At 53.3% G+C, this 70,504-nt stretch overlaps 2 protein-coding genes across 2 annotated transcripts in view; one reads left to right on the top strand and one right to left on the bottom strand.

Annotated features, from left to right (window-relative positions):
- Positions 1–6,966, top strand: part of NUDT1 (nudix hydrolase 1) — a 13,655-nt gene extending 6,689 nt beyond the window's left edge. Inside the window, exons 3-4 of the mRNA XM_037995253.2 lie at positions 5,635–5,780; positions 6,650–6,966. Coding sequence (XP_037851181.1) covers positions 5,635–5,780; positions 6,650–6,822 — 319 coding nt within the window. The 3' untranslated portion in view covers positions 6,823–6,966. The remainder of the gene's footprint in view (positions 1–5,634; positions 5,781–6,649) is intronic.
- Positions 6,967–10,925: 3,959 nt separating this feature from the next.
- On the bottom strand, positions 10,926–67,687 carry SNX8 (sorting nexin 8). Its single transcript, XM_008018865.3, has 11 exons — positions 67,555–67,687; positions 33,034–33,239; positions 29,730–29,847; positions 26,508–26,629; positions 23,356–23,436; positions 20,436–20,596; positions 19,029–19,161; positions 13,651–13,719; positions 13,282–13,431; positions 12,799–12,948; positions 10,926–11,092 (listed from the first exon to the last, which is right to left on the bottom strand). The coding sequence occupies exons 1-11, from the start codon at positions 67,646–67,648 to the stop codon at positions 10,979–10,981; spliced, it is 1,398 nt and encodes a 465-aa protein (XP_008017056.1). The 5' UTR covers positions 67,649–67,687; the 3' UTR covers positions 10,926–10,978.
- Between the last annotated feature and the right edge of the window lie 2,817 nt (positions 67,688–70,504).

Raw genomic sequence — 70,504 nt, 5'->3', positions numbered from 1 at the left:
TTTAGTAGAGACAGGGTTTCACCATGTTGGCCAGGATGGTGTCTTATCTTCTGACCTTGTGATCCACCCGCCGCGGCCTCCCAAAGTGCTGGGATTACAGGCGTCAGCCACCGCGCCCAGCCACCTGTTTCTTTTTTTGAGATGGAGTCTTGCTCTGTTGCCCAGGCTGGAGTACAGTGGCATGATCTCTGCTCACTGCAGCCTCCACCTCCCGGTTCAAGCGATTCTCCTGCCTGAGCCTCCTGAGTAGCTGGGACTACAGGTGTGCACCACCACACCTGGCTATTTTTTTTATTTTTTGGTAGAGACAGAGTTTCACCAGGTTGTCCAGGCTGGTCTCAAACTGACCTCAAGTGATCCAGCTGCCTCTGCCTTCCAAAGTGCTGGAATTACAGGTGTGAGCCACCGCACCTGGCAGGTCCACCTGTTTAACCAACATGTAGATCAAGAAAAAGAAGTGGGCCGGGCGCAGTGGCTCAAGCCTGTAATCCCAGCACTTTGGGAGGCCGAGACGGGCAGATCACGAGGTCAGGAGATCGAGACCATCCTGGCTAACATGGTGAAACCCCGTCTCTACTAAAAAAATACAAAAAAGTAGCCGGGCAAGGTCGCGGGCGCCTGTAGTCCCAGCTACTCCGGAGGCTGAGGCAGGAGAATGGCGTAAACCCGGGAGGCGGAGCTTGCAGTGAGCTGAGATCCGGCCACTGCACTCCAGCCCGGGCGACAGAGCGAGACTCCATCTCCAAAAAAAAAAAGAAAAAGAAGTGGACCGTGGGACCCCGCCCTCCACCCTGACTTCCGGCACAGCTGATGACTTTGGCCTGTTCCCAAATACGGTGTGGGATTCTAGAGGCTGCGACCTTGTCTGGCTTCTTTTCAGCATCACATGTGCCACAGCAGTGGCTCTTCCAGCTGCTGGGTAATGCCCTGCAGAGGCCCGTGCTGCAGCTCACCCACTTTGCTGCAGGCTCACCCTCTCTGCAGCAGGCCCCCAGCTCTACTGCAGCTCACCCCCTCTGCTGCAGGCCCCCAGCTCTACTGCAGCTCACCCCCTCTGCTGCAGGCCCCCAGCTCTACTGCAGCTCACCCCCTCTGCTGCAGGCCCCCAGCTCTACTGCAGCTCACCCCCTCTGCTGCAGGTGTGCGTGCAGGCCTTACCCTTGGGAGCTGCTGCAAGCGAGTGCCAGGAACAGTCCTGACATGTCTTTCGGTGCCCGTGTGCACCCTTTCCTGTGGACAGTTACTGTGGAGGAAAACTGTTCAGCTTCAGCAGAGATTGCCAAGCGTCTTTTCACAGATGTTTCGCTAATTCACACGAACGCTCAACCACACTTGGTACTCTCTCTTTTTCATCTTAGCCATGTTGGTAGGGACGGTGAGCTCGCGGAGGTTCTGCGTGCCCTCAGGACTGCAGAAGGGGAGCACCTTCACAGTATCTGCGGGCCGCATTGCTATCGTTTTTGAGTCTGGGGGCCGCGTGGATATCCAGATTTCTTTGTGAGTCTGCAGGCCGCTTCGATATCTTTTTTTTTTTTTTTTTTTTTTTTGAGATAGAGTCTCACTCTGTCGCCCCAGCTGGAGTGCAGTGGCCGCATCTCGGCTCACTGCAAGCTCCGCCTCCCGGGTTTACACCATTCTCCTGCCTCAGCCTCCGGAGTAGCTGGGACTACAGGCGCCCGCCACCTCGCCTGGCTAGTGTTTTTTGTATTTTTTAGTAGAGACGGAGTTTCACTGCTTAGCCAGGATGGTCTCCATCTCCTGACCTCGTGATCCGCCCATCTCGGCCTCCCAAAGTGCTGAGATTACACGCTTGAGCCACCGCGCCCGGCCGGATATCCTTCTTTGTGAGTCTGGGGGCCGCGTGGATGTCCTTTGTGAGTCTGTGGGCCGCGTGGATATCCTTCTTTGTGAAGTATCTGCTCAAGCCTTTTGCCTGTGTTTGAATTTGGTTACCTTTTTCTGAATTTTTTTTTTTTTTTTTTTTTTTTTTTTAAAGAGATGGGATCCCACTGTATTACCCAGGCTGGTCACGATTTCTGATTTGTTTGTAATTCTTTATACCTTTTAGATGTGAATTGTCAGATACTATATATATTACAAATATTTTGTACTCAGTGGCTCCTACTTTGTGATATTTTGATAAACAAGTTTATTATTTTAATATAATCTGATATGTAATTTTTTTTTTTTTTTTTTTCATTTTTGAGATGGAGTCTCGCTGTGTCACCCAGGCTGGAGTGCAGTGGTGCAATCTCGGCTCACTGCAAGCTCCGCCTCCCGGGTTCACGCCATTCTCCTGCCTCAGCCTCCCAGGTAGCTGGGACTACAGGCACCTGCCACCACGCCCGGCTAATTTTTTGTATTTTTTAGTAGAGACAGAGTTTCACCATATTAGCCAGGATAGTTTCGATCTCCTGACCTCATGATCCGCCCACCTTGACCTCCCAAAGTGCTGGGATTACAGGCGTGAGCCACCACACCTGGCCATAATTTTTATTTTAGCGCCATCTCAGCTCACTGCAACCTCCGCCTCCCGGGTTCAAGTGATTCTCCTGCCTCAGCCTCCCAAGTAGCTGGGATTACAGGCACCCACCACCATGCCCGCCTAATTTTTTTGTGTATTTTTACTGGAGATGGGGGATTCACCACGTTGGCCAGGCTGGTCTTGAACGCCTGACCTCACGGGATCCACCCACCTTGGCTTCCCAAAGTGCTGTGATTACAGGCGTGAGCCACTGTGCCCGGCCGAGACCGTCTTAAAGAAAAGAAACAATTCCTCATTGGGGAGCACCTGCAGGCATGAGGAACGGGGGCACTGGAGCCAGACAGGCTGGTGCTTAGGGGAACCCAGCAGCAAACAGCCTCGCGTCCAGGAGATGAGGTACCATCAGCCACAGGCCACCAGCATGGCCCTGGGCTGCAGTACCTGCCAGTCTGAACGGGATTGCTCCTGGGGCAACCCCAGGCCCTTGCTGCTTAGGAGGAGCCTCGGCTGCCCAGTCTCCAGGGAGGCTGGTCCCTGCCTTATCCACGCAATACTCAGCCCTCTTCTATCAGGAGGACCCCAGGACGGGCCCTAACTCCCAGGCCAAGAGCCGATTTAGGTGCCCTCCCCGCTCACCTGCAGGGGGCAGGCCTGAGTGCCTAACCCCAGTCCAGAGGGCTAGACTCAGACCCTCCTCTGTGGGGCAGGGGACAGGCACGTGGGGCGTGCAGATTTGGGCTTTAGGTGCACAGTGTGAGCCAACCTTTCTAGACAGCATCCCTGATCCCCAAAGACCAGCGAGGCCAGGGACGCAGGAGCAGCGATGGGAAGCAGGCCCGCCGGAACCTGCCACTCCCACCTCCCCACGCCGCAGAGGCCTCACCACCCTGTGTGTGTTTCATGTAATTTCTCATCGTCTTCCCCGTCTGCCCTGTGGGGAACCGAGTGCCATGGATAGAGCAGACACTTGGGCAGAACTGAAACAGCATCGTCTTTGCCTGCCTGGCGCTCCCCACCTGGGAACTGGAGCTTCAGCTCTGTCTCCCGGAGGATTCTTGATGCTTCCTACGCTGCCGTGTGCTGGGGAAGATTAACTAAAATCAGTCACAACATTCCACTGGGAGGTGACGCTTCTGAAGACGAGCAACAGCCGGCCGCCAAGAGGCGGGCGAGGCCCCACTGAACATCTCTGTTGCATCTAATTGGGGAGCCATTTGTACCCCACAAGTAGAAGCACACGTTAATTTTTTAGCTCAAGTCCAACTTTCATTAGCCATCTCTGTGAATAAATGCCGATTCCAGGTCTGCTTCCTCTCTAGTCCCTGCAGTTTCAGCTGAGGAGGCATCACTTCAATCCGACCATTTAGGCCAGGCATGGTGGCTCACACCTGAAATCCCAGCACGCTGGGAAGCCAAAGCAGAAGGATCGCTTGAGCCCAGGAGTTCAGGACCAGCCTGGGCAACATAGCAAGACCCTGTCTCTACAAAAAAAAAATTAGCCGGGCATGGTAACAGAAGCAGACTGAGGTACCCAGTGGCTCAGCCCATGTATCCCCAGGGTCTCCCAGCATGGAGTGGGTCTTCGGGAAGCGTCTGCTGAGGGACTGAGCAAGAACCCTACTGAGCACAGCAAGCAAACGCTCAGAACAGGAGGTCAGCAGCACCGCTGTGCCCAACACAGGTTTCCACCATAACCCGAAGTTGAAACATTTTATTCTTCCATACCAAATAGGAGTTGAGAAGCCGGCTGGATTCCTTAAGGTGTAGAATGTCACGCACTCCTCCTTTCTTGTGTGGAAAGCCCAAGGTATAAAGTGTGTATAACGTTTGCTTGTTTTTGTTTTGTTTTGTTTTTTTTAGACAGGGTCTAGCTCGGTTGCCCAGGCTGGAATGCAGTGCAGTGATCACACCTCACTGCAGCCTCCAACTCCTGGGCTGAAGCATTCCTCCCACCTCAGTCTCCTGAGTAGCTGGGACTACAGGCAAGCGCCACCATGCCTGGCTAATTGTTGTTCTTTTTGTACTTTTTGTAGAAACAGGGTTTTGCCATGTTGCCCAGGCTGGTCTCAAACTCCTGGGCTCAAGCGATCCTCCCACCCTGGCCTCCCAAAGTGCTGGGATTACAGGCATGAGCCACCCTGTACCCAACCTGTTTGCATTTTTATTTTTTAACTTTAAACTAAAGAGTTAATGTTTGCATTTTCTAAGAGATGAACAGAGGAGAAAGCCAAAGGAAAAACACTGAAATGGTAGCATTCCTGGGTGATGAGTTTATGGCGTTTTGTGTCCTGGTTGTCTACAACAAATATGTAATTTTTAAATTAGCAACAGCATTAGACTACTTCAAGGAAGCCTGCTGGCTCTGAGTGCGGGAAGCAGGGAAGGGCTTGTTCCCAGGCACGGCAGCACTTGAGCACTCCGTGGTGAAGTCAGCCCCTCACACCTCCTCCAGGCACAGCTGTCGGGAGCGTGTCCCGAGAACATGCAGGAAGAGGCCCAGGCCACGTGTCCCGTGTGGTCAGCCCAGGGGCCAGAGTTAAAACCAGAGCTCCTCCCTCAGGAAAGAGATCACAGAAGCCTGTGGTTTCACCCAGTGTTCCCAGAGAAGGGGCACCAGGCTGGACAGACATTTCTTGGGGCAGACAGGCCCAGAGTATAGAGCCCAGGTTCCCGGAACCAGCGTCCCCGGGTGCCGGCGGTCATAACTACCGCTGTGTGGGCTCTGATGCTCAGCCGTGGAAAAGCAAGTAACCAGGAATGAAGGAAGTGGGGTTGGTCCCCACCCTGCCACCCTCAGGTCTCGAGACCGTGGACAAGTGGCTGACTCCACTGGGCCTGGGCTGTCACTGGTACACGTACGGCACAGACAAGAACTGTGTTCCTCCCACGAGCGGCTCCACACCACCTCCGGGCCCCTCCCCAGAGCCGCTCAACCAAACTCAGTGTCTTCACAGTTCAAGCTAATTCTGAAGCTCAGCCAGGTCAGGACCAGCTAACGCCTTCTGGGCGACATCCTCCTGGGTCCCCCATCCACCCTGGTGGTTCCCTGGGCTGTGTGTAGATGCCCAGCTCCTCCTCCCTGCCATCGTGTGGGCGTGGCACCATGCCCTGACGGCCTCCCTCCCTCCCCCGTCCACCTCTGCCCGCAGGGAGCTGCAGGAGGAGAGCGGTCTGACGGTGGACGCCCTGCACAAGGTGGGCCAGATCGTGTTTGAGTTCGTGGGCGAGCCTGAGCTCATGGACGTGCACGTCTTCTGCACAGACAGCGTCCAGGGGACCCCCATGGAGAGCGACGGTGAGTCTCACGGGGCCTGCTCCCCCTCCCCACTCTGTGGGTCCCATCTCCTGTCTGGGAGAAAGGCCATCAGCCCAAACCATCTCTGAGTGCCAGGCAGCGGGCAGCCTGCGTCCCCTCCACCCCACAGTGCCAGCGCGGGGCCCATAAGCCTTCGTCCCCCTCCACCCCACAGTGCAGCGTGGGGCCCATGAGCCGTGGTCTCTGCACTGAGGCTCCAGCAGTGTACTCCCCCCTGCTCTGCGCCCATTTTCCTACCCTAAAATGAGAAACATGGTCATGAGGATTAAATAGAAACGATCGTCAGGTTCCTCACGATCACTCGGTGAACTCCTCAGAGTCAGTGTACGTTTGGGCTGGCCAGACGCCGGGGCTCACACCTGGAATCCCAGCACTGGGAGGCCGAGGCAGAAGGATCGCTTGAGCCCAGGAGTTCAAGACCAGTCTGGGCAATATAATGAGACCCCATCTCTACAAAAAAACACGTGTTGTTGTTGTTGTTGTTGTTGTTGTTGTTGTTGAGACAGAGTCTCGCTCTGCCGCCCAGGCTGGAGTGCAGTGGCGCCGTCTCGGCTCACTGCAAACTCTGCCTCCCGGGTTCACGCCATTCTCCTGCCTCAGCCTCTCAAGTAGCTGGGATTACAGGTGCCCACCACCACGCCTGGCTAATTTTTGTATTTTTAGTAGAGACAGGGTTTCACCATGTTGGCCAGGCTGGTCTCGATCTCCTGACCTCATGATCTGCCCACCTCGGCCTCCCACAGTGCTGGGATTCCAGGCGTGAGCCGCCGCGCCCAGCCAGAAAAACCATGTTTTTAAGCATGAAGTCTGGGTTGCATATCAGTGTCCCTCTTCCCCCCTCGGTACAGAAATGCGCCCATGCTGGTTCCAGCTGGACCAGATCCCCTTCAAGGACATGTGGCCCGATGACAGCTACTGGTTTCCACTCCTGCTTCAGAAGAAGAAATTCCACGGGTACTTCAAGTTCCAGGGTCAGGACACCATCCTGGACTACACGCTCCGCGAGGTGGACACGGTCTAGCGGGAGCCCAGGGCAGCCCCTGGGCAGGAGACGTGGCTGCTGAACAGCCGCAAACCGTCCTCACCTGGGGGCACCGAGTGGCTCGGAGCTGGGTTTCATCTGGAATTGACTGGATGGAAAGGAAAATAAAAGTCTCTAGCAGTTTTTTTTTTTTTTTGGAGATGGAAGTCTCGCTCTGTTGCCCAGGCTAGAGTGCAGTAGCACGATCTCAGCTCACTTCAACCTCCGCCTCCCAGGTTCAAGCGATCCTCCCATCTCAGCCTCCTGAAGAGGTGGGATTGCAGGTGCACACTGTCACACCCAACTAATATTTGTATGTTAGTAGAGATGGGGGTTTCCCCATGTGGGCCAGGCTGGTCTTGAACTCCTGACCTCAGGTGATCCACCCGCCTCAGCCTCCCAAAGTGCTGGGATTACAGGCGTGAGCCACCACGCCTGGCTGGTCTCTAACCTTTTAAACGTCCTCCTCTGGGCACCAGCACAGCCTGCCAGGTCCACAGGAAGCTGCCGGATGTGCTGGGCTTCGGCCCACATTGCTGCACAGAGGTAGGAAAGGATGGAGACTGCTCCCGAGGCGGGCAGCTGGTCCAGGGCAGGGGCACACGTGCTCGGACACACAGCCGCAAGCTGGGGATGTGTCCTCTCCAAACCCCCTGCACAGTGTGGGAAGCTGAGGCTCAGCCAAGGGCTCTGGGCTAAAACCCAGATGGAACGCCTCATAGGCTAGTCCCCTCCCCTGCCCAACTTCCATACACATTTAATAACAGTTGTTCACACGTTTATTGATAAACCGTCCAAAATGTAGGTCACGTGTAAACAATTCCAGTTTATTGGGTATATTGGGTATTGATCCCTGCAGCCTCCTAAAGTGCTTTGGACATGAACAGACCCGCAAAGCAAGAGCAAAGGCCTCAGACGCACAGAGCCGCCCTGACATCCCTCTGCTCAGAGTCCCCGTGCCCCATGTCAGAGCCCTAAACCTGACTCCCCTGCCTGCACTGTCTCCGGCAGACAAAGGGCAGCTGTCTGCACAGTGCCCCCGAGTACGCAGGACACAAACCAGGAGGACCCAGTGAAAATGTCCCCTTTCACCATGATTGGCAGTCCCCCTCCCGCGGCCCCGCAAGCCGTCCTCGCAGGGCACGTGGCATCTGGCGTCTCCAGCAGCATCACACACAGCTGTCCCTGCCAGCTGGGTGAGGCCGCAAGGACCGGCACAAGCTTGGGCTTGGGCTTGGGCCATGGGCAGCAGGAGGGCTGGAGAGGCGTGCGGGGAACCCCCCTCCCTCCAGCACCGGGCCTCCACCTGCGGCAGTAAACAGCCTCTCAGCGCCTGGGCCTGGGGACCTGCCCAGGCAGCACAGGGCGGGGGCCAAGGAGGAAGAAGAAAGGTGGCCTCTGCTGCCCCTGCCTGGCAGGCCTCTTTCTGCTGCCCTTTAGAAGGCACTGGGAGGAAGGTGTTCCAAAGCCAGTGCCCACCCCTCCACAGAGCCGACACCAGGGCACACAGGAAGCGGCCACAGTCACACATGGGAGACAGGCTGCCCTCCTCATCGCTGCCCTCCAGCACCCCCTTCACCCCGCCCTCCTGACCCTCGCACCCCTGCTCTCCAGGGCCCGCTCTCCAGCCCCCCAACCCCTGCCCTCTTGCTGTCCTCACCCCTGCCCTCCTGTCTCCGCTCACCTCTGCCCTCCTGTCCCCCCTCACCCCTGCCTTCCAGCCCCCCTTCACCCCTGCCCTCCTAACCCTCCTGCCCCCCAACCCCTGCCCTCTTGCTCTCCTCACCCCTGCCTTCCTGTCCCCCCTCATCCCTGCCCTCTTGCTCTCTCCTCACCCCTGCCCTTCTGTCCCCCCGACCCCTGCTCTCCTGCTCCCTCTCACCCCTCTTCTGCTTCCCCTCACCCCTGCCCTCCTGTTCCCTCTCACCCCTGCCCTCCTGTTCCCTCCTCACCCCTGCCCTCCTGTTCCCTCCTCACCCCTGCCCTCCTGTTCCCCCTCACCCCTGCCCTCCTGTTCCCTCCTCACCCCTGCCCTCCTGCTCCCTCCTCACCCCTGCCCTCCTGCTCCCTCCTCACCCCTGCCCTCCTGTTCCCCCTCACCCCTGCCCTCCTGTTCCCTCCTCACGCCTGCCCTCCTGTTCCCTCCTCACCCCTGCCCTCCTGATCCCTCCTCACCCCTGCCCTCCTGCTTTCCAGCTCCATCCTCAGCCTCTGGATACGAGGACCCTGAGACCCTGCTCCTGAAGTTTCCACCACAGGGAGATGCCACCAGGCATGTGGCCTCTCATACACTCACTGACCCCAGAGTCCCTGCCAGGAAAGCTCCTTCAGAAAAGCTCATGCTGAAGTCTTGCTCTCTCCTTGGAGGGCTGCGTCAGGACCGTGTGCCTGGCCTACTCTGGAGACAGAGGCCGCAGCGCCTGACGCCCGCCACGGCTCCCCACAGCCTCCATGGTCCTGCAGCTGGACAGGCCCCAGGCAGGTGCAGGAAGGACGAAGAGTCCTTGCAGCCTTCTGCCCACACAGGGTCACGCTTCATGGCTCAGGTGTCACGGTGCCACTCATGCCAACTGAGAACCTGTCTCTGCAGACGGGGGTCAGAAGGCAGCACAGCCCAAGACTCGGGTGGGCTAGGGACTCACGGGATAGCCCACCCACTGGGCTCCAAAGGGAACATGCCCTCTGCTCATCTGGCCAGGAGGACGCAGCCCAGCCCACAGCAGGAAGGCACCAGCAGAACCACAGGCCGGGCTGGGCCCGAGCCCCACAGCCAAGTCAGCACAGCCGCTCCCTCTGGCTGGCTCACGGTGGATGACGGATCCCCTGCCTGTGAGGCGCACACAGAGTCCCCTTTCCATCCCGGGGCCATGAGCTGCCCGTGGGTACAGGCAGAAGGGAAGCGTCCTCCGTGAGAGGAGAGAACACCCCGGAGGCCAGCGAGCAGCTGCAGAATGGAGGGACCTCGGAAAGCCTGGAGCCCCCGAGGGCCTCTTCTAGCACCTCCCCCCCCCGGCCAGGGAGGGGCCTCAGGCTCCGGAGAAGTGCAGGGGTCCAGGAGCCCAGCCTGGCTCCGTGTGCCTTCCACAAAAGGGGTTTGGGGCAGAAGCAGACCCACACCTGAGGTGGGCATTTCAGCCCCACAGAGCTCAGGAGAATAGCCTTCCTCATCCAGAGAAGGGAAGGGGCCTGGAAGACCAGTCCCCTCTGTGGGCAGGTGGCCAGGACGACAAGTGTGCGGCAAGAGGCTGGGAGGAGGGCTCTAGGCGCCTCAGAGAAGAAAATCCACTTAAAAAGGGGCTGTCCCTCCTCTAAAGCCCCAGCTGGAATGGAACACACGTCCCCCCACGCCCCCCGCTGTCCTCTGCCAGCCCATCCGGCCGCAGTGCCGCACGGTGCAGACTCCAACACTGGCCACCAGAAATCAAGGGAGTCCGGGGATGAGAACAGAGCCGCTGTAGCGCCCGCGCTCAGAGCCCCAGCTCTCCGTCACGCCTTTGTCTCCCAGGCCTGAGACCACAAGCACACACAGGCTCATGGTGTGGACACGGGCACACATGGGGTCACGGGCACAGGGCATGAGGCCACTGGACCCCACAGGCCACTCCCAGACCAGGGCTCCTGGTGTTGACTGCAGCGAGTTCCCTAGAAAATTCACCGTGCGTGCCCCATGCCTGACGGCCCTCCCTCCCGGCCTTGGCACCATTGGCTGTCCCCTTGCTGTCCGTGGTCAGTCCCATGCCTGGGCTGCAGGGCGGCCCTGCCCTCTCTCTCTCCTCGGCTGACAGCACCATGACGCTGCCCCTCCCGACTGTTCCAGCACCTGGAGGCCCCGCCCCCACGCTCTCCCAGGCACAAACTCTATGAGATGAGAGATCCCTGCCTCCCGGCAGGGCTCTGCATATCAGAAGAAAACCATTCCAGAGAACCCCACCACCCCTCTCCACCAGGCTAGCAGGCCACAGGGCGAAGGGCAGTGTGGCCCAGCTGCCCCTGTGGTCCATGGATGCCCCTCCCGACCCGCAGGCGTGAGCTCCTCTGCTCCGGCTGCAGCACGTGGCGGGGAGGGGAGCTGCCGTCCAAAGGGAATTACACCGGACACACCGTTTGGAAAGAGGTTTTAGTGCGGCCGCAGGGAGCACCACCTCAGCCTCAGGCGCTAGTGAGGACACAGGCCGTCCTCCGGCGGGGAACATGGTGGGGTCAGGGCACTGTGTGGTCCTGCAAAGAGGCAGCTGAGCTTGGGCCTCAGGTCGTTCCACACCTTGCTCATCTGGAAGGGAACACGAAGAGAACAACATCAGCAGGCGAGGCCGGGGCTGCTCCTCACGCTGTCATCCCAATTCCTTCCCCTGCCAGTGACAGGGAGGGAGAGGCCCTCGGGTGCATCAGCTCCTCGAACCTCTGGCAGAACCAGTACTGCCCATCCTGCACAGAGGAAGCCCAAACGAGGAGCGGACCAGCGACCTCATGTGACCTGTGGTCACAGACGCCCACACCTCGGTCCCTGCACCCAGGACCAAAGGGCCGCCAATCTGCCTGCCGTGGAATCGGGAGAAACATCACTATCGCGTCACCGCCAGCACATGCTCTAGCTGCCGTGCGGGCACTGGCCTCATGTAGCCTTGACAGGTCAAACACCAAGGCCAGCCTGGACAACATAGGGACACCCTGTCTCCACAGAACATCAGAAATATTAGTCGGATGTGGTGGCGCCTGCCTGTGGTCCCAGCTACTCGGGAGGCTGGGGCTGCAGTGAGCTGTGACGACACCACTGCCCTCCAGCTTGGGCGACAGAGCAAGACTCCACCTCAAAACCAAACAGCAAACCAGAAACACAGAGACCACATCCACCAAATCAGTAGCAGCCAAACCAAATGCAAACAGCAGCCCCACTCGCCAAGCACTTTGGGAACCAGGGCAAGGAACGGATGCTGTGGATGTGAGGAGGGGAGCGTGGCAGTGAGGCAGGGGTCACGCCAAGACCTGCCGGGCAGGGGCTCAGGTGGCCAGAGAAGGGCAGGGCGCACCCTGGGGGCCTGCAGGGGAGGCTGAGTCACTGGACCACAGTACACTCATCTCAGCATCCCAGGACTGGAAATTCCTCATCACCACAATAAAAAAGCCTGGTAGGACCAGGGTTATGGCATCATGCCCCGGGCAGGACAGGGCCCCGCCTGTTGGTCACGTTCCTTCACTGAGGACACACCCGGACACTCACATGTCCAAGCCCAATCTGGCCCCTGAGACCCTGGCCGTGTCACAGTGATGCTCCTAATACAGCAGCTGTCCCCCCCTCTCAGCCCCACCACGGCCACCTCCGGCCTGCCATTCCCAAACTGCCCGACGGCCCCCAAGGCACCAAGCACCTGCCGGGGACAGTGTGGAATCTCGTGACCATCCCAGACACTCGGTGCAGTTCAACACAAACCACAGACCACGGCTTCAAAGCTGCTTGCAGCTACTTAATAAACAGAGTTTCAGCCGGGCACAGGGGCTCACGCCTGTGATCACAGCGGCGCTGCAGTGAGCTAGCCACCAGAAATCAACGGAGGCTTCCCCCAGGACCTTGGCAGCGCTTCTTCTCACAGGCTGAAGGAACCGCCATCTGGAGGAGGCTGGCCAGGAATCTTCGGAAAACACCCACCTACGGCGCTCCCAGGCGCCCAGAACCCTTCTCTCCGCCTCAGGGTGCGGGAGCCTCGGACTCCTCAAATCCCTCCAGAAGGCAAACTGTCCCTGTCTGCGCCTCCCTCCACCCCGCAGGAATCTCCGGGGACACCCTCACGATTCTGATCTTGGCTACACAGGAGACTAGAAGATCTGGGTGAGCACCGTGTGCCAAGGCCCACAAGGACCCCAACTGCACTGAAACACCTCTCGAGGGCGGCCGGCCACCGCGCTGCCAGGCTGGAAGGAAGGGCGGCGGGACAAAGAAAGGCCATGGCTGAGACAGCGGCCGGGGCAGGGCGGACTCACCTCCTTGTGCCCTTGGATCTGAGAGTTGACGAAGGCGCGGAGGATGTGGGAGGTGAGGGGCAGGTAGACGTGGATGAGCTGCGTCTCCTGGTGCAGGCAGTATAGGGAGAAGTAGTTCCGCAGCTCCATCGTCTGAATCGCGTTCTCCTGCTGCAGAGCAAACAGCCGCCCTTTGCACCCAGCCGGCAACGGGAGCACCAAGGCGGAACACCAGCGCACTCCCTGAGCCAGGGCGGCCCCTTCTCCTTCAGCCTTCACCAGGCATTTGGAAGGTGGGAGGTAACAGAGGGCCGGGGAGGGAGCGCCGGGCAGGGAGCCGCGTCACTCTGGGCACCCGGGCCGGCTCCCTGCCTCCACTGCACCCCCAGCTCTGTTCCAGACACATGGAGCCAACCCAGGGGAGCCCACCAGGACGGCTGTGGTCCCACCATGGCCAGGAGGGGAAAGGCTCCCACGGGCCTGCTCGGCCGCCACGCCACCCACCTCCACGATGCGGGACTCCAGCTGCTCCACGGACTCCGGCTCGCGGTTCTGCACGGCGGCGCTCATCATTTGCCTCTTCATCAGGCTGTACTTGTGCAGCGCCCGCTGGTGCTTGTGCAGCACGCCCTTCTCATGCCGCTCGCACAGGTCCTGCCGGGCCAGGGGAGCCATTCGCCGCTGCCCTCGATGCCCGCACCAGGCCCTGCGGAGCCGGCCGAGGGAAGCAGCCCCGCGATACGGAAGGCCCCGTCTCCCCCTGCAGCCCTGGCTTCTCAGCTCCTCCTCCGTCTCCCAGGAGTTAGACCCTTGAAGGATCCTAAGCTCATTCCTGAAAGTTCTGACCCCAACCAAGGAGCAGCCAAGACTCACCTTATAGGACTGCAGCAGATCCAAGAAGAGGTTCAGCTTCTCCACCACGTCATTCTCTTCCTGCTTACCCTGGAAGGCGAGGGGGAGCTCACCCACGCGGAGGCATACAGGACCCGGTCCCTGCCCGGGAACTCAGACCCAAGCCTGGCCTGGGCCGATTCCTTCCTCCCAGAGTCAGAGGGGCCCCCCAGAACCACCAGCCAGGTCTGCAGGGGGCCCGCTTCCCCACCGGCCCACCCATGACCAGGCGGAGACGCCTTGGAGCCCAGGAGTCTGGATGGGAACAAGGCCTGCGTTCCCGCGGGATGGCCGCCCGCCCTCCTGCTCATCAGCCCGGCCTGCCGCGCCTGCCTCAGGCCTTCACAAAGCCGGCGAATCTCCGGACACACACACACGCTGGGAGAGCCAGGCGCCCCCGACCCCCCACTCCTACGGCTCCATCAAGCACTGCGGAAAACCCGAGCTCCCATCGGACGCTGTGAGCTGTGTGGAAAACGTGGACGCTCGGGAGGGACACGGGGGAGAACAAGGGTGTGGTCTCCGCATCAGTAACAGGAGAGAGAAACGCAGGCCTGGGAAGGGGGCGCAGGGTAGGAGAGACGGCAGCTGCGGGCAGGACGTGCTGCTGATGCAGGAAGACGGGCGGCCGCCTCGGGCTGCACGCAGAAGCACCACACTCGGCGGCGGGGGGTGGCGGTGGACACAGGCTCCTCTCTGGCCCTCACACGAGGCTCTGTGCGGGCAGCACAGCCACAGAGAGAGCCCAACAGGGCAGTGAGTGCACAGCAAACGGCGGGCACTCCTGGAGTGGAAGGGGGCCCCGTCATGGCAGAGGGATGCCCTGCTCCTAGGATCACCACAGCACCCGGGGACACGAGGTAGCCCCCACGGGCCGAACCCCACGCAGACACTGCCTCCACCGGCCCGGCTTTCATGAGTAGCAGCGCTTGGTGGGGGCGCAGGCCAGGCACAGTGCACACGGCCGGACGCACAGTGCTCAGAGGCATCTGCGGTATGAAGAGTCCGTCCAAAGCCCTGGGCTCCGGCTGCCACTGCGGGGAGCATCCAAGCTCTGGAGACAGCAGGGGTCCGGGGAAGGCAGTGGAGGGGGCAGCCCATCCACCCCCAACCTGCACAGCTCACCACCGACACCCCCAGCCACAACCACAACCAAGCCAGGCCGACAGCAGGTATCCTGGGGAAACCCCCAACACCAACGCCTTCAGTCACACCCAGGCCCTGAAGGGCTCCGGTCCCCACAGCTCCCGCCCTCAGTCCCCACAGCTCACTGAGCAGCTCAGGGAGACCACACTCCCCCCACAATTCCCCGGGCTCCACGCGTGGCAGGGGTGGAAAGCTCACCCCACGCCCTGCACGTCAAGCTCAGCAGGAGACGGTGCAGGCAGAAGAAATGACAAGGAGTTTTATGGGACACAGTCCTGGACTGGGAGCCAGGGGTGCCCAGGCTCTGCTGTACCCCAGGGGACCCTAAGATGCCCCTGTACCGCAGGAACGCAGGCCTTGTTCCCATCAAGCCTCCTGGGCTGGAAGGCGTCTCCGCCTGGTCATGGGTGGGCCGGTGGGGAAGGGGGCCCCCTGCAGACCTGGCTGGTGGTTCTGGGGAGCCCCTCTGACTCTGGGAGGAAGGAACCAGCCCAGGCCAGACCTCAGGCCGACTGAACAAGGAAGCTCCCCAGCCACCAACCCCACACCCAAAGCAGCTGGGATTCCAGCCAGTAAAATGTGCCAGGAGAAGAGGTGCTAAGAGTTTCTAAAACTCCAGACGGAAAACGCCAGTTGACCGCAGACGCCCAGCTCCCACCTGACCAGGCAGGGGCTCGGGAGAATGGAGGCTTATTCTCTGGCCCAGCAGAAGGGGGGGAACTCGGGGGTCCCTCTGCTTGTGTCATTTGTCACCAAGTCCCGTCTGTGGTTCAGTGCTAGACAAGGCCCGAAACCAGGGGTGTCCAATGTTTTAGCTTCCCTGGGCCACATTGGAAGAATTGTCTTGAGCCACACATAAAATACACTAACACTGTGACAGCTGATGAGCAAAGAGAGGGAGGGAGGGAGAGAGGGAGGGAGAGAGGGAGGGAGGGAGAGAGGGAGGGAGAGAGGGAGGGAGAGAGGGAGGGAGGGAGGGAGGGAAGGAAGGAAGGAAGTCAGTCTGTGCATAAATCTCATGTTTTCAGAAAGTTTACAGATTTGGGGTTTTTTGAGACAGGGTCTTCCTCTGTTACACAGGCTGGAATACAGTGGGCGTGATCTCAGCTCTCTGCAACCTCCGCCTCCTGGGTTCAAGCGATTCTCCTGCCTCAGCCTCCCGAGTAGCTGGGATTACAGGTGTGTGCCACCACACCCGGCTAATTTTTGTATTTTTAGTAGAGATGGGGTTTCACCATGTTGGCCGGGCTGGTCTCAAACTCCTGACCTCAGGTGATCTGCCCATCTCAGCCTCCCAAAGTGCTGAGATTATAGGCGTGAGCCACTGTGCCCAGCCAAGTTTACGGACTTGTGTTAGGCCACATTCAAAGCCGTCCTGGGCCACATGCAGCCCGTAACCATCAATGCACACGCCTTTAACCAAGGCGAAGGCCCCATCACCATGGAACACACAGACCCTACTCTGAGTCTCACGTGTCTTGCTGGGATATGGCTACCTTCAGCTCCTAATAGGTCTGGGGAGAGTAACACTGGTGTGAGTACAAGCAGAATTAGGAAAAACGGTCCTCCCTGCCTCTGACTGAACAGCAAGGGTGAGATGGAACTTTTGCTGCATCAAATGAAAGGCCTCGAGGTTCGTTCCACGTAAAAGCTCCATTTCACCACAACCAAGGACAGTGAGAGAGATTCAGGAAACAGCACTTCTCCAGACATCACAGTCCCAAAACACAACTCATGAGATGTCCAAGAGTCACAGAGCTGGGCAGAACCTCAAGCCACAAACTCCTACTGCACCAGAAGCCTCAACCTTCTCTTCCTCTTCAAGGTGGAAATGCAGCGTCCAGGGCTGAATCAGAAAAAACCTTGGAAATCACCTCATGAGTGATGCTGATCCTGCGCTCTGCAGAGCCCCGGGGCACTCTGGGCACCCCGCCGGCAGCCACCTGCTGCAGAGGGAGTGGAGTGTGGCGAGGGTGGAGGGTGGAGGGTGGGAGTGGAGTGTGGCGAGGGTGGAGGGTGGAGGGTGGGAGTGGAGTGTGGCGAGGGCCTGGGTCCCTATGACAGGAACACCTTTTATGCTTTGCACACCGAGTTTGGAGGAAAGGGTCAGCAGGTTACAGAAACAGCTCTTTTGGCCGGGCACAGAGGCTCGTGCCTGTCATCCCAGCACTTTGGGAGGTCGAGGCGGGCGGATCACCTGAGGTCAGCAGTTTGAGACCAGCCCGGCCAACATGGTGAAACCCCGTCTCTACTAAAAATACAAAAATTAGCCAGGCGTGGTAGTGGGCACCTGTAATCCCAGCTACTTGGGAGGCTGAGGCAGGAGAATCGCTTGAACCCGGGAGGCAGAGGTTGCAGTGAGCTGAGATCACACCACTGCGCTCCAGCCTGGGCGACAGAGCGAGACTTTGTCTCAAAAAAAAAAAAAAAAAGGAAATAGCTCTTTTAATAATATAGTCCAATCCCCTTGTATTTAATTGATGGGGAAACTGAAGCCTGGAGACCAAAGTAGCTTGAGCACAGTCACAGCACAGACGCACGATGCACAGGGCAGGCGGCGCTGAGGTCCTCGTCTCTATGCTGACAAGCCCCCAGCCCCACGTTCTCGGTCCCCTCCACCTGGGGGCAGTGACACACGGACCTGAAGACAGAATAGACCCAGCCCCAATCCACAGACACCAACAGTGCCCTCCCTCCGTTTCTAAAGGGAACACACAAGCACGGGGGCGGAAGAGGAAGAAAACCCAGGACTTTCCACACCAGCAAAGACATCAATTTTCCTCTTCATCATGAAAAACGTCACGGGCACCTGAGCGCCCCGGTTCCAGCTTGAAAAGCCCCAACTCCACAGCATGTGGGTTCACCAAGCCATCAGGAGCTCCAGGGCTCAGCGGGGAGCGCGGCCCTCATGGGCATGATCTGATCACTTACTTCAAACCAATACAAGCAGCCTGGAGGCCACTTTCCCAAGAAATAGGAACTGGGTAGCAAGCTCCCACCTTCACAACGACGTCAGCTTTTTTTTGTTTTTGAGACCGGGTCTCACTCTGTCGCCCAGGCTGGAAGTGCAGTGGCACCATCACGGCTCACTGAAGCCTCTACCTCTTGGGTTCAGGTGATCCTCCTACCTCAGCCTCTTGAGTAGCTGGGACTACAGGCATGCACCACCACCCCTGGCTAATTTTTTTTTTTTTTATAGAGATGAGATCTTGCTCTGTTGCCCAGGCTGGGTCTCGAACTCCTGGGCTCAAGCAGTCCTCCTGCCTCGGCCTCCCAAAGCACTGGGATGATAGGTGTGAGCCGCCATGCCCAGCCACTAACAGTTTTTTAACATAAAAGCACCCAGATGAGCCTTGCAGTGTGATAGTAAACACCGTATCTTCAAACTGATCCCAAATGACTCCAAGATCTTGGCGGATTTCTAAAAACAGCTTCTGCCCATGCAGCAGAAGCACTTCCTGAGGTTGTGTGTGGAGTGGAAGGTGGGGGCCTCTTGGGTGCTGGGGCTTCATCATCATTCTGATGAGTTAAGTCTCCAGTGCCAAATCCTAGTTGACTCAGACAGCAAAGTGGGAACTATCTGGTCCACCCAGGAGTATGCCTGGAAGCCTGACGTGATCTTTTCAAAGACAGAGTCTATCTTCTCTTCCAACCTCAGCAAAATCAACACTCAAGACTAGAGCCCTATCTGTTTTGTCACTGGCAATCCCTCTCGAAAGCATAAACGCTCCTACTAGGGAGCCACTAGGAACAGATGGGGACAGGCAGCTCCCACCCAGGGCACAGCTGCTTACTCACTCAGCTCACAACTGGGAAGCCGGCCGGGCGCAGCAGCTCACGCCTGTAATCCCAGCACTGTGGGAGGCCGAGGCGGGCGGATCACCTGAGGTCAGGAGTTCGAGACCAGCCTGACCAACATGGTGAAACCTCGTCTCTATTAAAAATACAAAAAAGTAGCCAGGCATGGTGGTGGACACCTGTAGTCCCAGCTACTCAGGAGGCTAAGGGAGGAGAATCACTTGAACCCGGGAGGCGGAGGTTGCAGTGAGCCGACATCGCAGCACAGCGCTCCAGCCTGGCGACAGAGCGAGACTCCGTCTCAAAAAAAACAAAACAAAAACAAACTGTGAAGCCCGTGTAAGCGGGAGGCGCTCCCCATGCCAAGGCATACTGTGTTCTCTGGAACAGGCACCTGGGAGAACCGATCTACTCACCTGTTGTGCGGCCTTATCGGCGAGCAGCGCGAATTCCACAGACAGGCCTTTCAGAGCCTGCTTCAGGGACCCCCAGGTGCTGCTGTTCAGAGCGGCCCAGGAGGGCAGCGGCGTTGTGTCGGACCCGATTGCACTGAGGGAGCAAGCACACGCGAGGAGACACTCAAGGCCTGGAGCTCACCCCGCAGTCGAGCCTGGCATCCCCGCCACAGACATGCAGCTCTCAACACTGTGTCCTCCACGGCAACCTGCATGCTCCCCCGTCCTATGCACCTGCTGCTCAAAGAGTGGCCTGTGGGGACCCTGGAAGCCCAGGAGGAAGGGTGGCCCTGGGGCTGCACCCCAGGCCCTGCTGCATCTGTTCTTCCCTACCAGCCCCCAGGTGACATGTGCACAGGTGAGGGGCACTGCTGGGGGGAGCGGAGTCCTGGGTGGGGTCTCCCCTCCCCTCAGGCAAAGGAAGCATTGCCAGCCCATGGTCTGTTCTTCCCCAAGTCAAAGGGATCTTTTTTTCTTTTTTTGAGATGGAGTCTTGCTTTGTCGCCCAGGCTGGAGTACAGTGGTGCAATCTCAGCTCACTGCAACCTCCACCTCCCGAGTTTAAGCAATTCTCCGCCTCAGCCTCCCAAGTAGCTGGGATTACAGGCGCGCACCACCATGCCCAGCTAATTTTTTTTTTTTTTGTATTTTTAGTAGATAGGGAGTTTCACCATCTTGGCCAGGCTGGTCTTGAACTCCTGACCTCATGATCCACCCACCTTGGCCTCCCAAAGTGCTGAGATTACAGGCGTGAGCCACCGTGCCCAGCCAGGGCTCTTTTTTTAATTTTTTTATTTTTTGAGATGAAGTTTCGCTCTTGTTGCCCATGCTGGAGTGCAATGGCACAATCTCAGCTCACTGCGATGTCCACCTCCTGGGTTCAAGCAATTCTCCTGCCTCAGCCTCCCGAGTAGCTGGGATTATAGGCATGTGCCACCACGCCTAGCTAATTTTGTACTTTTTTAGCAGAGACAAGGTTTCACCATGTTGGTCAGGCTGGTCTCGAACTCCTGACCTCAAGTGATCCACCCACCTTGGCCTCCCAAAGTGCTGGGATCACAGGCGTGAGCCACCGCACCTGGCCTGGGATCTTTTTTTAAAGTCTCATCCTGACAGTGGGAAAACTACCAGACTAGAAACTGGTGAGCATTTACTCGTGCTCAGAAATCTGTGTTTCAGGGCTGAAATTCTCCTGTGTTTCTTCTAAATATGACCCCCCATGTGCCCGACCCACTTTCTGCCCCTTCTGGGGTGAAACGGGTCAGGATGCTGGTTATTACGGTAAATGCACTTTCTGCCCAAGCCCTTCACCAGCGTGGATTCCTGTCCCACCGCGCGTGCCCCTGCAGAAGCTGAAAGGTCACCTGCCTTAGCTCCTTCCCGAATATGAGAAGATCTGCCGCGTTGTCGATGGCCCGCGACGCGATCCGCTCGGCCCTGTCGCGAAGCTTGTGAAAGCTGTTGTAGATGTTCCGGATTAGCTCCCGGCTGATGGCAAACTGAGCCTGGATGTCAGCTGGGAGGAAGTCCTGACATGATGCGGAGGGGGAGAGAGACTGTGTGTTACTCGCTGGGGAGCACCTGTCAGACGGGAGCAGCCAGTACCCCAAAAGCTGAGCCACGGGAGACCCAGCAGGTCCATGAGCCACCCCGAGAGCCCCACTCCTCCAGGCCTGCAGGGATCACTCTGTACGTCCAAAAAAGAAACGAAAACCGTCATCACCTGCATGCCACAAACACGAAGACAAATGAGCCCTGGGATGAGGACCACAGAGTCCACTGAAATCCCATCCCACCAGAGAACCTATCCAAAAACACTCAAATAAGGCCGGGGGTGGTCACTCATGCCTGTAATCCCAGCACTTTGGGAGGCCGAGGCAGGTGGATCACCTGAGGTCAGGAGTTCGAGACCAGCCTGACCAATATGGTGACACCCCCCCATCTCTACAAAAAATACGAAAATTAGCTGGGCATGGTGGCAGGCGCCTGTGATCCCAGTTACTCTGGAGGCTGAGACAAGAAAATTGCTTAAACCTGAGAGGCAGAGGTTGCAGTGAGCTGAGATCGCACCACTGCACTCCAGTCTGGGCGACAGAGCGAGACTCTGTCTCAAAACAAACAAACCAACAAAACCCTCAAATAATCTTGCCGGGCACAGTGCCTCACGCCTGTAATCCCAGCACTTTGGGAGGCCGAGGTGGGTGGATCACGAGGTCAAGAGATCAAGACCACAGTGAAACCCCATCTCTACTAAAAATACAAAAATTAGCCAGGCGTGGTGTTGGGCACCTGTAGTCCCAGCTACTCGGGAGGCTGAGGCAGGAGAATGGCGTGAACCCGGAAGGCGGAGCTTGCAGTGAGCCGAGATCGCGCCACTGCTCTCCAGCCTGGGTGACAGAGCAAGACTCCATCTCAAAAAATAATAATAATAATAATCTTTAGCTGGATACAGTGACTTACGCCTGTACCCCAGCACTCTGGGAGAGAGGCAAGAGGATCGCTAGAGCCTGGGAGTTTAAGAACAGCCTAGGCAACACAGTGAGACCCCATCTCTCCCAAAAAATCAAAAAATTAGCCAGCGTGGTGGAGTGCCTATGGTCCCAGGCGCTTACAGAGGGCTGAGCAGGAGGATCACTTGAGCCCAGGAGTTCCAGGCTGCAAAGAGCCATGATCACAACACTGCACTCCATCCTGGGGACCCTGTCTCCAGAAAAGAACAAAAATAAAAACAAACAATCTTCCACAATGAACATAAATTCCCGAAAGACTCTCCACATGGGGGAAAGGCCTCTTGTATGCCTCACTTATTCCCAAAGACTTTTTAGAAGCTTTGATACTAACTACCAGTGTTCAGAAAACAGAAAGCTCAGTGAGTAAAATGAAGGTAAAAGATCTGGCCAGGCGTGGTGGCTCGTGCCTATAATCCCAGTACTTTGGGGGGGCCATGCCAGGAGGACTGCTTGAGGCCAAGAGTTCAAGGCCAGCCTAGGCAACAGAGTGAGACTTCATCTATACCGAAAACAAACAAATCAGCCAAGTGTTGTGGCACACGCCTGGAGTCCCAGCTGTTGTGGGAGGCTGAGGTGGGAGAATCGCTGGAACCCGGCAGGTCAAGGCTGCAATGACCTATGATTGTGCCACTGCACTACAGCGTTGGGGACAGAGCAAGACCTTGTCTCAAAAAATAAAATAAAATAAAATTAGATTTTTTTATTTTTGTATGAAGAAGCAGGTTTTTTCCTGGGTTTTTTGTTGTTGCTATTGTTGGTTTTGAGACAAAGTCTGAGTCTGTTACTCAGGCTGGAGTGCAGTAACATGACCTCGGCTCACTGCAGCCTCCGCCTCCTGGGTTCAAGTAGTCCTCCTGCCTCAGTCTCCCAAGTAGCTGGGATTACAAGTGCCTGCCACCAGGCCTAGCTAATTTTTTTTTCTTTTTTTTGATGGAGTCTCTGTCACCCAGGCTAGAGTGCAGTGGCACATGATCTCGGCTCACTCCAACCTCTGCCTCCTGGGTTAAAGCAATTCTCCTGCCTCAGCCTCCCAAGTAGCTGGGATTACAGGGGTGCACCATCGCACCTGGCTAATTTTTGCATTTTTAGTAGAGACGGGGTTTCACCATGTTAGGCTAGTCTTGAACTCCTGACCTCGTGATCCGCCCGCCTCGGCCTCCCAAAGTGCTAGGATTACAGGTGTGAGCTACCATGCCTGACCAGTTTTTTGGGGTTTTTTTGTATTTTTATTAGAGATGGGGTTTTGCTATGTTGGCCAGGCTGGTCTCAGACTCCTGACCTCAAGTGATCCGACAGCATCGGCCTCCCAAAGTGCTGGGATTACAGGCATGAGCCACCGTGCCAGCCTGAAGAGGTTTAAAAAGAAAAAACAAAAAAACTACTGAGTAGCTACCTTAGTCCTTTTTGGAAAAAGACCAGATTTCAAACATTCAATCATAAAGAGATACAACAATGAATCCCCAGAAATCTGAAGAGGCGGTGATACAAGCATCCGGCTGTCTGAGTCACAGAAAGGGGCAGAGGGCACGGGGTGCCTGGAGGGCCTGAGGTCAGAGCTCAGCCCCTTCCCGGCCCTGCTGCTCAGAGGCTCCCGGCCTTGGCTCGCCAAGCCTGTTTCTCCATCGGTAAAACAGGCCTCCCAGCCCTGTGTCAGAGCAGCTGAAACGAGGGTTAAATGAGGAAACCATGCGACAGATGTCAGCATAATAACTACAAAGGGTTAAAGCTGTTGCTTCTCTGGTTAAAAAGGGAAGGACTCTTCAAAGTTAGAAAAATACCTTGGCCCTGGTAGCCAGCTTACAGTTCATGAATTCGTCCCCGACGCACTGTGCTGACTCCTTTAACTTGTTCTGCACATCCTGCAAAAGGAAAAGAGACAGCTTCGCCCTCTTCTACAGGCAGCAAGAAAGCGGCTGTGGGGCGTGGGCCACTGTGGAGCAGGACGTCGTCCTTCCTCAGGAGAAACGCATTTCCATATGTTGGCTTTGACATTAGGATTCCGCAATCTCTTGACTCTCCCTTGGGTGTTTTTCTCACCAAACAGGATGTCCTGGCTTCAGAGCAGAAGCCCTACAAACCTGCAGCCTCTCTCCAGAGAGACAGCCACTCCATCCACAGACCTCCATCCACAGACCCTCATCCACAGACCTCCATCCACAGACCTCCATCCACAGACCCTCATCCGCAGACCTCCATCCACAGACCTCCATCCACAGACCCTGATCCACAGACCTCCATCCACAGACCTCCATCCACAGACCTCCATCCACAGCCACTCCATCCACAGCCACTCCATCCACAGCCACTCCATCCACAGACCTCCATCCACAGCCACTCCATCCACAGACCTCCATCCACAGACCTCCATCCACAGCCACTCCATCCACAGACCTCCATCCACAGACCTCCATCCACAGCCACTCCATCCACAGACCTCCATCCACAGACCCCCATCCACAGCCACTCCATCCACAGACCTCCATCCACAGACCCCCATCCACAGACCCCCATCCACACACCCCCATCCACAGACCCCCATCCACAGACCCCCATCCGCAGACCTCCATCCGCAGACCTCCATCCACAGAGCCCCATCCGCAGACCTCCATCCGCAGACCTCCATCCGCAGACCCCCATCCGCAGACCCCCATCCGCAGACCTCCATCCGCAGACCTCCATCCACAGCCACTCCATCCGCAGACCTCCATCCGCAGACCTCCATCCGCAGACCTCCATCCGCAGCCACTCCATCCGCAGACCTCCATCTGCAGACCTCCATCCGCAGACCTCCATCCGCAGCCACTCCATCCGCAGACCTCCATCCACAGCCACTCCATCCACAGACCTCCATCCACAGACCCCCATCCACAGACCCCCATCCACAGACCTCCATTCACAGACCACTATCCACAGACCCCTATCCACAGACCTCCATCCACAGACCACCATCCACAGACGGGGGACAGCTCTCCAGAGAGACAGCCACTCCATCCACAGACCTCCATCCGCAGACGGGGGGTGGCTCTGCAGAGAAACGGCCCCTCCATCTGCAGACGGGGGGTGGCATCAGCCCCGGAGACAGACGGCAGATACCTGAGACCCTGGTAGATTCCAAAAGCGCAATAGAACAGGGCAAAAGCGTCTTCCTTCCTGGGAATACATGCCTGGCGCCAGGGACACCAGAGCCCAGGGAGCTGCTGGGCAGAGGAAGGACAGGCCCAACCACTAGCCCTGGAGCCCTCTCATCTGCACGAGGCCTCCTGGGCAAAGCCATGCCTGAAAATCAGGAGCCACCCAGGAGATACAAGGGGAAACCCTAATAGGCAGCTGTTGACGTGTCCAGGAATTCTCAAATTTCAGAGATGCCTTGAAGATCATCTGACTCAACTCTCATTTTACAAAAAACAAAAGCCTGAGGCCCAGCATGATGCATGCCTGTAGTCCCAGCTACTCAGAGCCTGAGGCGGGAGGACCGCTTAGAGCCCAGGGGTTCAGGGCCAGCCCGGGTAACAGAGTGAGACCCCATCTTTAAAAACAGAAAGCAAGCAAGAAAACTGAGGCCGGGAAGTGACAGAGAATGATACCTGTGGAAAGGCCACAGGGCGCGTCCTACCCCCAGAACAGGGGTATCGCCCGCCTGTGACCCACAGCACCCCTCCCCACCGCCCCTCCCAGGTCCTGCCACATTCCTCTTCTGACAATCCAGATCGCCTTCCAAAGGAAGGTTTCCACTCCCCAGGGCTCAAAAGGTCCCACTGCGTGCTCCAGACATCCCCAGGCACATCCCAGAGACACCCCAGGCACAGGGCGAAGGCCCCTCTGCCTCCGAGAGAAGTGAAGACAAAAGGAAGCAAGGCTTGTGTGAAGTCGGTCTGGGAGAGGGGGTGTCTTCCTGCAGCAGGGACACGGGCAGGGGCCCTCAGGTCCCCATTCAAGAAGGGCTTTCCAGAAAATAGAGGAGAGCCTGGAAACCTCTATTCCAGTGGAGCCCCCGCCCCTCCGCTCACAGGGAGAGGGTCCTGCAGGCACAGGCGGAGGAGGAGCTCCCGACCCGCCTTCCCTGGAGGGGCTGGCGGCTGCTTCCTCCTGCAGGAAACAGGAGCTGTGCTGCAGGGTTTGGTATTTTTGTTTTGTTTTGTTTCTTGTTTTCTCGAGACAGGGTCTCGCTCTGTCGCCCAGGCTGGAGTGCAGTGGCACCATCGCAGCTCACGGCGAGCTCCGCCTCCCGGGTTCAAGGGATTCTCACGCCTCACCTCCCGAGTGACTGGGATTACAGGTGTGCACCACCATGCCTGGCCTCAGTTTCGTTTTGTTTTGGCAGAGACGAAGTCTCGCTATGTTGCCCAGGCTGGTCTCAAACGCCTGGGCTTAAGCGACCATCTGGCCTCGGCCTCTCAAAGCGCTGGGATGAGAGGCGTGGGTCACCGTGCCCGCAAGCCATAGCTTCTTGACACACGCTAAAGCTGTGCCGCAGCAGCCGGGAGGAAGAAACCCCTGCTCGGACCCGGACGGAGCACGTGTACAAGAAGTTAATTCCCAGCTGCCGGTGTGTGCTGTGGCTCTGACAAGGAGACTCAGCCTGTGTTCCAGTGGTCCCTAGTCAGACAGGGCCTTGTTTTAAGTAAACACTTCTTCCCATCTGGAGTCTCTGGCACCTCCCTAAACCCTCCAAACCATCCAGCCTAAATCCTCAAAGTGACCACAGAGACCCATGATCTCCACACGGATTTACAAAATCCTGCAAAGTCAACACCAGGGACACCTCCGAAAATCACATTCAGACTGTTATCTGGAGACGAAAGAAGTCTTGTCCGTGTCGTTCCTGCTGGGCGTCCAACGAGGGACCAGCAGGACAAGAAACCAAACCTGAGAGAGGAAAGGGCGGGTCCGGAGGCTCGGGACCTCCCAGGGCCAGGGCAGACACACTCACCGAGCCGCTGAAGGACAGGAAGAGCTTGAGGACCACATCCTCGGAGAATAGGGGGTGCCGTGCCACCAGGTTGACGAAGCGCTTCAGGGCTCTCCTCCTGGCTTCGATGAACTCCCTGTCGGCTGGAGGAGGGCACGGGGTCACTGGACAGAGTCCAGGGTGCCGGCCTCCATCTGCTCTGGGCGAGTTCTCAAAACTCTCCCTACAGGCCGCAGAGCGCCCAGCGGCTAGCGGAGGGCACTGGCCAGGCCCCCAGTATTGCTCGGACAATGGGTCTGAAAAAGCTGCCCAGAGCAAGAGCCGCACTCCCAGATGCCCCCTCCGGCCACACACACTTGGGTCCAGGAGCTGCCAGGGAAAACCACAGATCTGCTGGTCTCCATCGGGAGTCCTGGGAACCACGAGAGCGGTCACTTTGATCACCTCCATTAAAGACATCTTCCAGAATCCCCTCCTGGCACTTCTCTCCGAGAACGAATGGGTTTTGCTACGCTCCAACACTAACGCAACCCAGGTTTGTTTTTTTTTTCTTTTGAGACAGAGTTTCACTCTTGTTGCCCAGGCTGGAGTGCAGTGGCACAATCTTGGCTCACTGCAACCTCCACCTCCCAGGTTCAAGAGATTCTCCTGCCTCAGTCTCTGGAATTAGCTGGGGTGACAGGCACCTGCCACCACACCCGGCTAATCTTTGTATTTTCAGTCGAGATGGGGTTTCACCATGTTGGTCAGGCTGGTCTCCAACTCCCGACCTCAGGTGATCCGCCCACTTCGGCCTCCCACAGTGCTGAGATTACAGGCGTGAGCCACTGTGCCCAGCCGAGTTTTTCTATTCACTGTGCTTATAACTCACTCTGCAAAGGATCCAATTACTCATTGCTTTCATTCAGGTTAAATATTTTCACTCTAAGGGGAAAAAAAGTAAAAGCATATACTGATGCATTCAGGACATTTCAGTATGAACACAAATAAAAATGGTATTTAAGGACTTTTTTTTTTTTTTGAGACGGAGTTTCGCTCTTGTCACCCAGGCTGGAGTGCGGTGGTGTCATCTCGGCTCACTGCAACCACCGCCTCCCAGGTTCAAGAGATTCTCCTGCCTCAGCCTCCCAACTAGCTGGGATTACAGGCATGTGCCACCGCACCCAGCTAATTTTTGTACTTTTAGTAGAGACGGGGGTTTCACCATGTTGGTCAAGGTGGTCTCGGACTCCTGACCTCAGGTGATCCACCCACTTCAGCCTCCCAAAGTGCTGGGATTACAGGTATGAGCCACCAGCACCCAGCCTTTAAATACTACTTTAATGTATTAAGAAATACAGTCAGGCTCGATGGCCCACGCCTGTAATCCCACCATCTTGGGAGGCTGAGGAGGGCAGATCACATGAGGCCAAGGAGTTCTACATCAGCCTGGCCAGCGTAGCGAAACCCTGTCTCTAAAAAAAAACATAAAAGAGGCCGGGCACTGTGGCTCACGCCTGTAATCCCAGCACTTTGGGAGGCCGAGGGAGGCGGATCACGAGGTCAGGAGATTGAGACCATCCTGGCTAACACGGTGAAACCCCCGTCTCTGCTAAAAGTACAAAAAACTAGCCGGACGCGGTGGCGAGCGCCTGTAGTCCCAGCTACTCTGGAGGCTGAGGCAGGAGAATGGCGTGAACCCAGGAGGTAGAGCTTGCAGCGAGCCGAGATTGCACCATTGCACTCCAGCCTGGGCGACAGAGCAAGACTCTGTCTCAAAAAAAAAAAAAGAAAAGAAAGAAAACAAATACAGGCCAGGCGTAGTGGCTCACGCCTGTAATCCTAGCACTTTGGGAGGCCGAGGCAGGTGAATCACCTGAGGTCAGGAGTTCAAGACCAGCCTGGGCCACGTGGTGAAACCCTGTCACTACAAAAATACAAATATGAGCTGGGCACAGCGGCACGTGTCTATAATCCCAGCTACTTGGGAGGCTGAGGCACGAGAATCACTTGAACCCAGGAGACAGAGGCTGCAGTGAGCCGAGACTGCACCACTGCACTCCAACCTGGGCAACAGAGTGAGACTGTCTCAAAAAAAAAAACAAAACAAAACAAATACAGTTGGCTGGGGCCTCCCTCCTGGCTCAAGACTGGCAGGCCTCTTCCGATGAGGCTGCGCTTCCGTAATGCGCAAGTGGTGCAGCACGTGTGCGTGGTTTCCAGGTGCTGAACACCAGCCAGCGCTCAGCAACTCGGATGCCCAGGTCTGAGCCAGCGTCCCACATCCCTGTTGCGTCCTCTGCTCTCTGCTGCCCTGAGCGCCCACGTGCCCTTCAGCGTGATCAGAATGATCTGCTCTGTGGCGTTCACACGGGACGGGGAGAAAATCACACCATCAGACCCGGGCTGCTCAGTGACCGGCGAGAGGCAGAAGCATTTATGCACCATTGTACGATTTCAGATGCGGGGAACCGGCCACTGTGTTAGCTCCCACGCTGCGCCCCCGTCCAGGACAGGGTGACTGTGGAAGGGCTGGGAACGGTGGAAAGCCATGATCAAGCTCTAAGCACTCGCCTCCCCAGCATGTTTTATTCAGAACTGGAGGAACGGGCTGAAGGAGAGACCACCAGTGAGATCAGAGCTGGCAGCCGCAGTCCACGTGCTCTGCAGCCCGGGGGGACACAGGCCTGGGGAGGGGCTCCCAGGTCATCTGCGATCTCCCACCTGGCCCAAGGCCATCTTCAGGTAGAGGTGAAGGTGAGGCAGCCGTGTGCTGTTTTTTCTCTCCTGCAAGATGCAGCTTACATTTCCTACTTGCATAACTTCTGTTCTCTTCTGTGAGGTCAACGAGTGCTCCCATGGTGCCCATGGCTCAGGCTCCCATGGCTTTGCAGATGCCGGCAGGGCAATGCCAGCCAGGTGAGTACATAGTGCTCCTGGCAGTCCTCCTGGGAGCTCTGGGGGGCCCTGGCCACTGCACTCTGGAGAGGGGAACTGGGGTTCTCTTTCACACCTGCACGGCAAGGGCTTCCCCACCTGTCAGTCATCCAGTTGAAGGCTCCAGTGGGCCAAGGCTGCCGGGTGCCAGTCTCCCTGCCCGCACCAAGGCTGCACTCAAGCCATAGCTCTGCCCCAGATGCCAAAAGGCTGGAGTTTCCCTGCAGCCCTGCACCTGCACAGTCTACAGTGGGCTCCATCCCTGAGCCGGGACCACAGGGTGGGCTCGCCCCCTCCACCCCCGGTGGGCAGCATGCCCAGCTTTACCTCCCAGCATTCTCTTGGGTGGCAGGGCAGGCACCATACGGTAGGGGAACTTGTGCAGGAGCATTTCCTGGAAGACCACGAAGTCATTGTACCGTCTGTACACGGAGGACTTGAAGCGCTGCAAGAGAAGGTTCGGTGCTTAGATCTGACATTGGAAACCACGCTGCCTCATCACTTCCCCTCAACAGAGCCCAAGAAAACGACAGCACCACGTGCATCTCCTCTCACCAGGCCTTTCCTAAACGGAGAAATCCTGTAATGCCTTCGTGTATGGCAATGCAACTTTTTTTTTTTTTTTTTTTTTTTTTTTTGAGACGGAGTCTCGCTCTGTCGCCCAGGCTGGAGTACAGTGGCCGGATCTCAGCTCACTGCAAGCTCCGTCTCCCGGGTTTATGCCATTCTCCTGCCTCAGCCTCCCAAGTAGCTGGGATTACAGGCGCCCGCCACCTCGCCCGGCTAGTTTTTTTGTATTTTTTTAGTAGAGGCGGGGTTTCACCGTGTTAGCCAGGATGGTCTTGATCTCCTGACCTCGTGATCCGCCCGTCTCGGCCTCCCAAAGTGCTGGGATTACAGGCTTGAGCCACCGGCAATGCAACTTTTAAACTCTTAGGCCGGGCGCGATGGCTCCTGCCTGTATTCCCAGCGCTCTGGGAGGTCAGGCAGGTGGATCAACTGAGGTCAGGAGTTCGAGACCAGCCTGGCCAACATGGCAAAATCCCTTCTCTACTAAAAATACAAAAATTGCCGGGCGCGGTGGCTCAAGCCTGTAATCCCAGCACTTTGGGAGGCTGAGACAGGCAGATCACGAGGTCAGGAGATTGAGACCATCCTGGCTAACCTGGTGAAATCCTGTCTCTACTAAAAAAATACAAAAAACTAGCTGGGCGAGGTGGCTGGCACCTGTAGTCCCAGCTACTCGGGAGGCTGAGGCAGGAGAATGGCGTAAACCCAGCAGGCGGAGCTTGCAGTGAGCTGAGATCTGGCCACTGCACTCCAGCCTGGGCGACAGAGCGAGACTCCGTCTCAACAACAACAACAAAAAAAAATACCAAAATTAGCTGGGTGTGGTGGTGGGCAGCTGTAATCCCAGCTACTTTGGAGGCTGAGGCAGGAGAATCCCTTGAACCCCGGAGACAGAGGTTGCAATGAACCAAGATCGCGCCACTGCACTCTAGCCTGGGTGATAAAGCGAGACTTTATGTCAAAAAAATAAAAAAATAAAAAAAATTACACAAATGCTATGAAGCACAGTGGCTTCCCACCTGGTCAGTGGCTGGCCCATTACACACACATCGGGGGTGACCAAACTGCCTCCTTGGCAAATGTTACCTGTGTGGCAATGAATTGACTTAAGGGACGGGCAGCTTAGTAAGACTGGAAGAAAGGCCAGCTGCTGGCTTCTGGCAGGGAACAGCACGTCCCACACACTCACAGCTGCCTTGCCCCCAGGCTGCCGGGCCCCAGAAGGAAGGGTTGGCTCGCTCCGCTCCCCCGCAGCATCCCACCGGCTAGTCCACATCTCCGACTGTGGCCCAGAGGGCCAGGAACCACAGCAATGCCAGACAGCAAGGCGGCTTTGACATGATCCTCGGAGGGAATCCTCCCCTCTCTGACCCCCTTCGTCCTTTACTGACAACCATTTGAACGGTGTGGCCACAGGCTCCAGAACACAATGAAGCAGAGCAGACGGCAGGGTAGGGAGACCTGCTCGCTCGTCCTTAAGGCCAGGTGCAGCGGCTCATGCCTGTGAGCCGAGCACTTTGGCAGGCCAATGTGAGAGGAATGCTTGGGCCCAGGAGTTCAAGACCAGCTGAGACAACATAGCAAGTCTCTGTTTGTAATTAAGAAAAAAAAAAAAAAAAAACAAGACTGGGCATGGTGGCTCATGCCTGTAATCCCAGCACTTTGGGAGGCTGAGGTGGGTGGATCACGAGGTCAGGAGATCGAGACCGTCCTGGCTAACACGGTGAAACCCTGTCGCTACTAAAAATGCAAAAAATTAGCCAGGTGTGATGGCGGGCGCCTGTGGTCCCAGCTACTCGGGGGCGCCTGTGGTCCCAGCTACTCAGGAGGCTGAGGCAGGAGAATGGCATGAACCCGGGAGGCGGAGCTTGCAGTGAGCTGAGATCGTGCCACTGCACTCCAGCCTGGGTGACAGAGCGAGACTCCATCTCAAAAAAAAAAAAAAGGAAAGGAAGGGGAGAGGGGAGGGGAGGGGAGGGGGAGGGAGAGGGGAGGGGGAGGGGAGGGGAAGGGGAGGAAAGGGGAAGGGGAGGAAAGGGGAGGGGGAAGGGGGAGGATGGAGGGGGAGGGGAGGGGGAGGAAAGGGGAAGGGGGGGAAAGGGGAGGGGAAGGGGGAGGATGGAGGAGGAGGGGAGGGGGAGGGGAGGGGAGGGGGAGGGGAGGGGGAGGGAGAGGGGGAGGAAAGGGGAGGGGGAAGGGGGAGGGGAAGATGGAAGGGGAGGGGGAGGGGAGGGGGAGGGGGAGGGGAGGGAAGGGAAGGGGGAAGGGAGGGAAAGAGAAGGGGAAGGGAAGGAGAAGGGGAAGGCAAGGGGAAGGGGAAGGGAAGGGGAAGGGGAAGGGAAAGGGAAGGAAAGGGAAGGGGAAGGGAAGGGGAAGGGGAAGGGGAAGGGAAGGGGAAGGGGAAGGGAAGGGGAAGGGGAAGGGAAGGGGAAGGGGAAGGGAAGGGGAAGGGGAAGGGAAGGGGAAGGGGAAGGGAAGGGGAAGGGGAAGGGAAGGGGAAGGGGAAGGGAAGGGGAAGGGGAAGGGGAAGGGAAGGGGAAGGGGAAGGGAAGGGGAAGGGGAAGGGAAGGGGAAGGGGAAGGGAAGGGGAAGGGGAAGGGAAGGGAAGGGGAAGGGGAAGGGAAGGGGAAGGGGAAGGGAAGGGGAAGGGGAAGGGAAGGGGAAGGGGAAGGGGAAGGGAAGGGGAAGGGGAAGGGAAGGGGAAGGGAAGGGGAAGGGAAGGGGAAGGGAAGGGAAGGGAGGGAGGAAGGAAGGAAGGAAGGAAAAAGAAAAGAAGAGAAAAGAAAAGAAAAGAACAAACAAGACTGCAGAGCACAGTGGTGGGGAGGATGAACTGGACCAGGTGAGGACATGGCTGGGCCAGAGCGAGGTGCAAGGAAAAGAGGTGTGGAAAAGTCGGCTCCACAGTCTGACCCTGCTGCGAGTTCTGGATCTTGCCTGTAGCCAGCCGCACAGACTCACCCTTCAACCTTCTCCTGTCACACCACTCTTGCCCTGAGATGCCGAGATGCGGCCCTGTCTTCCCCATCCTGCCCCGACATACACACAATTTGCCGGTTACCTGGCTGGAAACCTCATACTCCACGTGCTTCAGGAAGAGGCCCTTCTTCTCCGGAATGAGCTCCACCTGCACGGTGTCCCTGGCCAGCAGCTCCTGCAGCGTGTGGGACAGCAGCAGTGGGTTCCCCTGCGGCATCTGCATTCGACTGGGGGCTGCGGCCTGCTGCACGATGGCCTGGGGCTCGATGGCCTGGGGTGTCGGCAGATCTGCAGGGGAGAGGGCGAATGACCAGTGAGAACAGCTGCTCAACAAGTGGAGCCTTGGCCGGGCACGGGGGCGCACCCCTGTAATCCCAGCACTTTGGGATGCCAAGGAGGGAGGATCACTTGAGCGCTGGAGTTCAGGACCAGCCTGGGCAATATGGTGAGACCCTGTCTGTACAAAAAATAAAATAAATTGAAAAGCGCAGCCTCCCTCTGCTCTGTGCTAGCTCAGCACGTGGACTCCGGCCACGTCACGCAGCAGGTCCCATCCTCAGCCAGCCATACTCACTCACTCACACCACGGAGCCGACGCCAGACTCGCTCCCTCACACTATGGAGTCGACGCCGGACTCACTCACTCTCACTACGGAGTCGACGCCGGACTCACTCACTCTCACTACGGAGTCGACGCCGGACTCACTCACTCTCACTACGGAGTCGACGCCGGACTCACTCACTCTCACTACGGAGTCAACGCCAGGCTCGCTCACACAACCTGCTTATAGCTAGGACTCCCGACCATACGCACGGAAGAATTAAGCCAGAAAACTCCAGCCACCTTACGGACAAGAAGTCGCCGTGCATCCTGCACAAAGTGGCAAAAGCAAATCAGAGATCCTACGCCCAGCTTGCAAAGAAGAAACCAAAACAAGGAATCATATGTAAAAAGTCAGTTTAGTTTTTAATACAGAGTGAGTTCTAAATAGAAAAAAAAGTTTGGTTTGGTTTTTTTTTTTTTTTTTTTTTGAGACGGAGTCTGGCTCTGTCACCCAGGCTGGAGTGCAGTGGCTGGATCTCAACTCACTGCAAGCTCTGCCTCCTGGGTTCACGCCATTCTCCTGCCTCAGCCTCCAGAGTAGCTGGGACTACAGGCGCCCGCCACGGCACCCGGCTAGTTTTTTGTATTTTTTAGTAGAGACGGGGTTTCACTGTGTTAGCCAGGATGGTCTCGATCTCCTGACCTTGTGATCCGCCCGTCTTGGCCTCCCAAAGTGCTGGGATTACAGGCTTGAGCCACCGCGCCCAGCCTTTTTTTTTTTTTTTTGACATGTTGATGCGCGCCTGTAATCCCAGCTACTCAGGAGGCTGAGGCAGAATTATTGCTTAAACTCAGGAAGCAGAGGATCATGCCACTGCACTCCAGCCTGGGCAACAGAGACTCTGTCTCCAAAAAAAAAAAAAAAAGTTTAAGTTTTCTCTATTAAGCATGTATTAATTTTTATGATTTTCCTGATCATTAAAATAAGATAGGCCGGGCGCGGTGGCTCAAGCCTGTAGTCCCAGCACTTTGGGAGGCTGAGACGGGCGAATCACAAGGTCAGGAGATCGAGACCATCCTGGCTAACACAGTGAAACCCCGTCTCTACTAAAAAATACAAAAAACTAGCCGGGCGTGGTGGCGGGCGCCTGTAGTCCCAGCTACTCCGGAGGCTGAGGCAGAAGAATGGCATAAACCCGGGAGGCGGAGCTTGCAGTGAGCTGAGATCCGGCCACTGCACTCCAGCCTGGGTGACAGAGCCAGGCGGATCACGAGGTCAGGAGATAGAGACCATCCTGGCTAACACGGTGAAACCCCGTCTCTACTAAAAAATACAAAAAACTAGCCGGGCGAGGCAGCGGGCGCCTGTAGTCCCAGCTACTCGGGAGGTTGAGGCAAGAGAATGGCGTAAACCCGGGAGGCGGAGCTTGCAGTGAGTTGAGGTCGCACCACTGCACTCCAGCCTGGGCGACAGAGCAAGACTCCGTCTCCAAAAAAAAAAAAAAAAAAAAAAAGATAATCTTCCAAGAATGTAAACTCAGTAATGATTACCAAGTGGTCACATGCTGGTGAAGAATTTGAACTTTGATTGCATGAGAATCTGAAAGAGCTCAAAAAACACATTTTAAATCAGACACTTCTTCAACTCTCGATTGCTCTCAAACATCTTAACCGCTTCTGTGTACAAGTTCCAATCATTAGAAAGCTACGCTTTCAAGTGTCAGTTTACTAAACTAGCACACCCATACCTTTTTTTTTTTGAGAGACGGAGTCTCACTCTGTTGTCCAGGCTGGAGTGCCGTGGCACAATCTCGGCTCACTGCAACCTCCACCTCCCGGGTTCAAGTGATTCTCCTGCCTCAGCCTCCGGAGTAACCTGGAGGACAGGCGTGCACCAATATGCCTGGCTAATTTTTTTATTTTTAGTAGAAACAGGGTTTCACCATGTTGGCCAGGCTGGTCTCAAACTCCTGACCTCAAATGATCCACCGACCTCGGCCTCCCAAAGTGCTGGGATTACAGGCATGAGCCACTATGCCCAGCCACACGTCCATATTTTCAAAATAAATTTTAATTAAGAAAAAGAAAGTAAAAGACCGGATACAATGGCTAGTACCTACAATCCCAGCACTTTGGCAGGCTGAGGCAAGAGGATCGCTTGAGCCCAGGAGTTAAAGACCAGCCTGGTCTTTTGTAGAGATGCCATCTCTACCAAATATAAAATTACGGGCATGGTGGTGCAACCTGTAGTCCCAGCTACTCAGGAGGCTGAGGCAGGAGGATTGCTTGAGCCCAAGAGTTCAAGGCTGCGGTATGCCGAGATAGGGCCACTGCACTCCAGCCTGGGTGACAGAGTAAGACCCTGTCTCTAAAAAAGAAAAGGAAAAAAACATCATTTCAAACAGGGTACACGCAGGTGACGGACCACGCACTGCAGAAAGGGCAGAAACCCCAGGAGGAGGAGCCTGGCTGTCTGCGGGAATAAATGTTACGCTCACGAATGGGACTTCAATACTCTCATTAAACTGACGCCCCTTGAAGCTATGCACACAGCCCATAAGACACAGCGCCTGGACAATACACCCTACACTAACCCAGTCCCACAGAGAGAAAACAGATCAGACGAGAGAGGCCAGCTTGGCCCCGGCTGGAAAAGCTGTGGACGCAGCATGGGATCCGGCGCAGAGAGATCCTGGCTGAAGTCCAGCCTCCATTATTCCTAGCTGTGTGGCCTAGCGCGCAGCCACCTCTGAGCTTACCGTTCAAATCCGTGTGGTGGGCGTAAGGATGCCCTCCCCCCGGGCCTGGCCATCGCCATCTATGTCCTGATACGGCAGCAACCCCCAGCAGGCCCCTCGAACGGCATCCCTCCCCACTCCAACCCTTCTGGCACCAAACTGCTTCACTGTGGGCTTCAGACCCAACCCGGAACGTGGACTTGGAAGTCCTGCCCCTGAAATGCTGCTCGCTATCTGGGAGACCCTGGGAGGGAAGCGGCCCCTCAGATCCCAGGCCGAGGGCCTCAGAATTCAGTGAGGCAGGAGAGCCGAAAATAACTCGCAAACAGAAAACATTCAATAAACGTCCCTGACTTCCTTCCAGATTCACCATGCTCCAATCCGAAAAGATTCTGTAAATCTACCCGCTAAAACTCAGAAGGATATTCCTCTCTCAGCAAGTTCTCGGTGGCGGTCAGCTCCCCAGACTGGCTCACAAATCGGTGCCTTCCACACGATGCATGGGGATCACACGTGAATGCTCCACTAGAAAAGATGTGGCTGTGAGAGGGGGCTGGGCAGACGTCACAGGAACCAGGCATGCGGCGAGGGGCAGAGTCAGGCCCACGTCAGCCGCTGGCCCACTGTGAACCCTCTTTGCGATAAAAAAAAAGGGAAAACAGCCCACAAGCAATATTCAAGATCCTTTCAGCCTCACGAGGTTGTGGATCTCCAAGTGAGTAACCCACAAATCAGAAGACAACGAAACTTCAAACACACACGCCCCTGTCTCCCACCCAGTGTCTTCCACCAGGAACCTCAGACAGTAACGACCCAGAGCAGGCGAGCGCCACATTCTGTTCACAGCCAACACCTCGGGCCTCCCGCGCCAGAGTCCACAGCTTTAGAAACAAACAGGATTGGCCGGGCGCGGTGGCTCACGCCTGAATTCCCAGCACTTTGGGAGGCTGAGGCAGGTGCATCACCTGAGGTCAGGAGTTTGAGGCCTGCCTGGCCAACGTGGCGAAATTCCATCTCTACTAAGCACACAAAAATTAGCTGGGCATGGCCGGGCGCAGTGGCTCATGCCTGTAATCCCAGCACTTTGGGAGGCCGAGGTGGGCGGATCACGAGGTCAGGAGATTGAGACCATCCTGGCCAACATGGTGAAACCCCATCTCTATTAAAAATACAAAAAACTAGACAGGCGTGATGGTGGAAGCCTGTAGTCCCAGCTACTCAGGAGGCTGAGGTAGCAGAATGGCGTGAACCCGGGAGGCGGAGCTTGCAGTGAGCTGAGATCCGGCCACTACACTCTAGCCTGAGCGACAGAGCGAGACTCTGTCTCAAAAAAAAAAAAAAAAAAAAAAATAGCTGGGCATGGTGACGGGCGCCTGTAATCCCAGCTACTCAGGAGGCTGAGGCACAAGAATCGCTTGAACTCAGGGGGTGAAAGTTGCAGTGAACCGAGATCACGCCACTGCACTCCAGCCTGGGCAACAGAGCAAGACGCCATCTCAAAAAAAAAAACAAACAAACAGTATTTGCCGACAAACCCTGTGCAAAGACGCTCCCCCTTCATCCGAGCACAACTTCTGCAAATGCCGACCTCGGCAGAAGTCACAGGCTCCGACAGCCTTGGCGCAGGTCGCACGGGGCAGACGGTGGAGGTCCCCAAGCAGCACAGCTGCAGCTGTTGCCTGGAGGCCAAGCCCTCCCTGGACTGGGCCACACACCGCTTCCTGCTGACCCAGCGGTGGGGCTATGCTGAGCACTCGGAGACACCTCCAGCTCCGGGTCCATGCAGCCCAGGCCCTCCCTGGGTTCCCAGTGCCGGTGGAGAGGGCTTCAGTGCTGGTGCTTTCAGAGCCAGGACAGGGCATGGGCCTTCCCAAAGAGACTGCGAGTGTGGCTCCTACCGTCCCGTGTAGTGGTGAGGAGGACCCGAGTGCGTGTTCCAACTCCAAGTTCCATGATCTTCCACGACACAAGGCTGCCGTCCCCAGCTGCCAGTTCCCTAGAATGGAGGGGGACCAGGACCAGCGAGGATGGCACAGTGTCCCAGGGTTAAATTCTCCAAAGTGGGTGCGTATCAGAATTGCCTGGTGGGCTCCTTCGAACACAGAGGGCTGGGCCCACCCCCAGAGTCTCTCCAACAGGAGGGCTGGGGTGGGGCCTGGGAATCTGCTTTTTTCTTGGAGGGGGTGCCGGAGTCTTGCTCTGTCATCCGAGCTAGAGTGCAATGGCACAATCTCAGCTCACTGCAACCTCAGTGTCCAGGGTTCAAGTGATTCTCATGCCTCAACCTCCCAAGTAGCTGGGATTACAGGCGTGTGCCACCACACCCAGCTAATTTTGTATTTTTAGTAGAGATGGGGTTTCACCATGTTGTCCAGGCTGGTCTTGAACTCCTGACCCCAAGTAATCTACCTGCCTCTGCCTCCCAAATTGCTGGAACTACAGGTGCCCGCCACCACACCTGGCTAATTTTTGTATTTTTAGTACAGATGGGGTTTCACAATGTTGTCCAGGCTAGTCTCGAAATCCCGACCTCAGGTGATCCGCCCGCCTCAGACTCCCATAGTGCTAGGATGACAGGCGTGAGCCACCATACTCGGTCTGGAATCTGCATTTCTAACAAGTTCCCAGATGCTGCTGCTGGTCAGGGGCCACAGTTTGAAAGCCCTTGTCATAGGGCAACAGAGAGAGAAGGAATTAGATCACTTGTCCTGACCCCTCCCACGAAGCAGAATGGAAATCAGGTGTTCCTGAACACCGCCTTTATTTCTTCTTTTTTTTTGATATGGAGTCTTGCTCTGTTGCCCAGGCTGGAGTGCAATGGTGCAATCTTGGCTCACTGCAACCTCTGCCTCCTGGGTTTAAGCGATTCTCCTACCTCAGCCTCCTGAGTAGCTGGGACTACAGGCACCCGCCACCACGCCCGGCTAATTTTTGTGTTTTTAGTAGAGATGGGGTTTCACCGTGTTAGCCAGGCTAGTGTCAATCTCCTGACCTCGTGATCCACCCGCCTTGGCCTCTCAAAGTGCTGGGATTACAGGCGTGAGCCATTGCACCCAGCCTAGGTCGTATACTTTAAACAGAAACTTTTCATAGCCTCAATTTCATTAACCTTAAGGTTTATTTTTAATATCTTATTTAATGTGATGTAACATTAAAATATTTTGACATAAAGTCACTCCATCCCTACAACCTGTATACATCTATATTCATTTTTGCAGATTACTTTCCATTTCCATGTGCATAAAGTTGTAATGTGCCATATAGACTATTTTATTATTTAAACTTTTTATAGATTATATGTGTGTGTGTGTGTATGTGTGTGTGTGTATATATATATAAATTTTTATCTTTTTTTTGAGACAGAGTCTCGCTGTGTCGCCCAGGCTGGAATGCAGTGGCACGATCTCAGCTCGCTGCAACCTCCGCCTCCCCATTAAAGCGATTCTCCTGTCTCAGCTTCCCGAGTAGCTGGGACTACAGGTGCCCGCCACCACGCCTGGCTAATTTTTTGTATTTTCAGTAGAGACTGGATTTCACCATGTTGGCCAGGATGGTCTCGATCTCCTGACCTCGTGATTCACCTGCCTTCGCCTCCCAAAGTGCTGGGATTACAGGTATGAGCCACTGCACCCAGCCTAAATTTTATTATCAGATCACTTGTCCTGATCCCTCCCACGAAGCAGAATGGAAATCAGGGGTTCCTGAACACTGCCTTTATTTCTTCTTTTTTTTTTTGAGATGGAGTCTTGCTCTGTTGCCTAGCTGGAGTACACCGCACCCGGCCAAATTTTATATTTTTAAAAAATTAATTTTTTGGTCAGGCGAGGTGGCTCATGCCTGTGATCCCAGCACTTTGAGAGGCCGACGTGGGCAAATCACAAGGTCAGGAGTTCAAGACCAGCCTGGCCAAGATGGTGAAACCCCGTCTCTACTAAACATACAAAAATTAGCCAGGAGTGGTGGTGGGCGCCTGTAAACCCAGCTACTCGGGAGGCTGAGGCAGGGAATTGCCTGAACTCAGGAGGCGGAGGTTGCAATGAGCTGAGATTGTGCCACTGTACTCCAGCCTGGGCAACACAGTGAGACTCTGTCTCACCAAAAAAAAAAAAATTATTTTTCATAGAGATAAGGTCTCGCTGTGTTGCCCAGGCTAGTCTCAAACTCCTGAGCTCAAGCAGTCCAGCCTGGGCAACAGAGCAAGACTCTGTTTCAAAAAAAAAAAAAAAGATTGATGAAAAGAATATTAAATGTGATTATTGTTGAGGCGGGGTATCTCACACCTGTAATTCCAGTACTTTGGGAGGCTGAAGTGGGTAGATCCATTGAGTCAGGAGTTCGAGACCAGCCTGGCCAACATAGAGAAAACCCACCTCTACTAAAAAGACAAAAATTAGCCAGGGTGGTGGCACATGCCTATAATTCCAGCTACTAGAGAGGCTGAGGCAGGAGAATCACTTGAACCTGGGAGGTGGAGGTTGCAGTGAGCGGCAATCACGCCATTGCACTCCAGCCTGGGCAACAAGAGCAAAACTCAGTCTCAAAAATAATAATAATAATAGAAAAATTAGCTACACACATGGTGGCGGGAGCCTGTAGTCCCAGCTACTCAGGAGACTGAGGCAGGAGAATCGCTTAAACCTGGGAGGTGGAGGTTGCAGTGAGCTGAGATCACGCCACTGCACTCCAGCCTGGGCGACAGAGTGAGACTCCATCTCAAAAGTAAAAATAAAAATAAAAGGCCGGGCGTGGTGGCTCATGCCTGTAATCCCATCACTTTGAGAGGTCGAGGCGGGCAGATCACGAGGTCAGGAGATCAAGACCATCCTGGCTAACACAGTGAAACCCCGTCTCTACTAAAAATACCAAATGTATTAGCCGGGCGTGGTGGCAGGCGCCTGTAGTCCCAGCTACTCGGGAGGCTGAGGCAGGAGAATGGCATGAACCCGGGAGGCAGAGCTTGCAGTTAGCCGAGATTGCGCCACTGCACTCCAGCCTGGGCGATAGCAAGACTCCGTCTCAAAAAATAAATAAATAAATAAATAAATAAATAAATAAATAAATAAATAAATAAAAATAAAAATAAAAATAAAAAACAACGACAACAAAAAAAAAACCCTATATAAAGGCTGGGTGCAGTGGCTCATGCCTATAATCCCAACACTTTGGGATTGCAGTGAGCCAGGATAGCATCATTGCACTCCTGCCTGGGCGAGCAGGGGAAAAAAACAAACAAACAAAACTATGCTTCGTGGTGTTCTGGGAAAAACCCTTCGACTTGGCTACCCTCTTCAGTGTGGCTGTGTGGTTCACTGTGCTTTTGAACACACTGGTGGTGTTGTCATGTGTTCTGGACCATCCATGGAGCCTACAATTCAAAATTCAGTTACTGGCGGGGCAGAGTGGCTCATGCCTGTAATCCCAGCACTGTGGGAGGCCGAGGCGGGCAGATTATCTGAGGTCAGGAGTTCAAGACCAGCCTGGCCACCATGGTGAAACCCCAACTCTACTAAAAATACAAAAATTAGCCAGGCATGGTGGTGCGTGCCTGTAATCCCAGCTACTCGGGAGGCCGAGGAAGGAGAATCACTTGAACCTGAGAGGTGGAGGTTGAGGTTGCTGTGAGCTGAGGTCGCACTACTGCACTCCAGCCCAGGTGACAGAGCGAGACTGTTAAAAAAAAAAAAAAAGAAAGAAAGAAATTCAGATACTGTCTTTGCAGAAAATCTTTTTTTTTTCTTTTTTTTTTTTGAGGTCGAGTCTTGCTCTGTGGCCCAGGCTAGAGTGCAGTGGCGCAATCTCGGCTCACCGCAAGCTCCGCCTCCCGGGTTGACCCCATTCTCCTGCCTCAGCCTCCCGAGTAGCTGGGACTACAGGCGTCCGCCACTGTGCCCGGCTAATTTTTATTTTTTGTATTTTTTAGTAGAGATGTGGTTTCACCGTGTTAGCCAGGATGGTCTTGATCTCCTGACCTCGTGATCCGCCCGCCTCAGCCTCCCAAAGTGCTGGGATTACAGGCATGAGCCACCGCGTCCGGCCTAGAAAATCTTAGTGAACATTTTTATGGTATCCAGAGATATATTTCTGTCATGGAGATATTAAATTTGCAGTGAAAATACACACACACACAATGTTACAGACACACGTCATTCCCCTCCTCTCCCTTTCCCTTCTCAAAGTGAGTGCTGTTCTAGAGCTGATGGGTGCTGTTTCCAGGCAGGTCTTTCTCGACTGCTCAGCTCAGTGAGTTTGCTACATGAGCACACCAGTGCCACAGCACCCAGATAGCAACAGCAGAATGAGCGTGGATGCCCACTCAGGCTCTGTCAGCCACCACCCCAGGAGTAACCACTGACTTGTCAAGCTGGGGGGTTGCCTATTTTGGGGTTTTTGTTTTTGAGACAGGGTCTCACTCTTGTCACTCAGGCTGGAGTGCAGTGGTGCAACCACAGCTCACTGTAGCCTTGACCTCCCAGGCTCAAGCAATCCTCCCACCTCAGCCTCCCGAGCGTGGCTGGGACCACAGGCGCATGCCACCACGCCCAGTTAATTTTTGTATTTTTTGTAGAGATGAGGTTTCCCCATGTTGCCCAGGCTGGTCTCCAACTCCCAAATTAAAGCAATCCTCCTTCCTCAGCCTCCAAAAGTGCTGGGATTACAGGTGGAAGCCCCTGCGCCTGGCCTGTTTATATATTATGTAACCGCTCGACAAGTCAGTTCCTTTGTTCCTGACGTCTTTCCCTCGGCATCAGGCTATGGGACCTGTCGTGCACGTGGCTGTAGGGCTCTGGCTGCCCCTGCGGCGGGCGCCGCTGCGTGACTGTTGTCCTCGCCACCTCCTCCTCCCTCTGCTGCGGGGCATCTGGGAGGGTTCCAGCGCCTCCCTGTTCCACACGGTGCTGTTATGAACATTCCAGCACGTGTCTCTTGGTGGACATATGTGCGCCTTTCTGTTGGCTCCATAACATATCTAAAATTGAAGTTGCTGGATCACGGGATCTGCATATGTTCAGCTTGGTAAATATTTCAGTTTTCCAAAGTGACTGAGCCAATTCACACTCCCACCAGCAAGAGCTCCAGCTGCCTCGCACGCGGGCCAACATTCAGCATTTTCCGACCGTGTTCCCTCATTCCGGGAGGCCTGTGCCTCTTTTAACATAGTTGCAATCCATTAATTCACTGTTTCATCTAGATGCTTTTCCCTTTACGTTATAACCACCATTCCGTACTCCCAATCCTCAGGGAGGAAGCAAAAATTCTGCTTTTTTCTTTTTTTTTTTTAAATGCTGTGAGGATACATTCCCTAGATTGCCAAGGCAGTACCGCAGCCACTCTCTGAACATAGTTTCAGAAGAAAAGTCTCACTCGACGCTTTTCTGTTAGTAATGTAGTAGTGTTCACGTGGGTGTAAAAAAGCCACTCAGGCCAGGCACTGTGGCACGCACCTATAGTCTCAGCTATTCAGGAGGCTGAGGTGGAGGCTGCAGTGAGCCATGATCGAGCCATTCCACTCCAGCCTGGGCAACAGAGCGAGACTCCATCTCAAAAAATAAAAATAAAGCCAGCGTGATGGCACACACCTGTAATCCCAGCACTTTGGGAGGCTAAGCCGGGTGGATAACCTGAGGTCTGGAGTTCGAGACCAGCCTGGCCAACATGGTGATACCCCATCTCTACTAAAAATACAAAAATTAGCCGAGCATGGCAGTGCACACCTGTAATCCCAGCTACTGGGGAGGCTGAGGAAGGAAAATCACTTGAACCCAGGAGGTGGAGGTTGCAGCAAGCCAAGATCGCACCACAGCACTCCAACCTGGGCAACAGTTAGAGCAAAACTCTGCCTCTAAATAAATGAATAAATAAATCAATAAAGCCAGTACGATGGCTCACACCTGTAATCCCAGCACTTTAGGAGGCCAAGATGGGCGGATCACTGGAGGCCAGGAGTGCGAGACCAACCTGGGCAATGCAGCGAGACTCAGTCTCTACTAAAAATACAAAAAAAACTTAGCCAGGCATGGTGGTGCATGCCTGCAATCCCAGCTACTCCAGAGGCTGAGGCACAAGAATCTCTTGAACCCACGAGGTAGAAGTCGCAGTGAGCCGAGATCACGCCACTGCCCTCCAGCCTCAGTGACAGAGACTTGGTCTCAAACAATAAAAAAAAGAAAAGAAAAATAACAGTGCCCAGCACATAACAGATGCTAAACAAACACCTGCTGAATGAATGAAAAGAATCTAATTCACGTGAGCAAGAAAGCCACATAACTTCACTGGGGGCCAGGAGGGTGGCCGAGGCAGGGCGACAGCCGTCTGCCTTCCCTGTGCTTGTGAGGTCTCGTGGTGAGGGGACCGCGCCTCAGTCAGCCGCAGCGCCAAGCAAAAGCTGCTGACACAAAGAGAACGTAGTCAACAGGCCCTGCCACACTAAGTCCTGAGAGTGACCTCCGTACGAGGCAGAGAATCTTCCTTCCTTTACCACGGCCTCTCTGCCAATTCTCAGCTACATCCATTTCCCTAAGAAGAACAGGAGGAGGAACCCTGGTGAGGAAATACGGGTGCATCATCCAGACAACCACCCTACAGTCAGAGAACAAGGTTGCTGTCTTTCTGCAATGGCCTCAGGGTTTCTACCTTGAAGCAAAGTATAAACAGTCTTGTAGCTGGGCACTGGCTCACGTTTGTAATCCCAACACTTTGGGAGGCTGAGGCTGGAGAGGATCACTTGAGCCCAGGAGTTTGAGACCAACCTGGACAACACAGCAAGACCCTATCTCTATCAAAAAAAAAAAAGTCAGGCATGGTGGTGTGAACCTGTAGTCCAAGCTACTTCCAAAGCAGGAGGTGGTTTGAGCCCAGGAGTTCAAGGCTACAATAAGCTATGACTGTGCTACTGCAGTCCAGCCTGGGGAGCAGAAGAGACCCTGCTTAAAAAAAAAAAAAGAAAGAAAGAAACTAGGCCAGATGTGGAGGCCTACACTTGTAATCCCAGCACTTTGGGAGGCCAAGGCGGGCGGATCACCTGAGCTCAGGAGTTCGAGACCAGCATGGCCAACATGGCAAAACCTTGTCTCTACTAAAAACACAAAAATTAGCTGGGCGTGGTGGCACGTGACTGTAATCCCAGGTACTCAGAAGGCTGAGGCATGAGAATGACTTGAACCCAGGAGGCAGAGGCTGCAGGAAGCCAAGATCGTGGCACTGTACCCTAGCCTGGGTGACAGAGCGAGACTCCATCTCAAAAAGAAAAAAAAAAAAGGAAACCAGTCTTGTAAGGGCCAACCCCCTGGTCCTGATTACTGACAATTTCTGAAATGAGTTCTCTCCAGGCTCCAAGCTCAGTTCAAACCCCACTTCAACACTGAAGTGCTTCCCAGCCCAGTTAAGGGTCTATCAGTCCTTGCTTCCTTCACACTCCCACAACTGGCTTGACTCTCCTTTTTGAGCCTTCCTCAACTTGTCTCATTCACAGGCTTCTCCCAAACTAAAGCAAACACTCCTTTGGAGAGCTGCGGCTTCCCACTGCTCCCTGACATGGGAGGAGCACACCACAAGTGCACCCAGAACACATCTAATGATGGACAACTGGGTACCCACCTTCAAAAGCATGAAGCCCGGCCGGGCATGCTGGCTCATGCCTGTAATCCCAACACTCTGGGAGGCCGAGATGGGTGGATCACCTGAGGTCAGGAGTTTGATAGCGGCCTGACCAACATGATGAAACCCTGGTCTCTACTAAAAATACAAAATTAGGCCGGGCGCGGTGGCTCAAGCCTGTAACCCCAGCACTTTGGGAGGCTGAGACGGGCGGATCACGAGGTCAGGAGATTGAGACCATCCTGGCTAACATGGTGAAACACCGTCTCTACTAAAAAATGCAAAAAACTAGCCAGGCGAGGTGGCGGGCGCCTGTAGTCCCAGCTACTCGGGAGGCTGAGACAAGAGAATGGCGTTAACCCGGGAGGCGGAGCTTGCAGTGAGCTGAGATCCGGCCACTGCACTCCCGCCTGGGCAACAGAGCGAGACTCCGTCTCAAAAAAAAAAAAAAAAAATACAAAATTAGCCAGGCGTGGTGGTGCGTGCCTGTAATCCCAGCTACTTGGGAGGCCAAGGCAGGAGAATAACTTGAACCCAGGAGACAGAGGTTGCAGTGAGCCAAGATCCCACCATTGTACTCCAGCCTGGGCAACACAGTGAGACTCCATCTCAAAAAAAAAAAAAAAAAAAAAAATGAAGCCAGACCCCTCCCTCACACCATATACGATAACTAACTCAAAATAGATCACAGACCCAAATGTAAGAGCTACCACTACAAAACTCTTAGCAGAAAATATAGGCATAAATCTTCAGGACCTTGGGTCAGGCAAAGACTTCTTAGGTATGACACCAAAAGCACAGCAACAAAAGAACAAAATAAGCAGCAACTTGGGACGTTGAGGTGGGAGGGTTTCCTTCAGGTTAGAGTTGGACACCAGCATGGGCAACACAGGATTTTGTAGATCCCGCCTCTACAAAATAAAAATTAAAAATCAGCCAGGCATGGTGGCTCATGCTCATAGTCCCAGCTACCCAAGAGGCCGAGCTACCCAAGAATCTCTTGAGCCCAGGTTGAGGCTGCAGTGAGCTACGATCACACCACTGCACTCCAGTCTGGGTGACAGAACAAGACCTTATATCAAAAAAAAAAAAAAAGTAAATACATAACAAAACAGCTAAACTGAACTTCATCAAAATTTAAAACTGTTGTGCTGCAAAAGACACCACCAAGAAAGTGAGACCAGGCTGGGCACAGTGGCTCACGCCTGTAATCATAGCACTTTTGGGAGGCTGAGGTGGGAGGATCACTTAGCCCAGGAGTCCAAGACCAGCCTGGGCAACACTGTGAGACCCCATCTCTACAAAAAAATAGCCAGGTATGGTGATGCCCACCTGTAATCCCAGCTACTTAGGAGGCAGAGGCAGGAGGATCACTTGAGCCCAGGAGGTCAAGGCTGCAGTGAGCCGTGATTGTGCCACTGCATTCCAGCCTGGGTGACAGAGCAAGACCACCTCAAACAAAAACAAAACAAAAACAAAAAAAAATTGGCCAAGCACAGTGGCTCACACCTGTAATCCTAATATTTTGAGAGGCTGAGGTGGGAGGACTGCATGAGGTCAAAGAGTTCAAGGCTAACCTGGCCAACATGGCAAGACCCTATTGCTAAAAAAAATTTATTTCTTTTTTCTTTTTCTCTTCTTTGTATTACTTTTTACTTTTTGTTTAGTTTATTTCTCCCTGAAATGCCAAAAAACATTTTTAATACTTTTAAAAAAGAATGAAAGTGAGGCTGGGTCCCATGGCTCACGCCTCCTGAGGCAGGAGGACTGCTTGAGCCCAGAAATTCGAGATCAGCCTGGGTGACAGAGCAAGACCCTATTTCTAAAAAAAAAAAAAAAAAAAAAAAAAAATAGCCACTACACTCTGGCCTGGGCAACACAGTAAGACCCTGTCTCAAAAAAAAAAGAAAAAAGAAAAACAAAAAGAAAAAGAAACTGAAAAGACAACCCCCAGAATGGGACAAAATAAAATATTTTAAATTATATACTGATAAGGGACTTGTATCTAGCATATATTAAAGAAATTTCAGCCCAGCGCAGTGGCTCACACCTGTAATCCAGCACTTTGGGAGGCCGAGACGAGCGGATCATCTGAGGTCAGGGGTTCAAGACCAGCCTGGCCAACATGGCAAAACCCCATCTCTACTAAAAATACAAAAAATTAGTCAGGTGTGATGGCAAATGCCTGTGCTCCCAGCTACTCGGGAGGTTGAGGCATGAGAATCGCTTGAACCCGGGAGGCGGAGGTTGCAGTGAGCAGAGATTGCCCCTCTGCACTTCAGCCTGGGAGACAAGAGCTAAACTCCATCTCCAAAAACAACAAAACAAAACGACAACAACAAAAAGAATTATTACAACTCAATTCTTTTAAAAAATAAAAGAATACAACTCAATTCTTTTAAAATTACAAATTACCTAAATTTTTCGGCAGGGGTCGGGGGAACAGGGTCTCACCCTGTCACCTAGGCTGGAATGCAGTGGTGTGATCACAGCTAACTGCAGCCTCAAACTCCTGGGCTCAAGCAATCCTCCAAATTCAGCCTCCCAAGTAGCTAGGAACATAGGTGCCTGCCACTACACCCAGCTAATTTTTTTATTTTGTAGAGATGGAGTCTAACGGTGTTGCCCAGGCTGGTCTCCAACTCCTAAGCTTAAGCGATACACCTACCTTGGCCTCCCAAAGTGCTGGAATTACAGGAGTGAGCCACTGTACCAGACAAAATTGCCTAGTTTTAAAGACGTACAAAAAAATGGAATAGTCATTTACCTAAAGAAGATGCAGAAATGGCCAATAGGCACATGAAAAGATGCTCGGCCAGGCGCGGTGGCTCACGCCTGTAATCCCAGCACTTTGGGAGGCTGAGGCGAGTGAACCACCTGAGGTCAGGAGTTCGAGACCAGCCTGACCAACATGGTGAAACCCCATATCTACTAAAAATACAAAAATTAGTTAGACATGGTGGTACATGTCTGTAATCCCAACTGCTCAGGAGGCTGAGGCATGAAAATTGCTTGAACCCGGGAGGCGGAGGCTGCTGTGAGCTGAGATTGTGCCAATGCACTCCAGCCTGCGCAACAAAGGAATATTCCGTCTCAAAAAAAAAAAAAAAAAAAAAAAACAGACCGGGCACAGTGGCTTACACCTGTAATCTCAGCACTTTGGGAGGCCAAGACAGGAGGATCACCTGAGGACAGGAGTTCAAGACTAGCCTGGCCAACATGGCGAAACCCCGTCTCTACTAAAAATACAAAAATTAGCCAGGCGTGGTGGCGGGCGCCTGTAATCCCAGCAAAAAAAAAAAAAAAAAAGGAAGTGTGTTTCTGTTGCTTTTGGGGTCTTGGGCATAAATTCTTTGCCTGGGCCTATGTCCAGAAGAGTTCTCCCAGTGTTATCTTCTAGAGTTGTTATAGTTTCAGGTCTTAGATTTAAGTCTTTGATCCATCTTGAGTTGATTTTTGCATGTGGTGAGAGACAGCAACCCAGTTTCATTCTTGTGCATGTGGCTATCCGATTTTCCCAGCACCACCGATTAACCAGGGCGTCCTCTCGTCAGTGTTATGTTTTTGGATGTTTTGTCAGAGATTGGTCGGTTGTAAAAATGTAGCTTTATTTCTGAGTTCTCTATTCTGTTCCATGGATCTGTGTGTACTTTTATAGCAATACCATGCTATTTTGGTTACTACAGCCTTAGAGATTAATTTGAAGTCAGGCAATGCGATCCCTCCAAATTCATTCTTTTCGCTTAGGATTGCTTTGGCTTCTCGGGCTCATTGTTTCCATGTGAACTTTTGGATTTTTTTCTAATTCTGTGAAAAATGATGTTGGTATTTTGATAGGAATTGCACTGACTCTGTAGATTGCTTTGGGCACTATGGTCATTTTCACAATATTGATTCTCCCAATCCCTGAGCACGGGAAGTTTTTCCATTTGTTTGTGTCATCTGTGATTTATTTCATCAGTGTTTCGTCGCTTTCCTTGTAGATATCTTTCACATCCTTGGTTAACTATATTCCTAGGGTGTCTGGTGGTTGTTATTGTAGCTGTTGTAAATGGGAATGAGTTCTTTGATTTTGTAACCTGAAACTTCACTGAATTCTTCTCTCAAATCTAGGAGTCTTCTAGAGGAGTCCTGAGGGTGTTCTAGGTATAATATCACATTGTCAGCAGGGATAGTTTGACTTCCTCTCTTCCAATCCAGACGCACTTTATTTCTCTTGCCTGATTGCTATATAAATGGGGCCTATTTAATACCTTATTTAATGTGATGTAACATTAAGATATTTTGAAATAAAGTCACTCCATCCCTACAACCTGTATACATCTATATTTCATTTTTGCATATTACTTTCCATGTGCATAAAGTTGTGATGTGCCATACAGACTATCTTATTTAAATTTTTTATAGATTTTATATTTTTAAAAAATTAATTTTCCGGCCGGGCGAGGTGGCTCACGCAAACCTACAGAATGGGAGGAAATATTTGCGAACTACACCTCCCATAAAGGACTAATACCGAGAATCTACAAGGAACTCAAGTAAATCAAAAAGAAAAAAACAAGTGACCCCAATAAAAAGTGGGCAAACGATATAAACAGGTATTTCTCAAACAAACATACACAAATGGCCAGCCGGACGCGGCGGCTCACGCCTGTAATCCCAGCACTTTGGGAGGCTGAGGAGGGCGGATCACCTGAGATCAGGAGTTCCAGACCAGCCCGCCCAACATGGTGAAACCCCATCTCTGCAAAAATACAAAAATTAGCCGGGCGTGGTGGTGGACGCCTGTAATCCCAGCTACTTGAGAGGCTGAGGCAGGAGAATCGATTGAACCTGGGAGGTGGAGGTTGCAGTGAGCCAGGATCATGCCACCTGCACTCCAGCCTGGGCGACAAGAGTGAGACTGTCTCAAAAAAAAAAAAAAGATAACACAAATGGCCAACAAATATATACGAAAAATGCTCAAAATCACTAATCCATCAGAGGGACATGCAAATGAAAACCACAATGAGATAGTATCTTACCCCAGCCAGAATGGCTATTATTAAAAAGTCAAAGAACAATAGATGTTGGTGTAGATGTGGTACAAAGGGAATGTTTATACGCCACCGATGGGAATAAAATTAGTATGACATCTGTGGAAAACAGTATGGAGCTTTCCCAGAGAACTAAAGGCAGAGTTATCATTCAATCCAGCAGTCCTACTACTGAGTAATCACCCAAAAGAAAAGAAATAATTATATAAAAAAGGGGCCAGGCATGGTGGCACACACCTGTAATCCCTAGCACTCTGGGAGGCCGAGACGGGCAGATCACTTGAGGTCAGGAGTTCGAGACCAGCCTGGCCAACATGGTGAAACCCCATCTCTACTAAAAATACAAAATTAGCTGGGCGTGGTGGCACATGCCTATAATACCAGCTATTTGGGAGGCTGAGGCAGGAGAATCACTTGAACCCAGGAGGCACAGGTTGCAGTGAGTCGAGATTGTGCCACTGCACTGCATCCTGGACAGTAAGAGCAAAACCCCATCTCAAAAACAAAAACAAAAAAATACCTGCACATGCACATTTATCGCAGCACAATTCACAATTACAAAGAAAAGGAATCAAGCTAAGTGCCAGTCGACCGATAAGTAGATACAGAAAATGTGGTCCATATACACCATGGGATTCTTTCCTTCTTTCTTTTTTGAGACAGAGTCTCACTCTGTCGCCCAGGCTGGAGTGCAGTGGCCGGATCTCAGCTCACTGCAAGCTCCGCCTCCTGGGTTCACACCATTCTCCTGCCTCAGCCTCCCCAGTAGCTGGGACTACAGGCGCCCGCCACCGTGCCCGACTAATTTTTTTTGTATTTTTAGCAGAGACGGTGTTTCACCGTGTTAGCCAGGATGGTCTCGATCTCCTGACCTCGTGATCCGCCCGCCTCGGCCTCCCGAAGTGCTGGGATTACAGGCGTGAGCCATCGCGCCCGGCCTTACACCATGGAATTCTACTCAGTCATAGAAAAGAATGAAATAATGTCTTTTGCAGCAACTTGGATGGAAGTGGAGGCCATTATCCTCAGTGAAGTAACTCCAGATCAGAAACCCAAATACCACATGTTCTCGCTTCTAAGTGAGAGCTGAACTATGGGTACACAAAAGCAGGCAGGGTGGGATAACGGACACTGGACTCTCAGAGGGCGGGAGGGGGTGAAGGATGAAAACTTACCTACTGGGCACAATGGAGATTATTTGGGTGACAGGTACAATAAAAACCTAGACTTCACCAGCCAACAATTCATCCACATAACTAAAAACTAACCCCTGAAGCTATTGAAATCAAGTTTTTTTTTTTTAAAGAAACATTTCAAAAAAACAAAAAATGTGAAAGCACCTAGCATGGTGCCCGGGGCCCAAGCTTTTCTTTATTCTTATCTTTAGAGACGATCTCGCTCTGTCATACAGGCGGGAGTACAGTAGTGCGATCACAGCTCACTGTAACCTCGAACTCCCAGGCTCGGGTGATCTTCCTGCCTCAGCCTCCCAAGTAGCTGGGGCTACAGGCATGCGCCATTATGAGCAGCTCAGTTTTTATTTTTTTGTAGAGGCAGAGTCTCACTATGACGCCCAGGCTCTGAGCTTTTCTTTTTTGTTTTGTTTTTGGTTTGGGTTATTTTGTTTTGTTTTGTTTTGTTTTTTGAGATGGAGTCTCATTCTGTCCTTCAGACTGGAGTGCAGTGGTTTGGTTTGGTTTGCTTTGGTTTGCTTTGGTTTTTTGAGACGGAGTCTCATTCTACCTTCAGACTGGAGTGCAGTGGTTTGGTTTGGTTTGGTTTTTTGAGATGGAGTCGCATTCTGTCCCCCATGCTGGAGTGCAGTGGTGCGATCTCGGCTCACTGCAACCGCAGCCGCCCAGGTTCCAGAGATTCTCCTGCCTCAGCCTCCTGGGTAGCTGGGATTACAGGCACGCATCACCACACTCAGATAATTTTTGTATTTTTAGTAGAGATGGGGTTTCGCCATGTTGGCCAGGCTGGTCTTGAACTCCTAACCTCAGGTGATCCACCCGCCTCAGCCTCCCAAAGTGCTGGGATTCGAGGCATGAGCCACCACACCCAGCCTGGGTCTTTGTTTGTTTGTTTGTTTGTTTTGAGATGGAGTCTTGCTCTGTCCCCCAGGCTGGAGTCCTGTGGCGTGATCCCAGCTCACTGTAACCTCCACCTCCCAGGTTCAAGAGATTCTCGTACCTCAGACTCCTCAGCAGCTGGGACTACAGGCGCAAGCTACCACACCTGGCTAATTTTTTGTATTTTTGGTAGAGATTGGGTTTTGCCATGATGGCCAGACTAGTCTCGAACTCCTGACCTCAAGTGATCCTCCCATCTTGGCCTCCCAAAGGGCTGGGATTACACGCATGATCCACAGTGCCCAGCCTGAGCTTTTCTTTTTTAATGGGCCTGTACTCCTGATACCAAATTCCCAGAGCAAACCACAGACGGAGCAAGCTGCTGACCAGGGTCAGGGCTCCCCAGAGAGCTGGGCTCCTCGACAGGGCAACGGCATCTTGTTCTCATCAGGAACCAGACCACGCCTGAGGTTCCATGGATAATCACAAACAGACCACGGGCCATCCATCGCTGAGACCCAGGGAACTGCATATGAACCCCCCCACACACACATGCACATGCAGGCGCACACCCACACATATCCACACACACCCACACACACCCACACACACACACATACACACACATCCACACACACCCATACACACACAAGCAGGACATGGGAGATGAAAGAGACCAGACCACAAAGCGGGGAAAAAAATCACTGGTTCCACGTCACAAAACTGAAGTGCAGCGCTGGAAATAGTCACCACTCAGATGATTTCCTCTGACTCAAATCAGAGTCAAGGGGCAAGCAGAACCAGCCAAGGACATCGGAACCGTCCGTCCCACCAATCCCCCGGAACCCCCTTCTGAAAGGGTCCATTCGACTTCAGCTCATTCCTCAAAGCACCTCTCGGGTCTCTCATTTCAGGAACGTTTATCCGAGGGGAGGCCCGGCGATTTGTTCCGGAGTTAAAAAGGAATACTATTTTAGCAAATTGGGGGAATCTTGGAATAACTTGCCAAGTAGGAGTTTGGAGTTCCAAAAAGAATCCTCGTCCCTGTTTAACTAAATGCCACCCATTCCTGGCTTGTTGCTTTTTCTTTTTTAACCCTCCTCCTGGCTGTGGTTGCTTCGGTCTGAAAGTGACTCTGGTTTTTTCTAGGGTCTCCTGATGTGAAAGTGAAAATATTTCAAAATATCCGGCGGGGCTAAAAGTCTGTCTTGATCCTCACAGAGGCCAAACGGAGAAGCACCTTCATGGGCCACCAACTTAGGTCCCTCCAAGAACATTCCAAGAAGTCACCCGGCATGATGAGCCGAGTGAGCTACAATTAAATCCATGTAAGCAAACCTTTATTGATCGACGGCAAGCATAGCAAGGAAGAAGCCGCGCTTCCTTCTCCCGGCTGCCTTCAGGGCAGACAACCAGGAACGCAATCAACCAGAAAATGTAACACCTCAGAAGTAGGCAAGAACAAATTACCAACTGTGAAAAATGTCACAGGAAGAGAAATATTTCGTCAGTTTTTCCCCCACGGCTAAATTTGCGCTGAACATGAAGACCTAGTTTTCCATGCAAAGAAGGCTGGACTCTCATCTGGTGTCTTACAGACCCCAACACTCCAAGAGAGGTTAACCAGGATGCTCAGGTGATCTTAATGTGTTTAAGGGAACTCAGCCTGTGCCTCACAAAATTCAAGAAGTGATTTGGTTTCTTCAGAGCTGGCAATCCAAGGAGATTTTATGTTCAACTCAACTGGAAACAAACCGTCTACACCCAGTTGTCCAGAATGAACTAAATATTTTCAGTAGACACGTTGCAAAGCATTTTTTTTTTTGGAGACAGAGCCTTGCTCTGTTGTCACCTAGGCTGGAGTGCAGTGGCACAATCTTAGCTCACTGTAGCCTCAATCTCCTGGGCTCAAGCGATCCTCCTGCCTCAGCCTCCCAAGTAACTGGAACTACAGATGCGTACCACCATGCCTGGCTAATTTTTTCTTTCTTTTTTTTTTTTTTTTTTGCAGAGAAAAAGTCTCGCTATATTGCCCAGGCTGATCTTTTTTCTTTTTTTTTTTTTTTTAAATTATTGAGACAGAGTTTCATTCTTGTCACCCAGGCTGGAGTGCAGTGGTGCAATCTCGGCTCACTACAACCTCCGCCTCCTGGGTTCAAATGATTCTCCTGCTTCAGCCTCCCGAGTAGCTGGGATTACAGGTGCCTGCCACCATGCCCAGCTAAGTTTTGTATTCTTAGTAGAGATGGGGTTTCACCATGTTGGCCAGGCTGGTCTCGAACTCCTGACCTCAAGTGATCTGTCTACCTTGGCCTCCCAAAGTGCTGGGATTACAGGCGTGAGCCACCGCGCCCAGGCCCTGTTGCGGAGCTTAAACCCAACCTTGAACGAGACAAGTAAACATTCTCCCACTAAATGACTTCGACACTCACCACAGGCATTCTGAATTTACACACTCTTTCATTATGCCCTGTTTCATAAAGTGCATTCCTGTTCTGAAAAGATAAAAAGGACCTAGCACAATTGTCTAGGGTGTTATTTATGAGAAAGGTCTGTATAACTATCTCCCTCTAAGGAAAACCATCTGAAGCGGGAAAGCTCCATGCCTACGAATGGCTGCTTAACGTGGCCAGACACAAATCCCGCAGAGACCCTCACAGGCCGGGTCATGCTGCCTACATCCCAGCTGCCGCCGCAAGCCTGGTGTGAATCCCAGCACCACCACCTATTGGCCGTGTGCTCACGGGCATATGAATACAAGGCAGGCCTGTCCCCAAATTGAGGCTTAGCCCAGAGGCTTCTAGGCTTTGTCTAGAAGGAATTCAAGGCTGAGCCGCTGGTGTTAGCAACTTTCATTGAAGCAGCAGCGCACACAGCAGCAGCAGAGGGTCCTGCTCCTTGCAGAGTAGAACCACCCCCTTACCAGGACACCCAGAGCAGCAACTCAGAGGCAGTGTTGCACTCCTATTTATACCTGCTTTTAATTACATGCAAACTAAGGGGTGATATATGCAGAAATTTCTAGAACGGGGGTAACTTCCGGGCTCTCCAGTCATTGTCATGGAAAAGGGCGTCCACGTGTTGCCATGGTAATGGTAAACTGACATGGCACACTGGCAGGCATGTCTTACAGGAAGGTGCTTCTGCCCTGGACCTATTTCAGCTAGTCCTCAATTGGGTCCACTATCCAGGCCCCGCCTCCAGACTCAAGTTCTGTCTCCTAACTCATTACCAAACTTCCATGTGCCTCAGTTTCCTCACCTCTAAAGTGAGGCTAGGACTACTTGCTTCTCAGCTTGTTAGTTCACACGCAGACCCCAAGGAGAATGCAGAGCACGTTGTCCAGGCTCTCAAAGAGTTGGAGATCGGCCGGGCGCGGTGGCTCACGCCGCAAAAGAGTTGGGGATCAGTGGGACTCATTCTCCCACCCCTGCTGTGCAAAGGAGGACCGACGACATATAAATCCATCTCCCCAGCCGGGCGCAGTGGCTCACGCCTGGAATCCCAGCACTCTGGGAGGCCGAGAAGGGCAGATCACGAGGTCAGGAGATCAAGACCGTGCTGGGTAACACGGTGAAATCCCGTCTCTACTAAAAATGCAAAAAATTAGCCGGGCGCGGTGGCGGGTGGGAGCCTGTAGTCCCAGCTATTCAGGAGGCTGAGGCAGGAGAACTGCGTGAATCCGGGAGGCGGAGCTTGCAGTGAGCGGAGATTGCGCCACTGCACTCCAGCCCAGGCCACAGAGCGAGACTCTGTCTCAAAAAAAAATCCATCTCCCCAAGGACGGGGCCAGATGGGAATAGGGTCGCCTCACTGAGTAACCCACCTTGGAGGGAAGCACGCCCATTTGCACATATCACAGCGTCACTGTAAACTTCACAGAAGCTTCCAGGAGCTTTCCTCCTTTCCTATCTAGCCAAGGAAGGAAAGTTAACCACGCACGTGCCGTCCTGAGATAAGAAACTGCACACGCAGAGACACTCCCCAGACTCTGAAGAGCTGAAAATGCAATTTCAAATCTCCTTTTGGTGCAAAACACCGGCAGCAAGTGGCCGGTTCTTGAAAGACGGGTCCACCTCCGGCCTGGACTGGAATTCCTCAGGAGCTGGGAGGTGAAATTTCGGGTCTGAAGATAATTAACTGTGCTCAGTCATGAATATCATCTGACTCTCCTTGACAGCCTTGGCCAGAGAGATGCTTTCGGCTTTTGGCTGAGAGAGAGGTTCCCAGACAAGCCCTACTGTTCCTGCAGACGCCGGAGGGTCTGGTGCTCCTTCTTGCTGTGCTGCCGGGGGCCACCGAAACAGCCGGACTTAACAGAGCACCGGGCGGAGCCAGCAGCAGTCAGGCCTCAGAAACAGCTAGAGGCAGGGGAGCTCTTCCACTGAGCAACTGCAGTGCCCTCTGTTAGGAGCAGACCCTGATGCAAGAAAACAGATTTCACTCTGAAGGCCCCTCCCTCTGGCTAAATCCAACAGGACTTGGGGCATGAATACTAAGGCAGTCAGTCCAGATACTCCTACAAAATCGTCTTAGGAATCTCAGGTTTCCCCCCAACATTTTGTATTATTTTGTTGGTGGTGGTGTCTTTTTTTTTCTTTTTTTTTGAGACAGAGTCTTGCTCTGTTGCCTGGGCCTGAGTGCAGTGGTGCGATCTCAGCTCACTGCAACCTCCGCCTCCTGGGTTCATGCCATTCTCCTGTCTCAGCCTCCCGAGTATTACAGGCGCCCACCACCACACCTGGCTAATTTTTGTATTTTTAGTAGAGACGGGGTTTCACTATGTTGGCCAGGCTGGTCTCGAACTCCTGACGTCAGGTGATCCGCCCGCCTCAGTCTCCCTAAGTGCTGGAATTACAGGCATGAGCCACCATGCCCGGCCTGTATTGTTTTATTTTGTATTATGAAATACTTTACGCATGTACAGAAAGGGCTATAGAACTTCTATGAACACTTGAACAAAATTATATATCAAACACGTGTAACCACCATCCAGGCCAAGAATTAAAGACAGCCAGACTAGGCGCAGTGGCTCACACCAAATCCCAGCACTTTGGGAGGCCGAGGCAGGAGGACTGTTTGAGCCCAGGAGTTCAAGACCAGCCTCAGCAACATCATGAGTCCCTGTCTCTATAAAATAAAAAATAAAGACAGCGGCACCCCAGAAACATTCCTTCTACTGCATCCCTGACAGATCTGGGTGCCTTCCTCCCGCCAGAGGGAACTACCAGCTTAATTCGTACAGCATCTTCCTCACTTTTCATTCAGTCTTATCCCCCATGTGAGCACCCCACACAACAGTCTATTTCTGCATACTCTTGTGCTTCACCTAAACTATCACCCAGGCTAGAGTCCGGTGGCACCATCTCGGCTCACTGCAACCTCTGCCTCCTGGGTTTAATGGATTCTCCTGCCTCAGCCTCCTGAGTGGCTGGGATTACAGGCACCTGCCACTACGCCCAGTTAATGTTTGTAGTTCCTGGTAGAGACGGGGTTTCACCATGGTGCCCAGGCTGATCTCAAACTCCTGAGCTCAAGTGATCTGCCCGCCTTAAGTACCCAAAGTGCTGGGATTACAGGCCTGAGCCACCACGCCCAATCTGACAATTTCTTTTATAATACAATTTTTTATTTTTATTTTTTGACATGGCATCTCTGTCACCCAGGCTGCAGTGCAGTGATGCAATCGTAGCTTACTGCAACCTTGAATTCCTGGGCTCAAGTGGTCCTCCCATGTGAGGTACCAAACTAGGTGGAAGTAGCAGAACATGCCATCGTACCTAATTTTTTTAATTTTGGTAGAGACGAGGTCTTGCTATGTCACCCAGGCTGCTCTCAAACCCCTGGCCTCAAGCGATCCTCCCGCCTTGGCCTCCCAAAGCACCAGGATTACAGGCATCAGCCACTGCACTCAACCCGGGACAAGTCGTTTTTTTGTTTGTTTTTTGTTTTTGAGACAGAGTCTTGTTCTGTCGCCCAGGCTGGAGTGCAGTGGCACCATCTCAGCTCACTGCAACCTCGAGCAATTCTCCTGCCTCAGCCTCCTGAGTAGGTGGGATTACAGGCGCATGCCACCATGCCTGGGTAATTTTTGTTTTTTTTTTTGTTTTTTTTTTTGAGACGGAGTCTTGCTCTGTCGCCCAGGCTGGAGTGCAGTGGCGCGATCTCAGCTCACTGCAAGCTCCGCCTTCCGGGTTTATGCCATTCTCCTGCCTCAGCCTCCCGAATAGCTGGGACTACAGGTGCCCGCCACCTCGCCCGGCTAGTTTTTTGTATTTTTTAGTAAAGACGGGGTTTCACCGTGTTAGCCAGGATGGTCTCGATCTCCTGACCTCGTGATCCGCCCGTCTCGGCCTCCCAAAGTGCTGGAATTACAGGCTTGAGCCACCGCGTCCGGCCTATTTTTGTATTTTTTTAGTAGAGATGGGGTTTCACCCTGTTGGCCAGGCTGGTCTCAAACTCTTGACCTTGTGATCCACCTGCCTCAGCCTCCCAAAGTGCTGGGATTACAGGCGTGAGTCACCGCGCTCAGCCTCCAGGACAAGTTTTAATATTGATTCCATTTAACGCATCGTTTTCTGGAACACATGAAGCAAGAATATCTTTAACTGAAATTTTTTTTAACTGAAATTTTATATTAGCACTTTCGAAGCACAAATTTTATATTCCTTAATGTGCTATTATACAGACATGAGGTAGAAAATTATGAAAACTACTCAGCAGTGTAGAAAAATGTCAAAGGAAAGAAACTAACTATAAAGACACATATTCACTCTGATGATAACTACACAAAAAGCAATGCACAGGAAAAAAGGAAATATGCTAAAATGCAATGGCTGTTAAAGGGGTGGAATTACAGGTGATTTGTCTATAAAATTTTTGCACTTGCTGTTATATCACTTTGTATAACAAAATTTTCTGAAATCGCCAATTCACACAGCAATAGCACGTTACTGGATCTGATTACAACTCGCTCATCAGGCTCCTAGAGGACATCAGCACAAATTAGGTTTTGGAAGATTCCTGGAAAATAACGTAATTGGGCTTCTTGAGAGATATTACCTAACCTGGCCTTCTCCAGCCCCTATGGCACTTCCTGGGGTGAATCAAACTTTGCATAATTTCACTTTAAATTTCCATAACACACAAACATCAATGCTTATAGGGAGCTAAAAAGACCCCCATTGACCCCCTGCAACACACCACAGAAACAGCAAAGCGCCTCCTACAACGCAGTCAACAAAACATCAGGAAAGGGAGACCAGATTTTCCCGGAGCTGAACACACGGCCCTCCTCAGTCCTCCCAAAACGGATCCTACCCGATATTTTAATGCCAATATTTTCCCAAAAACACTTCTCACAAAGCACTTCTGCTGCTTACGTCCGGTTATGTGATGTTTTTGGTGATTCTACAGCAGAAATACGCAGAGCGTGGGGGCGCTCCAGTTTCTCAGAGGGTGACAATGAGGTGCGGTGGCTCACGCCTGTCATCTCAGCACTTTGGGAAGCTGAAGCCGGGCGGGGGGGGGGGGGTAGGATCACTGAGGTACCAAGTGCGAGACCGGCCTGGCCAACATGGTGAAACCCCATCTCTACTAAAAATACAAAAATTAGCCAGGTGTGGTAGTGGACACGTGTAATCCCAGCTACTCAGGAGGCTGAGGCAGGAGACTCGCTTGAACCTGGGAGGCAGAGGGTACAGTGAGCCAAGATTGCACCATTGCACTCCAGCCTGGGCAACAAGAGCAAAAACTCTGTCTCCAAAAAAAAAAAAGGGTGACAGTGACAATGCTGGTGACCAACAGCCAGGCTGTCCATGTGTTCTCGGGCTCTGTGCCTCCTACCTGCAGCCTCCAAGCTTCTAATCACCACAAGGCTCCTCTCAAACACAGCGGGTCCTGCGAAGCCACCCGCGTCCAGCCAGCACCACCATCACCCCCGGTCTCTTCCCACCACCCGAGCAAACAGGATGGGCAAACATCTCTTTTTGTGAAGCATTTTTCTCAGGAAAGACAAAATAATACCAAAACAGAATTCCCCTACCCGGAACACATCACTTTCTTGCTAACCACAAATTCTGGCAAAATCTGTTCTACATAACAGTGATTCAGTTAGTTCCTCTTTCTTCAAATGGACACGTTTTACCTTGCAAATTGTGTATGTGTGAGTGTGTGTGTGTGTGTGTGTGAGAGAGAGAGAGAGGATGAGCAAGTTTAAAGACTGGTAGCACAAGGTAACAAAACATCTTTGCAGTGTTGTCAAGTCTTACGATATAAGAAATGTGATATCTTATAAAAATGTATAAAAATGTAATTCTATTCAAATATCAGAGACTCTGCTACACAGCAGATAGTATTGTGGATACTATGGTTAAAGAAAAAAAGGTTTCTGTTTTCTGGAGAAAATCAGAATAAAAAAAGTAACAAACTATATAAACAAAATAAACTTTAAAAAAAATAAAAATAAGTGTGCTCATCAGGAGTTTACTACTAAAATGTGTGTCGTAGCCAGTCACGGTCGTTCACACCTATAATCGCAGCTGTAATCGCAGCACTTTGGGAGGCTGCGGCAGGCAGATCACCTGAGGTCAGGCGTTCAACCAGCCTGGTCAACGTGATAAAACCCAGACTCTGCTAAAAATACAAAAATTAGCTGGGCATGGTGGCACACACCTGTAATCCCAACTACTGGGGAGGCTGAGGCAGAAGCCAGTTGAACCCGGGAGACGGAGGCTGCACTCAGGCTAGATGGCACCACTGCCCTCCAGCCTGGGCAGCAGAGTGTAAGACTCTGTCTCAAAAAAAAAAACAAAAAAAAGTGTGTCATGGAAGGGAGCGAAATGGGGCAGAAGGTTTTGTCCCTAATGCAAACAATACTGTGAGGCATAATTTAATCACCAGAAAATGCACAAATCTTTTTTTTTTTTTTTTTTTTGAGATGGAGTCTTGCTCTGTCGACCAGACTGCAGTGGCACGATCTCGGCTCAGTACAACCTCTACCTTCCAGCTTAACGCAACTCTCCCGCCTCAGCCTCCCAAGTAGCTGGGATTACAGGCGCTCACCATCATGCCCAGCTAATTATTGGATTTTTGTACAGATGGGGTTTCACCATGTTGGCCAGGCTGGTCTTGAACTCCTGACCTTAGGTGATCCACCTGCCTTGGCCTCCCAAAGTGCTAGGATTACAGGCGTGAACCACCAGGCTCAGCCCTAAATCTGTTTTTTAAATAGGGACGGGGTCTCGTTCTATTGCCCAGGCTGGCCTCAAACTCCTGGCCTCAAGTGATCCTCTGCCTTAACCTCCCAAAGTGTTAGGATTACAGACGTGAGCTGCCACACCCTGCTCAAAATGTATAAGTAGGCCAGGTGGGGTAGCTCACACCTGTAATCCCAGCACTTTCGGAGGCCAAGGCAGGTGGATTACATGAGGTCAGGAGTCTGCGACCATCCTTCCTGGCCAACAGGGCGAAACTTCGTCTCTACTAAAAACACAAAAATTAGCCAAGTGTGGTGGCACATGCCTGTAATCCCAGCTACTGGGGAGGCTGAGACACAAGAATCGCTAGAGCCGGCTGGCGCGGTGGCTCATGCCTGGAATTCCAGCACTTTGGGAGGCAGAGTTGGGCAGATCACCTGAGGTCAGAAATTTGAGACCAGCCTGACCAACATGGAGAAACCCTGTCTCTACTAAAAAATGCAAAATTAGCCGGGCGTGGTGGCACATGCCTGTAATTCCAGCTACTTTGGGAGGCTGAGGCAAAAGAATTGCTTGAACCTGGGAGGAAGAGGTTGCGGCGAGCCGAGATTGCGCCATTGCACTCCAACCTGGGCAACAAGAGCGAGACTCTGTCTAACAAAAAAAGAAAAGTATAAACCTTAAGTGACAGCGCAATGAATTTTGACCAATGTATTCACACAAGAGAACAAACCTGATATGAGCAAGCAGCTGCAGGTAAGGGCTGGTGGGAGCCCAGGGTGCATGGAATCGCCCAGGCAAGAGGGGAAGGCTAGGGGAGGGGTGAAGGAGCTCCGAGGGTCAGCAAAGGCCCTGGACTTGCCTCAATGACACTCAAGAAGTCATCGCCAGGTCAACGCAGACAAACAGCACGGAGCTTCGGAACCGAATGGAATGTATGGAATGCCATGGGATGAGCCGCAAGTGAAGCGTGACTCGCCCTCGTTCTAAAGAGTCAGTGTAGGGCCGCAGGACTGTATATGGCAGAGCCAGGATACACTGAGGTCATCTGTACATATTTCTATCCATGTATTAATCAATCCCGAGAAATCAGGTCGGACGACCAAGCACACCTACCACACTCACTGCTGTTCTCACTCGATGTCACAATCATTGAGCTTCACAGCCTAAGAAGAGGCCCTGAAAAACCCTTGTCCTGCATAGTCAGAGAACAGAATGTTCCGGTCAATCAGATATTTTGACAGGAAGAGTTTCAATATAAAATCCAGCCAGGCTCGGTGTCTCATGCCTGTAATCCCAGCACTTTGGGAGGCCCAAGTGGGAGGATTGCTTGAGGCCAGGAGTTCCATACCAGCCTGGGCAACACAGCCAGACTGTCTCTACAAAAAATTTTAAACATTGGCCAGGCGTGGCCGGGCGCGGTGGCTCACGCCTATAATCCCAGCACGCTGGGAGGCCGAGGCGGGCAGATCACGAGGTCAGGAGATCAACACCATCCTGGCTAACACGGTGAAACCCCGTCTCTACTAAAAAATACAAAAAATTATCCGGGCGTGGTGGCGGGTGCCTGTAGTCCCAGCAGCTAGGGAGGCTGAGGCAGGAAGGCAGGAGAATGGCGTGAACCCGGGAGGTGAAGCTTGCAGTGAGCCGAGATCGCGCCACTGCACTCCAGCCTGGGTAACAGAGCAAGACTTCATCTGAAAAAAAAAAAAAAAATTGGCCAGGCGTGATCGTGCATGCCTGTAGCTCCAGCTACCCGGGAGGCTGAGGCAGGAGGAACACTTTAGCCCCACAGTTTGAGGTTGCAGTGATGCCATGACATCCAGCCTGAGCAACAGAGTAAGACCCTGTCTCAAAAAAAAAAAAAAAAAAAAAGGAGATGAGGCCAGGCGCGGCGGCTCACGCCCCCAATCCCAGCACTTTGGGAGGCCAAGGTGGGCAGATCACCTGAGGCCAGGAGGTCAAGACCAGCCTGGCCAAGATGGCAAAAACACATCTCTACCAAAAATACAAAATACCAAATATACAAAAATACCAAAAATACAAAAATGTGCCAGGTGTGGTGGCACATGCCTGTAACCCAGCTACTTGGGAGGCTGAGGCAAGAGAATCACTTGAACCTGGCAGGCGGAGGTTGCAGTGAACCGAGATCACGCCACGGCACACCAGCCTAGGCAGAAGAGCGAAACTCTGTCTCAAAAAAATAAATAAATAAAAAGAAAAGAAAAGAAATAAAAGAAAAGAAAAAGAATATACTACACTGGGGAAACATGAGCACGTTTATACAAGGAAGTATGTATTTTCTGAGTACACATATGAATAAAATGTGAAAACAGAACTAAAAGGATCCATCCCAAACCGAGAACAACGGTCACCTCTCAGGTACAGACAAGAGACGACTGCAGTTAGGGTAGGACTTTCACTTAATCTACAATGTTCTATTCTTTTTTAAAGAAAATACATTTATCCATGCATGGCATAAGTGAAAGTTAAGTTTTTATAAAGGAGGTTGCCCTACAAAGCACTCGCAGCTTAAGCTTCAAATAATTCAAATAGAATGAGACTCTTAATGCGGAAAAGTACAACAAGCACATTTTTTTCTGGCAACACCAAAGACGCAGGAGATTTCACAGTCCCCACATGAATACCACCAGCGGGCTCTGGCTGTGTGGTCAAAACCCTAAAAAAGAGGAAATTCAGTGTATACTAATAAGGCACAACAACCGCTCCTTCAAACCAACCTTAGTGAATGTGTAAGTCACACACATAATCTCTGGACGATATTCAAAGACTTAACTTTTTTCTTTGCTGTTTTTGTTTTTGTTTTCTTTTTTTAAAAATTTGAGATAGGATTTCACTATGTTGCCCAGGCTGGTCTCTAGCACCTGGGCTCAGGCAATCCTCCCTCCTCAGCCTCCCCAAGTGCTGTGATTTCAGGCGTGAGCCACAGTGCTCGGTCTCAAGGCTGAGGTTTTCTCACCGCAGCCCACCCAATCAGGGTGCCCACCAACACACACTCCCTTGACATTGCCTGCTTTGGGCAAATTACTTACCTCTGGGTTTTAGTTTTCTTAGTGTAAAAAGACTGCTAGGCCAGGCCCACTGGCTCACGCCTGTAATCCCAGCACTTTGGGAGGCTGAGGCGGGTAGGTCACGAGGTCAGGACATCGAGACCATCCTGGCTAACACGGTGAAACCCCGTCTCTACTAAAAATACAAGAGTAGCCAGGCATGGTGGAGGGCGCCTGTAGTCCCAGCTACTCCGGAGGCTGAGGCAGGAGAATGGTGTGAACCCGGGAGGCGGAGCTTGCAGCGAGCAAGATCCAGCCACTGCACTCCAGCCTGGGCGACAGAGAGAGACTCCGCCTCAAAAAAAAAAAGAAAAAAAAGACCTGCTATACTACTTCACCCCCCTGCCAGGATGATGACCAAGTTTCAAACAGAAGGACAGGCCTGAGAGTCTGTGAGCCCCACTTTCAGACTTGCCTGGTTACCGGAAAGGGCACTGTGAAGCGCTACCTTGTCCCAGCTACCCCAATCTGTGGATCCCATTAGCACTCCTGATAAAATCACTACTGCCCCCAGAAAAAGCCAACTACCTACAGGAATTCCAGGCCACATCAAAGGGAGGGCAGTCTCCCAGAGACACAGCTCCCGCGGGCGTACACAGCTCAGACTATCTCTAAATCACCCCATTATGGTAGCCTCTGGAGTCTACTTCCGTGAGTCCTGAAGAAAATACAGTCCCCTATACCTGCAGAGGACCCCTGAACCACCACCGCTCCAGCAACACCAAATTGCTTTACAAACTGAGGTAGCAGTCGCAGTCCCATCCAATCACAGCCTATGATCCAATCACAGCCTACCGTTCCTAAGTGACCCCTCGGAAGGGGTCCCACCTGGGGCCCACACTGGCCTCCAACATGGGACTTCATGGACACAATGTTCTAACCATTGAGAACGATCACATGCCCCCCCTTACACTGATACAACGGAAAGGAAAAAGTAAGACCCATTCTGAAAGGACCTTCTTTCTAGACACCGAGTCTTCACCTCGAGGACGCCCACCCAGTGCAACAATCCCTCCCCTGCTCCCCACTGCCGTTTCTCCCCGACAAAGAAACTGTCTACCAACCCTCTAGAACTCACTTCAGTCATCACCTCCTCAGCGACACCTTGCCAGACCTCCCCGCAAGGGGATTCCCCAACCTTGTGCCCCCCACCAAGAAGAAACCGTAACTCACACCAACACCCAACTACATCTCTTCTCTGGCAGTGAAGGAACATCCAGAAATAACGGACACCCTCCTGTATTCCTTCTAATGTTTAGTCTCATTAATCCAAATCCCTTAAAGAGAAATACAGGAGGCCGGGTGCAGTGGCTCACGCCTGTAATCCCAACACTCTGGGAAGCCGAGGTGGTTGGATCACCCGGGGTCAGGAGTTCGAGACCAGCCTGGCCAACATGGTGAAACCCCGTCTCTACTAAAAATACAAAAATTACGCGCGCGTCGTGGTGGGTGCCTGTAATCCCAGCTACTCAGAAGGCTGAGGCAGGAGAATCGCTTGAGGCGGAGGTTGCAATGAGCCGAGATCGCACCATTGCACTCCAGCCTGAGTGACAGAGCGAGAATCTGTCTCAAAAAAAAAAAAAAAAAAAGACATAAAAAAGACATACAGACCAGGCACAGTGGCTCATGCCTGTACTCCCGGCACTTTGGGAGGCCAAGGCAGGAGGACTGCTTGAGGCCAAGAGCTCCAGACCAGCCTGGGCAACATAGCAAGATCCCATCTCTACAAAAATAAAAAAATTACTGGGCGTGACTGCGCCCGCCCGTAGTCCCAGCACTTTGGGAGGCTAAGGCGGGAGGATCACTTGAAAGAGAGAGAAATAACAGCTACATATCTATAGATTCGGTTCACAGATGAGAAAACAGAGATCCTGAGGGGTGAAATCACTGGCCCATGACCACACAACTGACAAGAGCTTGGGAGTGAGGAGGTGGCTCTAGGAGCCCAAGTCCGGGGAAGTGGCCCCCAGGGCCATGGCTCAGCGTGACCGGGCAGGGCAGAAGAGCAAAGCCCCACGACCGGGACGAGGAGGAAACCGTTCCCGAGGACGCCTCTGAGAGCCCCGGGAAAGCGCCTCGGAACGTGGCCAGCTGTAACCTGGACAGGGCTCTCCCGGCGCAGGAGGGCAGGGGACCCCGAGGGACGGAGGCGCGAGAGAGCACGGGGACCCCCAAAGGACAGGCGCGCGGGAGGGCAGGGGGACCCCCGAGGGACTGGGGCGCGGGGCCGAACGCGGCGCGGGGACAGGAAACGAGCCGGGGACCAAGCGCGGCGACTGAGCCCCGTCCGCCGAGGGTGGTCGGCCCGCGCGCCCAGGGCAGGTGGGGGCTAACGTCACCCCACGCCCTACCTGCCGCCGGGGGATCCGCCTCCTCGTCAGCCTCCGCCTCAGCTGCCGCCCCGACTGCAGCCACAGGCAGCGGGTCCATCGCGCGGCCAGTCATGTGAGCCCGCGCTCCCACGTGACTTCCTCCCGCGCCGCCCGGCCGCGCCGCCCTGCCGCGTCGCGCCCGCGCCCCGCCCACACCCCGCCTGGCCACGCCCCGTCCCCGGCGCGCCACGCCCACAGCCCGCCCCTGCTGGGCCCGCCACGCTCCTCGCCCGGCCTCGCCTCGCCTACAACTCGCCTAGCCACGCCCACATTCCCCTCCCCGTCCACGTGGACAGGGAGCCGGCTGGCGGCGCACGATACCTCCGCCTCAGGTTGGACCTCCGGGCTCGCAGGTGCACTGCCTCAGGCGCAAGCCGTCAACCCACCGCACCCTCGTTCACTCCCATCTCTCCTCGCCCAGTCACGCCCTTGTTCGCTCATTCACCGGTCACACTGGGGTTCTCTGACTCGCACTTCCTCATTCATCCACCCACCCACTCATTCGCTCACCCACGCAGTGCATCCTGCATTCATTCATTCACCCACTCACTCGCTCACTCACTGCATCCTGCATTCATTCATTCACCCACTCACTCGCTCACTCACTGCATCCTGCATTCATTCATTAACCCTCTCACTCACTCACGGCATCCTGCATTCATTCATTAACCCTCTCACTCACTCACAGCATCCCGCATTCATTCATTCACCCACTCACTCACTCACTGCATCCCGCATTCATTCATTCACCCACTCACTCACTCACTGCATCCTGCATTCATTCATTCACCCACTCACTCACTCACTGCATCCTGCATTCATTCATTCACCCACTCACTCACTCACTGCATCCTGCCTTCATTCACTCACCCACTCACTCACTCACAGCATCCTGCATTCATTCACTCACCCACTCACTCACTCACTGCATCCTGCATTCATTCATTCACCCACTCACTCACTCACTGCATCCTGCATTCATTCATTCACCCACTCACTCACTCACTGCATCCTGCATTCATTCATTCACCCACTCACTCACTCACTGCATCCTGCATTCATTCATTCACCCACTCACTCACTCACTGCATCCTGCATTCATTCATTCACCCACTCACTCACTCACTGCATCCTGCATTCATTCATTCACCCACTCACTCACTCACTGCATCCTGCCTTCATTCACTCACCCACTCACTCACTCACAGCATCCTGCATTCATTCACTCACCCACTCACTCACTCACTGCATCCTGCATTCATTCATTCACCCACTCACTCACTCACTGCATCCTGCATTCATTCATTCACCCACTCACTCACTCACTGCATCCTGCATTCATTCATTCACCCACTCACTCACTCACTGCATCCTGCCTTCATTCACTCACCCACTCACTCACTCACAGCATCCTGCATTCATTCACTCACCCACTCACTCACTCACTGCATCCTGCATTCATTCATTCACCCACTCACTCACTCACTGCATCCTGCATTCATTCATTCACCCACTCACTCACTCACTGCATCCTGCATTCATTCATTCACCCACTCACTCACTCACTGCATCCTGCATTCATTCATTCACCCACTCACTCACTCACTGCATCCTGCATTCATTCATTCACCCACTCACTCACTCACTGCATCCTGCATTCATTCATTCACCCACTCACTCACTCACTGCATCCTGCATTCATTCATTCACCCACTCACTCACTCACTGCATCCTGCATTCATTCATTCATCCTCTCACTCACTCACTCACAGCATCCTGCATTCATTCATTCACCCACTCACTCACTGCATCCTGCATTCATTCATTCACCCACTCACTCACTCACTGCATCCTGCATTCATTCATTCACCCACTCACTCACTCACTGCATCCTGCATTCATTCATTCATCCACTCACTCACTTACTGCATCCTGCATTCATTCATTCACCCACTCACTCACTCACTGCATCCTGCATTCATTCATTCACCCACTCACTCACTCACTGCATCTTGCATTCATCCACCCACCCACTGGCCCACTCCGGTTTGCTGGCTGCCACCTGGAGGTCAGGAAGCCCTGTGCTGGGTGCTGAGAATACAAAGATGTTTCCTGTACATTCCTCGATCTGGAGGAGGCACAGATGGCCAGAGTGGAGCAAGTGTGCTGACTGTTCCAAAACAGGAGCAAGGCTGTGGGGCACACCGCAGAAGAGGGTGAAGGGTGAAGGGCAATCCCTTCCCTACATGGGTGAAGGGATCCCTGGATCGGTGGTACCGGAGTCAGGGCTGAAGGAATGAGGAGTTAAGCAGGAGGAGGGCACGAAGGCTCTGAGACATCAGCTGCAGATGCTGTGGTCATTCCAGGCTAAAAGTGTGGGGGTTGGCATGGAGATTGATAGGCCTGCATCAGGAAGGGGCTTGTTTCCAAAGAAAGGGTCCTCGACCTTCTTTTTATATTTATTTATTTATTTTTTTTTTTTTTTTTTTTTTTTTTTTTTTTTTTTTTGAGACGGAGTCTCACTCTGTTGCCTGGAGTGGAGGGCAGTGACATGATCTTGGCTCACTGCAACCTCCGCCTCCCAGGTCAAGCGATTCTCCTGTCTCAGCCTCCCGTGTAGCTAGTATTACAGGCGTGTGCCACCATGCCCAGCTAATTTTTGTATTTTTAGTAGAGACGGGGTTTCACCATGTTGGCCAGGCTGGTCTCGAACTACTGACCTCAAGTGATCCGCCCACCTCGGCCTCCCAAAGTTCTGGAATTACAGGCTTGAGCCACTACGCCCGGCCATCCCGGACCGTCTAACACTGATGTCACACGATGTCCGGGGAGTTGATTACAGTACAAATAGCCCAGAACCATGTCAGGTCCTAGGAAGCGTCCCCTTCTCACAAGGTAAGTAGTTCCTCTGGCTATAGCTGCTGGACCC

The sequence above is a fragment of the Chlorocebus sabaeus genome, chromosome 28, assembly GCF_047675955.1.
Source record: "Chlorocebus sabaeus isolate Y175 chromosome 28, mChlSab1.0.hap1, whole genome shotgun sequence".
NCBI lineage: Eukaryota > Metazoa > Chordata > Mammalia > Primates > Cercopithecidae > Chlorocebus > Chlorocebus sabaeus.
This window is presented reverse-complemented; position numbering and strand designations above follow the sequence as displayed.

What these genes read in the sequence shown, in the direction of transcription:
- SNX8 (XM_008018865.3), bottom strand. Translation starts at nt 67,648, where the DNA reads ATGACTGGCCGCGCGATGGACCCGCTGCCTGTGGCTGCAGTCGGGGCG. An exon ending in GGCGGATCCCCCGGCGGCAG is followed by an intron (nt 33,240 to 67,554) that starts GTAGGGCGTGGG and finishes TCTCCCCTGCAG; the next exon opens with ATCTGCCGACACCCCAGGCC. An exon ending in TGGAGTCCCGCATCGTGGAG is followed by an intron (nt 12,949 to 13,281) that starts GTGGGTGGCGTG and finishes TTTGCTCTGCAG; the next exon opens with CAGGAGAACGCGATTCAGAC.